Source organism: Equus quagga, chromosome 12, assembly GCF_021613505.1.
Source record: "Equus quagga isolate Etosha38 chromosome 12, UCLA_HA_Equagga_1.0, whole genome shotgun sequence".
NCBI classification, from domain to species: domain Eukaryota; kingdom Metazoa; phylum Chordata; class Mammalia; order Perissodactyla; family Equidae; genus Equus; species Equus quagga.
In genome coordinates, this window is record NC_060278.1 from 66,495,761 (window position 1) to 66,567,849 (window position 72,089).

The window sequence follows — 72,089 nt, forward strand, 5'->3', positions numbered from 1 at the left end:
GATGGACGAGATTGGGCACAAGCAATCCTGAGCCCAAGTCTTGGGCTAGTCGGTTGCCTTGTCACATTAGCAACTCCAATATGTTCATGAAAATGACTTTTTTACTTGCTGATTATACAGTTGTCTCCCCTTACCTGCAGGGCACATGTTCCAAAACCCCCAGTAGAAGCCTGAAACCATGGATGGTACTGAACTCCGTATATACTAGGTTTTTTCCTATACTTAAATATGTATGATAAAGTTTAGTTTACAAATTAGGCACCGTAAGATTAATGATAACTAATAATAAAATAGAACAAATATAACAATATAGTGTAATAAGAGTTACTGTAGATCTTAGCAATCTTAGCATATGACTTTTTTTCTTTCCTTATTAAGTTGATAACTCTCACCTTTTCACTTAAAGGAAGCACTTCACAGCTTCTCTTTGGCATATCTGAATTGCCAGCATTACTACTCTTGCTCTTTGGGGCCATTATTAAATAAAATAAGGGTTATGTGAACACAAACACTGCATTACCAGGACAATAGATCTGCTAACCCAGACAGCTACCGAATCACTAAACAGAGTGTAGTGTACATAGTGTGGATATGCTGGACAAGAGGATGAGTCCTGTCCCAGGCAGGACAGAGCAGGACAGCGTGAGATTTCATCACGCTACTCAGGACAGTGTGAAATTTAAAACTTATAAATTGTTTATTTCTGCAATTTTCCAGTTAATATTTTCAGACTGAGGCTGACGGCAGGTAACTGAAACCACGGATAAGGAGGGGACTACTGTATGGTACTTGCTGATTTTCTGGCTTTTGTTGTTGCAAAATTGGGAACAACTATGTTTCTAGCTCTCTACATCACAGAGCAGGAACTGTAAATCAATGGAATGATTTTAAGTAAAAAGTAGAGGGAGGGGCCGGCCCCATGCTGAGTTCCCTAACTCCCCTTCGGTGGCCCAGGGTTTCACTGGTGGATCTTATGCAAGGACATGGCACCACTCATCAGGCCATGCTGAGGTGGCATCCCTCATAGCACAACCAAAAGGACCTACAACTAGAATATACAACTATGTACTGGGGGGCTTTGGGGAGAAGAAGAAGAAGAAAAAAAAAAAGAAGATTGGCAACAGATGTTAGCTCAGGTGCCAATCTTTAAAAAAAAAAAGTAGAGGGGATGAAATGATTCAGAGGTCTAGAGCTGACAATATGAAATGAAGAAAGAGTCTCAGGCCACCTGGATATTGAAAGGTGTATAGAGAAACTAAGATTGAAGTCCTAGAACGTGAAGGCAAAGTTCTCTATCGTGTCTCCATTTTCAACACCCCACGAGATTCCTTTTCTAACATTCTCTAAATTGCTTACCTTTCTTAAGCTTCCTTGAATATTTCAAAGCTGAATTTCTCATAAGTTTCCAAAGAACGTGTTGGAAATCGTGACATCATTATCTTTGAGCAATAAAAGGACAAAAAGGGAAAGAATTATCTGCCATGGGGGTGAAAGAGAAATACAAGATTACCCATGACCTCTCAAATCTCAGAGAATGTACCTGGGCATTCCAAGAGTAGGAGAATAATTGGACCTCATGTTATTTCCATTAAGATATTCAATGATATCTCCAGAATATTTTGGCTACATCATTGAAGAAAATGATTACCTCTTGTTCTGTGGAAAGCCTGTAGACAAGGTCAATGTCATCGTGTTTTATAAAAGCATCAGATAAAAGCTCCCTCATAATAAAACCACAGAAGTATTTTAAGGTTTATTTAAGCAACTTTATAGAGAAAGCAGCTATAAAGCCTCTTTCACCCTAACCTACCAACTATTTAATTAACTCTATAACCTCTTCAGGTCCTACAATTTTTATAGTTTAGTAATTGGTCCATATTATCTTATTTTACTTTTTATTAGTTATTTCATATTTTGTTTGTCTTAGTATTAATAAAATATGTATTATCAATTTAGTGACAGCAAAATATTCCATCTCATTAATGAGTCTCGGGATTTTGAGAAGAAAGTTGAAAAATACCTAAAAGGTAAATCTAGAAGATATTCACTAAAGAGATGACAAAACTGAGGCCCAGAAAAGCAGGGTATAGCAGACTATGTCAGGTTCTGTTCTGATGACCTATTAATGCATGGTAAATGATTTTTATTACTTCTCATGGTTCTGTGGATTGACTGGGCTCAGCTGGATGATTCTTGCTTCAGGTCTGTATCAGTCAGGGTTCTCCAGAGAAATAGAAGTAGATATATACATAAATACATTATATATATATATATATTCTTTCTTTCTTTCTTTTTTAAAAAAATTGGTTGGAACCTTTGGCAGGAGTTGATGCAGCAAACTTGAGGCAGAATTTCTTCTTCTTCAGGAAACCTCAGGTTTTTCTCTTAAAGGCCTTCATGATGGATGAGGCCCACCCACATTATTGAGGATAATCCCCTTACTTCAAGTTAACTGATTTTAGATGTCAACTACATCTACAAAATACCTTCATAGCAACATCTAGATTAGTATTCTACTAAATAACTGAGTACCATAACCTAGCCAAGCTGACAAGTAAAACTCACCATGCTAGGGCCTCTTATACTGTTATAGTCACATGTCTTCTGAAGGCTCAATTAAGCTGGATATCCAAGATGATTCACTTCCACGGCTAGTGGTTGATTCTGGCCGGCAGCTAGGACTTCAGCTGGGGCTGTTGACCAGCATGCCAGTCTGATCTCTCTCCACTGGTTGGCAATTCTCTCAGCATGGTGGCTGCATTCTGAGAGGGAGTGTCCTAGGAGCTAGCATTCCAAGAAACAGGAAATGGAGGCTCCTAGGCCAGTTAAGGCCTATGCCTGGAGCTAGTACAGTGTCACTCGCACTGTGTTCTATTAGTCAAAGCAGTCATGGCTCACTCAGATTCAAGAGGGTGGAGAAATAGATTTCACCTCTTGATTGGAAAGTGGCAAGGCCACATTGTAGAACATACGGGCTGGGAGATTTAGTTGTGGACATTTTTTGAAAATATAATGGCTCTCGCTATTTCCATGCACACTGGCCAACCATCCAACAGCCAGCACCTGCAACTCTTTGCCTCAGGGCTTTCACTGGTGGCCAGAGTCTGCTACCTCTCATGGGGCAGGTCTCCAGCAATGGGAAATTAGCAGCCAACCAATGACTGACAAGAGTTGGGTACTACAATTCCCTTGCCTCCTAGAGCTCCTCTAGCAGGATTAAGCTCCATTTGCAAACAATGGTAACTTGCCTGATCATACACTGTTTACTGCTGTCTTCCTTTCCTTGTTTGTCTCCCCTGCTCCCTCTACTATATTGCTTCTTGAGATCACCTGCTGAAAAATTTACTTGCCCTCAAATCTTTGTTTCAATGTCAGTTTCTGGGAGAACCCAACTCAAGTTATAGAGTAACTTGTCCACAGTCAGAGCTAAAGCTAGGGGCTGAGCTGAGCCCCAGTCAAGAGTACTTTCCATATTTGTTACACTCTGAAAGAGGTTCAGAATATTCCAGTGCCTAACTATCAAGTGATGGAGGGAGGGCTTAAAAAAGAGAAAAATTTGAAGTGTGTATGTTAGCTATCTTAAACATGTTTAGAAAGAGCACTGGACTAGGAGTCAGGAGATGTGGGTTCTCACTTTTGCTCCATCATGAACAAGTTGTGTAACTTCCCCAAGCAGAGCCGGAGAGGTTAAAACCTCCTCCTGAAATCAGACCTCTGGTATTTCCATGGGAGCCTAATGGATGAGGTCTGCAAAAGCAGTATCATGATGAAAAAGAGGCAAATGAATGGAAGGAATTAATTTTTCTCATTTTGGTGGCTCCATTCAACAAGACATGGTGTTTTTACTTTTTTCCATAAGCTTCTCATGTAGTCTTGATTGTCATTCTACGTTCCAGAAGTAGACAATTGCCCAGTTCACCAATCTATGCTCTCTGGATAGAGCAGATTATGTTGAAAGTGTCCAGTTATTTATTTACTTATTTTTTGCTGAGGAAGATTCGCTCTGAGCTAACATCTGTGCCAGTCTTCCTCCATTTCGTATGTGGGTTGTGGCTACAGCACGGCTGACAAGTGGTGTAGGTCTGCATCTAGGACCTGAAACCACGAATCCGGGCCACTGAAGCAGAGCCCGCCAAACTTAACCACTATGCCACGGGGCCAGCCCCTGAAAGTGTCCAGTTTTAAAGCAAAGTCTTCAGATAGGCCTTTTAGCAGACAGTTGCCAGTGGCCACTTTAAGTAGAAAGAACTCCTGGGACAGAAATTTCTCTCACTCTGGTCAACAAATGTCCCTGTCATTGTAGAACATACTTAGGCCTGAACTGTCTGGATAAAGATAGTCAAGATACTTTTTTTCCATTGGTTTATTTTAAAAAATGTTTAGGGATCTGCCGGCAGGGTGACCTAGTGATTAAGTCTGCGCTTTCCGCTTGGGCGGCCAGGGTTCGCAAGTGCAGATGCCAGGGTGGACCCACACACTGTTCATCAAGCCACGCTGTGGCGGCATCCCATAGATAAAATAGAGGAAGACTGGCACAGATGTTAGCTCAGGGACAAACTTCCTCATTGAAAAAAAAAAGTTCATACCATAGTATGGCTTTTTTTTTTCCTTCACTAGCTTCTTCAGGGTTTATGAATTTCACCTAGCAGTGTGTGTGTGTTGAGTTTTTGATACCTATCTCTTTGTGTGTTAGTGAGTAGGATAGAAAAATGCAGACAACAGATTAATAAGGGAGAAAATATCTCAAGAATAGTCTTGGACACATTGAATAATACCGACCATATCCTGTGATAAAACAACCATGGGGTCAAGATTTATGTACTTATTTGCTTGCCAAATTGATCACACTTTCTGGTCAAAAAGGTAAAATGCAATTTAGCTGCTAAGGATTGTGAACATGCCTTGGGTTGACATTTGTTTTTATGTTGTATTTTTAAAAGGCAAATAATCTAATTTGATCTACGATTTGCTTAGAAAACTTTGCTTGCCAACTTAACTCAATTCACAGCCATTTCCTACAGAAACAGGAACTAGCGTTCTCTTGCTGCACACTAGCCTTGGCTTATGCTAAAGCAGGAAAGGTCTTAATTTGGGAATTACATTTCTTTCAGATACTAATTTCAAACTGGATCTTATAAAAAATACTGTTGGTTGACAGATTCCTATCTCCACCCCCCGCCCCCCCCCCAGGGGAGGTGTTCTTGCATTTGTTGGTTGTTCTGCCAGCGGGTTAGATACTGAACGCTGAGAGCTAATTACCCTCCTTGTGCCACTAAGACAACTTTCTATGAGCACTTCACTTGCTTCTTCTATTGTGTGGAATCAAATCATATGAACTTTCATTTAATTGGTTTATTCATTTTAAAAAGCCATCTAATAGAAATAGGAAAAGGAAAAAAATAGGAGAAAATAACACCAGTTTCTAAAGACTTTAAAGTGAAGCATGTGGATTATTTTTAAAAAGAAAACCTCAAATTAAGGATTTAATTGAAAAAAGTCATTTATTTTCCTTTATTCGTATCTACAGTATGCAAAAGGCAAGAGAGCCTCTCCGAGTTGGGGGAAAAGTTGTCCTTTGAAATGACTTCAGTGATATGATTTCATCTGTATTTCAAACGCATTAATTTCACACCATCCACAATAGGTAATGAAGATGCATAGATTTGGGTTAAATTCACCCTCCGGAAAACCTGCAAATTAAGATGCTGTTGATGGATACGCCGCCGACTGTCTTAATCATCGTGATCAAAATCCAAATAGTAGGGAAAGGGTTCCCGGAGGGATGCGTTTGGGCTTTTGACAAACGCTCGACCAAACTCAGAAGCCTAGTCTGCACCTTAGCAAATCCTTTTTCCAGGCAAGAGGCCCGATCAGCCCGCGCGGGGCTCGCGGTGTTTCTCAAGAGTGGTTCGACACCTCCCTCATCCCCCAAACCAGACACACCCCGATCCCGCGAACCGGTCTGGGCTGTCAAAACACGCGGCAGCGTGCTCACTCCCAATAACTCGCATGATGATTAATGAGCGGCCTGATAATTTAATATCGCGTGAGATTAAATTATAAGGCGTGGGGGAGGGGAGCTCTGCGGGCCGACGGCGCCGAGCCAGCGGGTCTGGGCTGCGGGCGAAGCCGCGCGCCTTCGCACAGCGCCGGGCGAGGCTCCGCCAGCCGCGGGTCCGCGCCTTCCCAAGGTCAGTGGGTCCCGGAAAGGGAGGGCGGCGGGGGTGGGGGTGGGGGAAAGGGCGGCTTGCAGAGCCAAGGGGAGAGGTATGGGCGCGGGACAGCTCGGGTCTGAGCCGAGGAGCTGGGCGATGCCGGCTCTTTCCCCACGCCGCAAAGGCTCGGAGAGCCGGGGAAATGGCCCCAGGCGAGGGACCATCTCTCCCTTAAACCCCCTCTCTGTCCGCCACAGGGACCCCGAGACTCCTGGCCCCGCTGGGTCTCCTCCCGGCCCCCAATCCCTCGCGCCGGGACTTTGAGAGGGTTTCCCTGCAGGCGGGGATGTGGCGGCCAGGTCGAGCTACCCAAAGCCCCCCTTCTCTTCCCCCGCCCGCGGACCCCAGCCCGGTGCCGTGCCGGGCAGGGTCCGGGGTGCAGGCACGTCGGGCGGGGAGAAAGGGAATATAAAGCCGCGCAGGAGCCTAAAGCCTCAGGAAGGCGGAGAGACGCTAACGAAACGCTAGGCGCAGCCTCCGGGGTTCCCAGCTTGACCGATTGGGGAGGAGGCGCGGGGAGCCAGTGTAAGCCCCTTCGAGATTACTAGAGGGACTCCTTGCTGCCACTCTCTTCTTCTTAAGGGGTCGAGGACAGGCTCTGGCGTGTCCACCCCTTCCTCTGGGAGAGGTGAGACCCCGGGTTTGGAGGCTGCGCCCCGCATTGGCCCTCATGGGTAAGGGCGGCTGCCCTCAGGCTGTCCCCGCCGCCACGGCGCAGTTCTGTCCCGAAGAGGCAGGTGGGTGCTTTCGCAGCAGCGCAGAGCGCCGGGTCTGCGCGGGAGATGGCATTCTCGGAGGGGCCCCTGGGAGGCCACTCGCGGGCCAGAGGGAGGGTCGCCTCTTTCTTCGTGATCGCATCGAAGGGCTTAACTTTCAGCAGGGGTAGGGCAGGCCCTGGAGAGGCAGGCACGTCCCCGGAAGACCCTGGGAAACTGCAGACCGGGCTGTTTAGATGCTGAGTGGGAAGGAGAGAATGAAAGCGCCACACCCGGACTCCGGAGGCCCGGGCGTCCTGCGGTGCCCTGGCCTGGCAGGAGGGCGGCTGCTGGCTGAGTTTCAGCCGAGCAATGACATCCTGGAGGGGATGCCTCCGACTGAACCTAGACTACCCGCTTTCCTTCAGCTAGAGAGGCCCGAGAGAGCTCCAGAAATGGCGTGCCTGGGGTCCAGTGCCTTGGGCTACAGGTGCGGTGGCTGAACCTCCCTCTGAGAATGGGATGGAAGCTTCCTAGGCCGGGCTCCTCGGCTATGCGGGAATTACCGTTTCTTCCTCAGCTTCTCTAGATCTTTGGAAGAAGCACCAAGGAAGGGGGAAAGAGCATGAACAATCAAATGGACTTGTAAACAGAGGCCACAGTATGGAAATATATATATATAATATATATATATATAATATATATTTAACCTCAAAACACCCAAAGAGAATATAAAAATGAACTTGCCTAGCTAGAGCAGAAACAAGCCACAAATTCTTTCTAGGAGGCACAGCCTGAAATGCTGCAAATTAGCAGAAGGTGTAGGCTGTGCCTACAATTCCAGGATATTTAGAACACACCAAATCCTCATTAGGAAAAAAGTTTGAAGGGCGGGGGTGGTGAAGGTGGAGGAAACGCCCAGAAGCTTTGTCTCCTCCTTCTCCCAGGTGGCCCAAGACCCTTCTGTCCAGGCCGGAGGGCTAGAGCAAAGAGGAGGCGGTTCCCCTCTAGGCGCCCGAGTAATAAGTAAAAAGGGTTTACGGGCAAGGCTGCTGCCTGCGACTGGTCTCCGCAACCGGGAATAATTCTGCAGAGAGGTAGCCCCAGATATCAACAGTGTGCTCTCCAGCGCCCGACCCTGGGGTACTGACAGCCCCGAGGCTAGACGCACAGGTCACGCACTGCGGCTTTTGTCCCTGTCCTTAAAATCACTCCTTAAGTTTGCTCCTCGTCCCTGCTTCTCCTAGACACAAGCTAAACCCCTCTATGTGGTTTCCACCCAAAACAGTGGCTGGGCTCACGGAGGACAATTTAAAAGCTCAGGGCCAAGTTTTCCTCCAAAGGTGCCACATACCGCGTAAATAACAGGCGCCTCCTGGACACAATATCTTTCCCAGAAATTAAATTTTGGTTCCAGAAACCAGAATGGGAAGATCCTAGACAAAAGTGTGTCCTTGGACAGAAGGCCTCCACGTTCTCAATATTAACATGGATGGACAAGGGGCGTCAAGCTAGGTTTGATTTCCCAGATCATGGTCAATCTGTTGTCTGACTAAACGACGCCAGGATACAGTGAAGGTGACGGTAGTCTCCCATCTTTAACGATTCCCAAAGTTTCGAAAGAAGGAAGAGATTGTTTTATTCTCTCATGCACAAGATCACTCATGTCAAATGATATCGGACACCTGCAAAATGACGTCGAACTGGTGGCACTTTGGGTGGCATTGTTTATTCAACGTACCAGGACGCGAGCGGTGCTGTCTTTTCTTGCCTTCAGAGCGCGAGTTCGCGCGTTGATTTCAGCCCTCGCTCTCAGCCCCGCTGCCGCACACCATTTAGGCCAAGATCGGGCATAATGGGAAACACCATCAGCTGACAATTACCCTTTCAGAGGATTCACTTCTCCTCACAGACACTGTTATTTGAGAAATAGGATCATTTGATTTCATATTGCACTAAATAACACCCAGCCGTTTCAAATTGCCAGCTTCTTAAAAACCGCTCATTGGAATAAATTGCAGCAGCCTCTTGCTTTTCAGGGCAATATGCTGGGCACCGGGCAGAACTTGTAAAAATAACTACAAAGCCAGCCCTGAGCCGTCGCTATTGGTGGGAACAGCTCTGCCACCCTGCAGGCAAAGGCATTCAGCTACCCAGTTTCCTGCCACCGCCCCCTTCGCCCGCCAACTTAGAGATGATTCAACCACTGGGCTTTGGAATTAAAATGCACAGCCGTAGCCAGCGAGAGAAAGCGCTTCGGGCTACGCGGCGCGTTAGAGTCCAGCGGAGAAAGATCGGCGGTGTGCAGGCACAGATTTCCGTGCGTCCTGCCGCGCTGCCTGCAGGGCTTACGCGTTTGGAGACTGCGGCGGGTCTGGGGCTCAGCGGCCGGCGAGTGCGCTCTCCAGCTTCGCGGGTCGTGGGTTCCCAGCTAGGAGCGAGCCATTGCCGCTGCGCCCTGCTTACCCGGGTGCTGTCCAGGCCTGCGGGCCGCGGCTCCCCTCTCTGACCTCAGCACCGGCGCAAAGCCCGGAGCCCTGGCTCGCTGAGTCCGACTGGGGACCAGAAAGAGGGGGGAGCCTCACTGTGGCTTCAGCGCAGAGTCCAGAGGGAGAGGGCGAAGGAAAAAGGAGAGGGGTGAACCTGCGTTCGCTGCACCCCCGCCGCCAGCGACATTTCAGAAAGAATTAAGCTTTTTGAAGTCGGCCACGAGCTATGGTTTGTTAATTGACACCCTGTTCAACTGGGCGACAATTGTTGAGCTCCATGAGGGTGATCCACCCTCCCCTCCACTTTGATGTAAAAGAAGATTTGACTTCTTGATGCTTGGTTCATTTGTGCCAAGGGGCAGGGTAATTTAAGACGAGCGGGGGCCTTGGCGAATCTGTCTGTCGAAGTCTTTATTACGTTTGTGTTAATGTACTTCACGAAGGCAGAATTAAATTCTCTCCCCCCCCCCCCCCGATAAATTGAAGTCCGCCTCCCGGAGGCTCACCTGTGCGCTCGATTCGAAGCGTGAACTGGAAGGACCCTTTTAGTGGATCCTGAGAACCGGAGGGAGTTAGTCGGAGCCTTTGGGGACAGGGTGGGAGCCTTTCCCTTTCCCTGGCACTGGGAGGAGCCAGGGAGCAGAGGTTGTGGGAATGCGTCCAGAAGGAAGGTTACAGGCGCGTCGAGAGTGGGAAACTAAATTTCTCTCTCTAGGGTCGGCACAGACTTTAGCTCCGGAGCAGTGTCGGGATTGCGGGGAAGGCGTGGGCCTCTGCCCAGGGTGGGGTGATGGAGGCCTGAGTGTGCCCGCTCCCTCCACTTGGCCTTGCCCTGCGGACCCTGAGCCACGCTACCCCTTAGCGTTTCGCCCAGTCACTCCTCTCTGCAGCAAATAAAAGCTCCGTCCACGAGGCCCGAGTGTACCCAAACCAAACCCTGGGCCGTGTTGGGCCGCAGGCGTTTGGAGCTGCCCTCTGGGCCTGGGACGAGGCCAGGAAGCACACCCTCCCAAGCCGCCAGCTCTGGCCCTGTGTATCCCGATCCAAGGCAGGGGCGGGGCTGCCCAGTCAAGCCCCGGCGCCTGCTCCATCCAGGTCCCTACGCTAAGGCCCTCGCGCCCTCACTCCTCGCGGCACTCTGCCCTGCCCCTGCGCGTCTCTGCAAGTCTCCTGCGCTCCCCGGGCCCCGCCGCCACGCCAGCGCGCTTAGGGCGCTCCGTACCAACTTCCCACCCCCTCCCCATGGGGGTGCAGCCAAGGAGCCCTTTTTTTTGTCAAACGCCAAGCCCAAACACGACAACTTTTCAAGGAGGCAGGAACAGGGTGGTTAAATTCGGAGGAGTCGGAAAGCGCGTCTTCCCAGCTCCAATCTTCTCCGTCCGCGCGAATGAAGCGCTGAGCGGTGTATGGAACGGCCGCGCCGCCGGCACCGCGACTGACAGAGGGCCGGAGCCCTAGAGCCGGCAGAGGCTGCTGCCGCAGCGGGCCATGCCCGCAGGGGACTCCGGGGACAGCGTGAGCGGGCCTTTCCCTCCGCACGCGCCTCCCTCACTCTTTTTCGGACCAGAGCAGGGCAGCGCTTAAAGGCTGACCTCCAGCCCTGCGTGGGGGAGTCTTGCGTCCGCCCTGTCCCGGCCTGGGAGCCCTGGGTGAGGGCAGTGTGAACCAGTTGTCGCGACTCCTGTGGGCTCTGGCCTCGGGCTCCGGCCGTGGCCAGCAGGTCATCCCCTTGGCTCACTATTCCCGCCCCCACCCGGGATCACGTCTAGGCAGTGCGGCCCCCGCGCTACCCTCCCTCGCCCGCTCCCCCTCCATTTCGCCGCGTTTACCAGCGCGTTTTGTTCCCCTGTCGGATTCCGGGGCGAGGGGCTGTAACCGTGCTTTCCTCCGACGGACGCTAATCAAGTAATTTCCCCATCCCAGCCCCATCAAATTGCTCTTTAGCTGTTGAACCGCGGAGTTTTGCTCGCCTTTTCACATGCTAATCACGCCCATTCAGCGGCTCTCGGTGGGGCTGTTTGTCGCGGGATAAATCTCCTTGTTTGCCGGCTGCATGATTAATTGATATTGTTGTCTGGCTTTTGTGGGGGCCGCGAGGAGCTGAAAGGCGGCGCGTCGTGACTGCGCCGGGGGCCGCTGGCGACATCATCGGGCTGCCGAGGTCCCGGAGAGGTCGAGCCGGGGCTGATGACATTATGCGCCCGATTTGGTTTTCCTTATTAAAAAGATGACGAAAGACTCGGAGACCCTAGTTTACAACCCACCACTGGGGCGCAGAACCGCACAGAGTTTAAGCCACAAGCGCAGACAAAGCCCGGGCGTTTGCTCAATTCAGAGAAGAGTGTGTGTCACTTCTCCACGCAGGAGACAAATCATATTTCGGCCCACCCGGGGTATCAGTTGAACATGGATGAGCAGCGTTGTGCTTTGGTTTTTCAAACAAAGAATAAAATCTTTTTTGTTGTTGTTGGAGATTGGAAAAGGCGGGTTAATATCCTTAAAAGATAAATAAAAGGAAGCCAGAGCTCCGATGGAGAACTTGTAGGCAGCGGTCGAGGAAAGCAGCGTAAAGGTGCTTCCAAGCCGGACCCAGGTTTGCGGAATCGCGCCCTGCTTATACGGAATCGGTGGCCCCGGGGAGGCCGGGCGCTAACGCCGAGCTCGCAGGGTCGCTAAGGCCCGCGTCCGCCTGCAGGCCAGCGTTTCATTTGCCATCACAGGTCCCTGCTCGTTGCTGTATTTTTCTGCTGCCCGCAGGTTTGCAGTCAAACCTACAAATTCCTCCGCCCTCCACACCCCTCCCGCCCTCTCCCCTGAGTCCTGGGGTTATATCCTCGACTGACATCCCCGAAAACTTAGAGATTCAATTAAATAATTCCAGCTACGCGGTGCTCCTACCACTTGCTTACTGCAAATATTTCCTTTTTCGAGTTGTTAAAAAAAAAAGCGAAGAGAAGAAAAGAAACTGTCGCCTTCGCTTTCACTGCGCTCGGAGTAATTGATAGGCGCCATCGGAGGTCAGAATTTGCATAAGAATTAAGAGCAGTAAATTAATTTAATATTCCATGCACATCTCCAATTATTCCTGGAGACCTTTGTCTCCGCGGCTGCCAGAGAGGGGATTCAGCTGCTCTTCAGCCAAGCAACATCTGTGCGGTTAATAATTTGATAAACAGCTCATACAAATAGTTTCTGAATTATCTGGCAGGCCAATGACTATTAAGTTTGGAAATGTTTTGGCAGCGTCTCCCGGTGTCCTCCGAGGGCCTCAGGCGTCCGCCCAGACAAATGTCTTCTTATCTTTTAAACATCAGCAGTCGACAATGTGTAAAATAAGTCATTATCATTAAGTAATAACCCTGCCCCTTAAAAAAAATAAAAACGCCTGGATCATCACAGTGTCGGCAGGTCGTCTATTAAAGACCCTGAGATGAACAGACCTGCTGAACAGCGTGAAGGGGAGGGAGAGACGGGTGCTGGGGAGCGACTGGATGGGGGTGGGGAGCTTTCTTTTTGATATCATGGGTTGAAATTGAGTGACTGAACTTGTATATGGAAGTATCTACAATGCAAGGAAGGGGCATGGTGGTTGCTCCTGGAAGGGGAACCGGCTGGGTGGGTGAAAGGGAGACCAACTTTTCACTCTATTGCTTCTTGTACCTTTCACTGTTCTCCCTACCTGCAGATGTTATTTATTCAAAAAATAAATACACAAAAAACAAATTGAGTCATCAGAAAAAAGGGTGGATTATTTTCCTGGATATAGTCCTTTAGTGACTTCTCCCCATTCCTCCTCGTGACCACACTCCCTCCTTCCTACCTTTACCCCCAGGCGATGGGCCCCCATCCTCCTAGCAGCTTCCCACAAAGCTGGGGTATGTCAGCCAAAAGGTTGGGTTGGCTGGAATTTGGAAGGAAGCCTTTGCAGAATGATGCCATCCTGTTATCAAAACAGATGTGAATTTAGACACTTTTCCTATGCTATCCCTCTCCCTACACTAAAGATTTCATGACTGCGATTATGTTCCTTTATCTTCCTGCCACCCCTAGCAGAGCCCTTTTCCTGATATAAAGTCTAGAAAGGAGCCATTTGATCTTGAATGAGACTCAGACTACTCTAATTTTTGCAACGTGTGCATCTCAGCTCTGTTTACTACAACTCTGTGTTTGCCCTGGAATTGTTCTGCCCCGACTTCGCTATAATAGGATGTTCGACTAGGATCCTTATCTTTGTCTATACATTCCTACATGTTTGATGTATACACCTCACCCATTCAGTATTCTACTTTCTATTTCCTACGCTGCTGACAATCTAAGTACTTGAAGCCACTGAAAACTACTGCGAAGTTCTGAGTAGTGTTGAAGCAGTAATATGATAGTGCCCTGTCCTTGTGCTCTAATGAGCCTGGGGTAGCACTGAGCTTTAAATACAGGCAAACCCTTCAGACTTCAGGTCTAAATATACAAGTTTACAATGAATACAATGCTTGCCTGAGCTCAGTTGAAGAATTGCTTTTCCAGAAAACAAGTCATTGTGTCACAAGAATATGACAATAGCTTTTCTACCAGGTGCTTTCACTCTATTTTTAACATTTTCTTCTTGCATTTCATTAGATTTTTTTCCCTTAGAACTATGGACACCGCCAAGCCTTGCAGGCTTTTATAAGCATACAAATCATCTCTGTTATTTATGATTGGGTGTCTCTGTCTGCAGGTTTTTATTAATTTCTGACTTTGATTCAGACTTCTCTACTCAGCAGGCTGATTTGAAAACATTTCTTTTCTTAAATGGAATATTATCAATTCTTTTGGGAATCATTCTAATTTTAAACACCAACATATTCCGTTTCTTAATCTGCAGCTCTGATGTTACTCATTTTTATGCACACAACCCATCTCCTTAGGCCATAGTTCTTTTATGCTTGATATTTATCTTCTTTACATTTGTTTGACTATTTTTCAAGGCAGTATATGGGCAGAAAATGACTATTAAACAAGGAGACAGGGAACTCTGACTATATTTTGACTATGTAAGTAAAGCCACAGAACATTGAAATTTTGAGATTTTTTTTTTTTTTGCTAATGAGCCCTCTCCAGAAAAGCCGTCTGGATACTATTAAAGTTGATGAGTTTGGAAGGATTATCCTGATAAATGCTGGGCTTCCTGGTCATTAGACACATATTTTCAACAGTCTCCTAAGCGAGACTGAGTCTGCGTTTGGAGGGAGGTTTGCTGAGCATAACAGGAAATTCTCGGGGAAAAATCTAGAGTATTGCTTTACTTTGTAGAGTTCAAATCTCTACAAAGGTAATGTTCAGTGGCTTAAACAATACATACCCTAGTTATTTCCAACCTAATTGTGAAAGAAATATGCTTTCTATCTTGGGAAAAGTTAAAGAATGGCCAAAGTGCAGAATACTGATTTAAAAACTCAGTGTCATCTCTATGAGAATAAAAGGATTTTATTTTTTTAATTTGAGAGAGAAGAACAGGGCAGAGCTATTAAAATAATTCTTCCAATAAGGAAATTCTTTCTATTCATTTGCTTCCATTGCTCTTTAAAGAAGGACAAGTTCTGCATATATGGCCTGCTTAAACCCAAATCTAGTCAAAAACTGAATTTGAAAAATATGGGTTAGCATGTAAAAGTTATGAGCAGGATTCACTTAGATAAACCTGTCTGCTCTCATTTTCCTCTGTTTTAATATTTAAATGAGCTGTGCTGAGTGCTGATGCTGGGTGAGCATCTCCATTCCTGATACAGGATTCAAAAAGAAAGAGCTTCAGCACTTATTAGCCTGTGGATATGGCAAGCCATGGAAATAAGTCCAGATTCTTCAGTGATGACTGTAAAGTGCCTCTGATCATCATGGATGTCAGCCAGTCACATGGGTCTTGCCTCTCCCTCCCCTGGCCAGGAGTTGTGATTATGATTGACAGGTTGAGCTTCACCTAAAACTCAGGGTCACCCTTCACGCCATTGTTGTAGATTTGCGTGGTTTTAAAGACACTGTTCTGGTGTATGGCAGTAAAGTTCCTTGAGGAAGAGCACCATTATTATTTAAAAAAAAAAAAATGCACCAAGGGAAAACATGGCTCCAAGTGAGACTGGCTGGCTCCGCTTGAAAGAGAGGATCATGGGCAGTAGGGATAATGGGTCCCTATGACATTTGCTTTAGCCAGAAAGTCCAATCTAGCAGCCTAGTGTAGACTGAACTTGAGAGGGGTTCCAAGAGCTTCTGCTTCGCTGACTCTCTGGTAAGGGGAGATGAACCCTGCAGAATATCAGACCCTTAAGCATGACATTTGAGACCTGCCAGAGTCTGGTTGGAATCAATGTCGGTGTAAAAGGAAAAAAATGGTGGGCAGAAGCCTTTAGTTCTAGCTGTCCACTAACTAGCTGCAAGTACTTGAGCAATAACCTAATATTCCTGTGTCAGAGACTCCTGTCTGCCACTTCTCACCAATTTATTCTCTCCTTGCTGGGCACATGGCTGCCAAGCTGAACTACATTTCCCAGCCTCCCTTGCAGCTACATATAGCTCATGTGACTAAGTTCTCATTAATGGATCGCAAGTAGGAGTGATGGGCATAATTGTCATCTCATACTTGTACCTTCTTGTCCTTTCTTGCTGGCTGGAAATGATGCTAATGGAAGCCACAAATTGAGGATGATGAAGCTCCTCCAATGACCTGGCTTTGCAAGATGACTTCCTGGAGCAGAGTCTGCCTTCTCACCCTCTCTTTATGGAGACAAATAAATTTCTATAGTGTTTGAAAAACTGCATATTTTTGTTCACTTTGTTACAGCACTCACCCAAAATAATCTGCATCTTGGTTTTGTTTTTCTTAACTGTAAAATGAGAGCATCGTAGTTTGGGTTTCCCCGGAAGCCAACAGTTTATTGGGAGGTGATCTCAGGAAAAACCAGTAGATGAGTGGGATTGAGAGACAGGGAAGGAAAGATGGCCATTAAGGTGCGTTATAAAGCAAGTTACCTTTGTGGGCAACTGGGCTTTAATTCTACTGAGAAAACTCTGGGAAATTGTGTAGGACACCTGCCTTAGAGTAAGTCCACCCAAACTGGGGTATTTATATGCCAACTCCTCTTAGTCGTTGGCTGAGGGTTCCTCTTCACAGGCATTGTTTCCCCAGCACTTCTGGCTTGTTGCATAGGGTGGGCTGCAGGGCCAAAAGAAGCACCCAGGCAGTGAGATGCAGGCGCTGGTAGTTGGATATTGAGCTGGTACGCACTGAAGTATAAGGACAAGGGTCTACTGACAGGACACTGACAGCATCAGCTACAGAGGGCGTTGACGAATAGTCTTGAAGATCTCCCTCCCACATTACTTATCTGGGCCTAGTTTATCAATCTTTATTCTTCTAGTTGGTAATCTGAAATGTCTGCTCCAACCAGATAGGTTTACTCAATTTAGGGCTCCCCAAATACCACGTGCATGCATTCTCATTTTACTCATGCCTTCCTTTCATGTGGAAGCAGCTCAATGCTTGTATAATCTCCTTTATCCCCACTAAATCAGTTATCTATTGCTCCTTAACTAACCACCCCAAAACTTAGAGGCTTAAAACAACAATAATTTATTATTTTTCACAATTCCATGAATCAGGAATTTGGGTAGGCCTTGTTGGGCACTTCTTCTCCATGGATTGTCAGCTGGGCTTATTCATGTGGAATGACCAGGATGGCTTCTCATCTTCCAGGGCCTCTCTTCACATGGCCTCTTATCTTTCAGTAGCCCAGCCTGGACTTCCCCACAGCATGGCAGCTGGGCTCCAAGAAGGAAGAAGTGGAAGCTGCTAGTGCTTTTAAGGCCTGTGCCACTGGAAGTCTCAAAATGTCACTCCCATATCATTCTATTGTTTAAAACCAGTCACAAGGTCGGGTTGGAAAATAGATTCCCCTTCCTGATGGGAGGAGCTGCAAGTATGTACAGAAATGGAAGAACTGACATGGCCATATTTGGATACTGTATCATGCCTACCCATCCCTTTCCACTTATTCAAATCTCTAAGACATATTGCTACCTCATATGGGAAGCCTTTCCTATCATGCTAGCCCACTGGGGTCTTCTAGCCCTGTCTAAACTCCTAGGGTACCTCTTATTATACACACTTGTTGTTTTGTCCTTAGTCATTCACTTGTCTTGTGCCACTTTTTGTTGCTGCTTATTGTTGGCTCTTTGGGGCCAGAAAATGCAGGTTAGAGTTCAGAACACTTGCACAGTGGGAGTACACAGTGGACTTTCAATGTGCATCTGTGCAAAGACAAAGGAAGGACACAGAAGTAAGGGCTAGGTGGAGGGAGTGACCAGCATGCATATGTCCTTGGGCTAAGATCTAGATGAATCAAGCTCACTTCTAGTAGATTTATCTAGAGTCATCAACAGCTTATTCTGAAAATCAAATAGTCATGAAATCCTCCCAGCCTAAGGGAAGCTCAAGTGACACGCACATCTACATGCAGGAATGGCCATGTTTGTGACTGGAATGTATCACCTAGAAGGTGCCTGGAAGGCTTCTCCTTTTCAAACACCACCCCTCCCCCGTGATGCACTGTTCCCTTGTGTCAAGCATTGCCCTCTCTGAAAGTGCAAGTACTACCTCTTGGAGATGGAATAGGAAGTGGAGGGGAGATGTGGAAATCTGAATCTCTAATGTCTTAGTGCAAAATTAACTGATAAGAGCAGTGTTTATTTTTCTCTCATAGAAGAAACTGGGGCAGCATGAATGTGCTGGAAGTTTAGAGACCACTGATACCAAAGGAAGGAGAACTGAAGAGGAAGGATATCTGTCATCTCCCTTCGTGTCAGAAAGGCCAGTTGTCCAGGGGACATTCTGAACAATGCATTATCCTGGGCATTAGAAAGTGGGCAGCATTCTCAAGGACAGCAGAGAAAAATGGAAACATAAGCCAAAGGAAGATTCCAAAACTTATGGGCACGTTTGTATGGGTTTACAGTCAGAGGATGGACATCCCTCCAGTCTCTGGGATCCAGTCTTCTACTTTGTCACTGTGTCTTTGGTCACTAGGTTTCCAAAGGCAGAGTACACCTGTGGACAGACTGGCCCATGGTGTCCACAGGAAGTGGAATAAGCATCATTGTTGTGTGTAGTAGAAGCAGCCTAAGGAGATCAGCAGGAAACTGGATGAGTCTAAGTGCTGAAGATTGACAAGACTTCCTCTGTTGCTCCTAGTGACTGGTGGGGACACTTCTATAGCTCCCTGAGCATGCAACCCCCACCCCACTTTTTTATTAAATGTCCTGAATTGCTCTTTTGGATCAAAACTTTCTTTATTATGTCAATCAAAGAAGGCTTGCTTCAGCCCACCTCATGGCTAAGGATATCGGATGTGTAAAAGATGACAGTTTTAACACGTTATCGTGACTGGCAACTTTTTGTGCACTGATGTTGGCTAGCATGCCGAAAATGTGCTTATTGGATTCTTGGAAATTTGTAATGGATGCTGGCTCTAGGAGAGGCAGAACAGAGCATAGATTCTACCATGGGTCATGCCTGTGTTTAAATTTTGCCTCTGTCACTAGCCTTGTGACCTTGAGCACATTTGAAAATTCTATTAGATGTGTGAAAAGGTTTCCTCATCTGGAAAGTAGGAATAATAATACCTAAGTCATAGGGTTGTTGTGAGTAATAAATAAGTAAATGTTTGCTAAGTTTCTAGAAGTTCCTTGGCACAAAGTTGTATATAATAAATGACTTTAAAAACAAGTTTTGTTTTTTTTGTTACTTACCGTCTGATGATTTCACCACACCACTGTGCTGGCAGGGAGTGTGTATGCATTTTCCATTAACCATCAGAAAATAAACATAGGCATGTATGATTCCTAAAGGTAGGGAAGAAATCCAGAGGATCTAGGATTTCTGTCCATCCTGTTAATTGAAAAGAATATTTTGGCACCAGTTTGGGGATTCATAAAGAAGATAAGATGTTCAAGCCATAACAGAAAGGAATTCTTTTTTTGTGGTTGAAATAACAGATGAACTGGTTGCAAAAATTGGCAGAAGTCCTTCCTAGAACATTCAACCTCCAACTGCCCGTTGACTGGGCATTCCCACTGCTTCATTATTACAAATTCTGCTAAGTGTGTAAAGAAAGCCCCTTTCCTTTTGGATGACCCCTGGTTATTGAGAGTCATCCTTTTCCTCAGTCTGTGAATCCCAACCACATTCCACATTGAGACTTGCTCCTCAGAAGGGGAACTTTGGTGAGCAGTCACGCTTGTTCCGTCTTTATCCCCTGACCAAACTTCCCACGTGCAATCATATCTCCAAAAAAAAAAAAAAAGAAAATAGAGAAAAAGTAAGAGTGTAAGAGTAATCCTTGCCGTCATCTTCTTCTCTTCCAAAGGCTTTCTGTAGGTTGATGACACTGCAGAATTTGCAGTGTTCTCAAGCACTTGGTGGAGCAAACATCTCTCCATTGACTCTTTAATTGAGCTGAAGCACCCCATGAGGGGTCTTTATGTGGCCATTTGTCAGGAAGCCAGGACCCAGAGATTTTGGAAAGAACAAAAGGAATTTGGTAATTTTACAAAACTCCTCTCCAAAAAATTGGAAATAGGAAAAAAATGCCTGGAGAAAATTAATTTGAAGATAGATACCAGACATATCTGAGAAATTGCTGGAAATGAATGTACTTACAGATGTCACCTTTCTGAAGGCAGGTAGATTCTTGAGTTTTATTTCACTCATAGTTTGTGCCCATTGCCGAGGATGTATTCTTCCAGGAAAAATAAAGGCAAATTTCTTGGTGTTTGCTTAGCTATATCTCTCACTGGAAAACCCATTAGAGAGCCATTCCTGAGGGCAATTGGAGATGCAGATGAAATGGCCCCCCATTTAGTATTTGGTTGAGATGGCCCAAATGTTTGGCAGTCATTAAACCTCCTTCAGGCAATATTCATGAAAATAAACCAAAGCTGTCAATACGCAACATCGTTAAATTTATGTCAGTAGTCACCATTGGAGGGGAATGGAAATCAGGTTTGCATTGCAGAACGCACTTTGTTCAAAACTACGGTTTCATTTCCACTTTTTGGGGAGCGGAGAGAGGTCGCACAATCTCTTTACTGAGTTTTTAATCGAGTTGCTATTCCACTCTTTCTTTTATGGAGCCATAGAAGTGTCTGTAACGAAAGATTAAAATGGTCCTGTGCAGTGTTTTGCAATGGCTATGCCCAAATAAAATATGACAGCTCTCTCATAGGGCCTATATGTAAGCAGAGGGAGCTCACTAACAAGCCATATTATGCTTTCTGCCATGCATACTGATTGCAAATTGTGTGGGTTCTCCTGGATGCCATAAAAAAAAAAAAAGGTGTGTGTGTGTGTGTGTGCTTAAGAGAGAGAGAGAGAGAGGGAGAGAATTTCTTTCTCCCAGCTGGTTATGAACCTTATGCATAGCAAGCAATGGAGAAATGAAGCTCAGATTTCCTGTAGCAGAGGACACACGCACACACACATACACACACTTACACACTGACAGGCTAATGGCTACTTTCCCAAAGAGTGGTTAGAAAGAAGTAGTAAATGGGACTGTGTTGATGCTGGGAGAAGACCCGGGCAAAGATCAAGATACCCAGCAACATATCGGATAACACATAATTGGCAGGTCACAGCCAAATGAGTGTAGTCATGCATCGCCGGGCAGGCCTTTGCCTGTGATAAAGACACTTGTAAACAATTCAGTCCCAGAACATGGCAATAATATGTTGATCCGGTGTGTAATGAGGTGTCCCTGGAATCAATAAGCAGTCCTGGAGAGCAGGGAGCAAGGGCAGTGGCTGTCTTTTTGATGACCTTTCCTCACCACCAAGGACCCCATCTCCCCTGAAGAGGACTTTTCTCATTTTGCAGCCAGCTCCGAGTGTCAGAACTTCCATTCGCAGCCAGCAAATGAACAGCCAGGCCCTGCATGCTAATGAAGTCCAGGCTATTTTGCACCTTTTCATCCGCACATTATGCTCTTGACTCTGGAGAAGGTGGGAATTAGGCCGGACCCTGGTGTCAGACTGCCTGATGGCTCGGCTCCGGAAAACTGGTAATTGAAGCTGATGACTGATGCGAGGGAGGCCTGAATTTGGAAATAAACAGTTTCAAGCACTGCATGTCATTTCTAGAGAGACTGCTGAGAGAATGGAAATGAGCTCCGTTTCTTGAATCTAATGCAGTTTCTCAGCAGGAAAAACACCGTCTTTTAGACAACAATGCCAGTCATTAAGATTTAAATGTTCTGGCGATAATAGAAGAACTGGCCTCCCTGTTCACAAACAGCACTTATGTAAATGTCTTTCAACACCCAGATCTACATTTAATCCACGCCCAGGAAGATAACTGTGTCGGCAAGCGGAACCAAATGCAATTCCTAGTCTATAAATATCATTCATAAGGAGAGAGAGCAAAACAGTAAAATTGTTTGCCAACATGTCACACAGGATTGCCTGTCAATGCCAGCAACAACGACAACTCCCTGTTGAAACAATGAAAGGACATTCGGAAGTCTACAATAAAATACCCCGAAGCCACACTTTTACTGGTTATTTTTGCACTGCTGTATTTCATTCCAAATAATATACCATCCTGGCCTTTTATGTGGAAATGGCACGAATGTTCCCTACCTTCCATGCAGAATCTACATTTGGATGGTGAATCTGTGTGTTTAGTGTTGCAACAGAAGCCCAAATCTGAACCCATTCGCTTATAATCTTTTAAAAGAAGTCCTTCCATCGTGTATTTATTTCATCTTCTCTTAACGTTAGTTACTAGGTTGCCAGAAAACCCCAGACCAAACGCGACAAATGGTTTTTAGTCTTTTCTCCCCAATCTGCTGTGATTAATTGGACTTTGTGTTACTGTATGCAAAAAGAAGGGCTTGTCACCCACACACAGCCTTTTGTGTTTTAAGAGGCTTTAAAATCGTTTTTACTAGACATCCCTCCAGCCCAGTTCTTCCTGTGCAGGTGAAACACCTTCAGGGAGAAAATTACAAGCCCGGAGAAGAGGAGAACAAGGCCAGTGGTATTTATCATGGCAGGCCGGAGTGATTCATGAATAACCATCGGTTTGCTCTTTTCTCGCTTCTCTGCCCTACTAGAAGTGAGATTTCGATATTTTGGGCCTTTTTCAATTTAATGGTGACATACAGGATTCTCACAGGGAGTCTTTGGTTTGTTAGCGACATCAAGGATATCAGTACAACTTGAAAGAAACCGAAGGCAGCTGGGGTGTTATTGTCACTTCAGTTTAAAGGTAGCAAACCTATCTCGCAGAGAATCAACACTGAATTATTTCAACATTTCAAAAATATAGATAAGCAATGCATTTCTAATAGCGTGGATACTGTGGATACTGGATAGGGCAATGAATATTCAGCAATCTTTTGCATGAAATATATGAAACTCAATGAGAAATAGGTTAAGTCTTAAACACACACACACACACACAGGCACACCTACCCCTCATTGTGACAATGTTGCTCCATTCTGACATTATTCCTGTCTTGTGGGGTCTCCCATGACATAATGGCTAAAAAAGAGGGAGAAAATTGGGGTCACTAAAATGCAATAATGGTAACCGCAGGCTCTGTGTGCATGAAGTCCATGTACACCGGGAATTCAATATTTGTATAGTGTGTCCAGAGCAGTGCTGCTTTCTTTGAAAAGCTTTTATGTGTATTTTCTCACTGGCCTCTCATGGCAATCCTATGGCACAAAAGTCTGTTTTATTAACATGTAAGAAAAGGGAGGCGAGAGAAATCATGTGATTTTTCTAAGGTCACACAGCAAATACAGTGGTAAAGCCAGAGTCGGAACTTTCTGTTGTAAACGTTTGCCATGGTGCTCTCTTCTATAAATCCCTGTTCCCCTGTGTAGATACTTTCGATAAAGAAATGTAGTCAGTACTAGGCTATTTCTACTTTCATCCTTCACAAGCACTATCTCTTCTGTTGCTGTTATGAGGTTGAAATTGTTCTGACTTGGAAGCAGGATGTGCAACTCCAACTGTCCTGGGGAAGAATAGCCAAGAACAAGGGTTTTTCCAGTCTTCAATGGTCCCTGGCGGTGACTACTATGGTAATAGCATCCTTTTTGTGTGGAGAGCATTGCCTGGATAAGGAGCAGTGATTCAGTGTAGTTTAAGGGTTAAGAACCTGGGCTTGGCTTTGGTTCAAATCTTGCATCTGTCACTGTATCAGCAATAGCAGAAAAGGAGAGTGGGCCATTTCTTGCTCATGTACTGGGAGTTCCAGAAGCAGGCAGTCTAGCCTGGAATAGAACAGGCCCCATGATGCTATCAATGTCCCAGGTTCTTTTGTTTTTCTATTCCACCTTTTTTAGAACACTGATTCCACCTCCACATCGCCTCATGGGCATGTCATGGCTGTGCAGTTTCAGCAGTCTCATCTGAAGGGGGGAAGAAGAGAGGAGGGCCCCGCAAAGAGCCAGGTGAGTCGCTGTCCATTCAAGGAGCTTTCGGGAAGCAGCTCCACCCCTCAACGTGTGTCTACAGCTCATTGGGAAAGACTTTCACATGGCTGTTTCTACCTACAAAGAAGGCTGGGAGGAGAAAACTTGAAGCTGACGTGTCACTGCTCCCTCCGTCGTCTGACTTCTCGTACTAAGGAAGAAAAGAACAGACATTGTGTAATTAATTGAAGGAAGAGTTTGCTGCCACAAAGACTGACTAGATGTGTGAATCCCAGCTAGTTATCTAACTTCTTTAAGTCTCAGTTTACTCATCTGTCACATGGGAAAAGATAGCAGCCCCTTCCTCCCTACGATACCAGGGTTGTGAGAATAAAATGAGGTGTTTCACGCTAAGTGCCCATTTCAGTCTCCGGCACAGAAACGTTAAGATACTGTGATCTAAAATGAGGTATGAAAATATGCTCAGCCTTAACTAAAGATCAGGGAAGTGCAAATTAAAACTCCAAAAGGATGTCATTCTTCTCTCCTTTCCAATTGACAAAAATTAAAATAAATAATAATGTGTGAGGGACAAGTTCTCAGGGACGTAAGCACTCTCCTAAACCACCAGTGAGATAACTGGGATGGTGTTTTTGGAGGGCAATTTGGCAGCAACCTTTCTCCTTGGAATCCATCCTAGGAAAATATTTGTGTAAATGTATAAAATGACCTGTCTGACAAGAGTCACTGAAACACTGCTTGTAATAGGAAAAAGCCCCAAACAACAAAAACTGCACATATCCAAATGAGGAATGTTTAATTAAACTGTAGTACATCCATGCCATGGCTTATTATGCAGAAGATTAGAAGAATGAGGAAGATCTGTGTGTACGCAGAGATAAGGAAAGAAAGAAGGGAAGAAATATTAAGAACTTATTAAGTGAAAACAACAAGCTGCAGAATGACATGTAGGATATGATGTCATATATTTAACTCATACTTCACACGGTACTCTAAATCATTCTTTCTCTCTCTGTCTCTGTCTGTCTCTGTGTATATGCACACACATAGAGAATTCCAGATTTAAAAAAAAAAATCACCTTTTGGTTAAGTATATATATATACTTCCAGCATCTGCCCAAAATTTTAATCATGATGTTGAGCAGGGCTTGTCCCACCAATCCACCAGGTTCTGACAGCAAAGGGAATTTGTTCAGAGACGGATCCCAGCTCAAGTCCGTGCAATCCTTATTCTCAGGATTTTTGCCAGTATTCATCTTTTGGTTGAAAAAAAATATATATATATAGATTGATGTAGATACTTGTAATTGTATAGCTAATGCTCTAGAAAGAAATACACCCAATAGATAATGATCACCTCTGGACTCAGAGCAGGGGAATGGTCAAAGAAACTTTATTTTTGGCCTCATCTGTAATGATTTATCTGAATGATTTTTTTTTTTTTAAGATTGGCACCTGAGCTAACATCTGTTGCCAATCTTCCTTATTTTTTCTTCTTCTCTCCAAACCCTACCAGTACATAGTTGTATATTCTAGTTGTAGGCCCTTCTGACTCTGTTACGTGGGGTGCCACCTCAGCATGGCTTGATGATTGGTGCTGGTTCTGCACTCAGGATCTGAACCGGTGAAACCCTGGGCAGCTGAAGCGGAGCATGCAAACTTCAGCGCTCAGCCATGGGGATGGCCCCCTAAATGATATTTTAAATGTACGCTTTTATTGCAATATTGTTAGGAGGCAATTCTCCGCGAGTCTCATTTTATATTGCATGTTTTGTGAGCAAAGGCACTGACAACTTTTCTTCCAGACTATCTGTTCAAGGATGTTTGTACAGCAATCAGCTTTACAAGACAGAGAAAGAGTCTCCTTCTGAGGCAAGGGCAGGTCTGTTTGCTGTCCAGTATAATAAAGATAATGACCCCCTACAGCACCAAGTTTGAGCAGTATTTGCTTGCAGCCCCTTTAAAAGACTGAGATTTCCTAAGCTCAGGGCTCTTCAGGTCTGATGCAGACCCCGTGTGTGTGCAGCATCCACCTGGGCCCACCTTCATGTCACCCCCGTGGTACTTGAGAGTCAAAGGGAACTGACGGCAACGTGAAGCTCATGTTTGCTGTGAATAATAAAGTCCTTTGTCTCTGATCCAGGAGTCTCCTGGATTCTGCCAGCACCCATGAGATTGTGGCAGGCTAAACTCTCAGCCCATTCACAGTACTCATAAATATAACGTAGGTATTGAAAAGAAAACCTATAAGTGTATAGTTTGAAGAATTTTCACACAGTTGACCCACTCATGTAACCAGCACGACATCCAGAAAAAGAACATTACCAGTGTCACAGAAATCTCAGTGATGTCTCCCTTAGTCGATAGCCCCCCAAGGGTAACACACTCCTATCTAACAGCATGGATTACTTTTGTCTTTTTTTGTTGTTGTTGAGGAAGATTCACCCTGAGCTAACACCTGTTGCCAATCTTCCTCTTTTTTGCCTGAGGAAGATTTACCCTGAGCTAACATGTGTGCCAATCTTCCTATATTTTGTATGGAGGTCACTACCATCGCATGGCTAATGAGTGGTGTAGGTCCATGCCCGAACCTGCAAATCTGGGCCACCAAAGCAGAGTGTGCCAAACTTAACCACTATGCCATTGGGCCGGCTCCCTAGTTTGGCCATTTTTGAACTTTACATCAATTGAACCATACAATTTGTACTCTTTTGTGTTTGGATTCTTTCTTGCAACATTACGTTTATAAGATTCATCCATATCATTACGGATAGTTGTAGGTCATCATAATCATTGCTGTGTCAATAAGCCACAATCTATATATCCTACTGTTGATGGACGTTGCACTATTTCAGGTATTTTACTATGAAATTCTTTCCTTTCTGCCCCCAGTTTTATTGAGCTGTAACTGCATACATCACTGTATAAGTTTAAGGTATATAGCATAATGGTTTGATTTACACATATTGTGAAGTGATTATGCAGTAAGTTTAGTTAGCATCCATCATCTCATTTAGATACAACAAAGAGAAAAAGAAAAAAAGAAAGAAATGTTTTTTACTTGTGATGAGAACTCTTGAGATTTATCTTCTCAACAAATATCATTTATATCACACAGTAGTGTTAACTATAGTCATAATATTGTACATTACATAGCTAGTACTTATTCATCTTATAACTGGAAGTTTGTACCTTTTGACCACCTTCTTTCAATTCCCCCGATTGTTTCTTTTTTAAAGGAGAGCATATTTATATATTACTTGTATGATTTAAAAACATTTTTTATTGCAGTAACATTGGTTTATAACATTATATAAATTTCAAGTGTACTTCATTATATTTTGATTCCTGTGTAGATTACATATGTTCACCACGCAAAGACTCATTACAACCCATCACCACACACGGTGCCTAATCACCCCTCTCGCCCTCCTCTCTCCCCGTTTCTCCTCCGGTAACCACCAATCCAGTCTCTGTTTCTATGTGTTTGCTTGTAGTTTTTATCTTCTATTTATGAGTGAGATCATGTGGTATTTGACTTTCTCCCTCTGACTTATTTCACTTAGCATAATACCCTGAAGGTCCATCCATAGTGTCACAAATGGCCGGATTTCATTGTTGCTTATAGCTGAGTAGTGTTCCATTGTGTATATGTACCACATCTCCTTTATCCATTTGTCCCTTGATGGGCACCTAGGTTGCTTCCAAGTCTTGGCTATTGTGAATAAGGCTGCAATGAACATAGGGGTGCATGTATCTTTACGCATTCATGTTTTCATGTTCTTTGGATAAATACCCAGCAGTGAAATATCTGGATCATATGGTAGTTCTATTATTAAATTTTTGAGGTGTCTCCATACTGTTTTCCATAGCAGCTGCACTAGTTTGCGCTCCCACCAGCAGTGTATGAGAGTTCCCTTCTCTCCACATCCTCTCCAACACTTATGATTTTGTTCTAGAAATTTTCAAACATACACAGAAGTAAAAAGAATGATATAATGATCCCCTATACACCCATGGCCCAACTTTAACAAGTATCAACTTCTGACATTTTGTTATAATTACTTATAAAATTGTATTTTATATATAGTTACATTGTAATTACAATCTATTAATTGTGATTACAATTATAATTGTTACAATTTAATAATATTTAAAAAGAAATAGGCCAACTTTTTGCCCCCCTGAATTGCTTTCAAGATGAAGGCATCTCTATGATGAAAGAATAATATCAACTTGCTCTCATGGTGACCTTATTTGGCCTCATGCCTTTAAGTACCATCTATATCTGGTTGGCATCCAAGTTTATTTCTCTAGTCAAAACCCCTCTGTTGAACTCCAGATTCATATATCCATCTGCCTCCTTGACATCTCTACTTGGATGTCATTTTAGGTCTGGTTCCTCAGAAGTAGACCTTAGATGAGGGTTTGTGTACAAGTGATCCATAAGGAGATACTCTTAGGAGATACTAGTAAGGTGTTGGGGGAAGCAGGACAGACAGAGAAGGTGAGGAAATCAGGCAAGGTGCAATATCAGGCAGAGTTCCAGAGAGGGTGGCTTCACCCTGACCCCACAAAGGTGCTCTGGAGTGTGAGTTATGCCTCGCAATTCGTCCCAGTGCAAGAATTGGGAGCTGGGCTATTCTATTTCTGCACTCATCAGTCATTGTCCAAGGGTGGCTCTCTGCAGGGCACAAACACCCAGGCACTTCTGGCTTGGCAGCAGAGCATCAGCAGAGTCTGCTACTGAGTCCAGTAGATATCTCAAATGTAATGTGTCCAAAACTTCTGACACTCCTCCCCCAACTCCCATCTCCAAAGTACGTCCTTCCAGTACTTACACAAAACCCCTTGGCATCACCCATGTCTCCCCTCTTTCTGTCACATCTCTGTCAACACATTAGGGAATAGGTTGGCTCTACCTTTAAAATGTATCTAGAATATTCTCATCCCCTCCACTGCCACCTCGCTGAGCCACCATCCTATCTCACTTGAATTACTGTCAGAGTTTCCCAGTTTGTCTCCAGGCATCTACGCTTCTACCCGCCCCGGATCAGTGTCTTCTCAGGAAAGCAGCAAGGGAAGTCCTTTTAAAATGGAAGTGATCATGTTAGTCCTCTAAACAAAAGCTTTCCATGCCTCTCCATTTCCCTCAGAGTAAAGTCAAGTTCCTTACACAATGGCCGACAAGGCCATGCTCAGTTCCCTGCCTCCCACCTGTTTACCTCTTGACCTCTTCTCCTCCTACACACCCTGTCGCTCACCCCCTCCAGCTGCACTGGTCTCCTTGCTGTCTGCTGAGCACACCAGGTCTGAGTCTGTCAATCCCTCTGTCTGGAGTATTTTTCTCCAGATAATTGCGGAGCTCCCTCCCTCACCTCCTGCAAGTCTGTTCAGTGTCTCCTTCTCAAGGAGGTCTAACTGGACAGCACTATTCAAAATGGCGACTATTCTCCCTGTCCCTTATCTCTCTTTCCTTGCTCTTTTTTTTTCATAGCATACCATATACTTTACTCCCTTAATGTGTGTATTGTTTACTATCTGTCTGCTCCCACTAGAAGGTAAGCTCTGTGAGGACAGGAATTCCTGTGTGTTTAGTTCGCTGAGGTACACCAAGCTCCTGGAATAGTTCAGATACACAGCATATGCTCAAGAAGTCTTTGCTGAATGAATGATCTTCTGTAAATCTCAATTTATTGATACTATCTCAAAGGAATTTTCTTAGATTCAAGACCAGCTGTCTTTTAAGTTGTACCCCTGCAGTGTCCAGTCAATGGCTGTAGACTGCCCCCAGGGGCAGGCAGCTCCCTTCAGCTGAGGACTGTTTCTGGGAAGAGACTCAACAGTGAGTCCTAAGTAGGCAACTGCCGTGCAACCTGCAGTGAGTGCCTTAGCCCTGCAGGGGGACTCTGGCCAGTCCCACAGCGTCCACCACAGATGTCCCTGTGCCTCTCAGGTGCACTTGCTGCATGTCAATTCACCCCTTCAGGATTCTCCTGTTTTTTTCGGGGGGAAATGTAACTAGGAGAGGAAGGTTAGTGGGATGAACCTGGTGCTGCAGCTGTGTTGGGGCCGCAGTTGGTACTCATCTTCTCCCTCCCCTGCTAACTGTTCTTGAGTTCCCTCAGTCTCAGCCTCTCCTGGCCTAGGTGGCTTACCTGTTAGGATGACCCAGGGGGAGTCATCCTTAAGGAGTCTGAGCCTCTGGTCTCCTTGCTCTTTGTAGACTGTGGCTCCTGCACTTGTCTATTTACCATCAAAACAGGTCAGGGGAAGGCCAAGAGGCACCCACCTGGGTGCCACACACCCAGGTTCCTCCTTGCTTCCATTGTGTAACAGCAGCCTTACCTCTTCCTAGTGATCAGGGTCAATTACCCTGCCAGGATGGGGACTTCGCTCCTGGCTTTCTGGTCTCTTGGCATGAGGAGCCCAAAGTTGGCATTCATCACTTAGGGTTTAATGGGTCTCTTGCATACCCTGGAGGAAGTGTTCCTCTTCTTGGGAACTAGGATGTCTAGAACCACAGAAACTAGAATTGCAGAGATAGGAAGTGCAGATTCTTCAATAAATCACTGGAAGTGATGGTGTATAGGGCCACTTCCACGCTCACTCCTTGGTTCCCAGACCTATTTATTTCACCTACTGTGAACTCAGTACCACATAATGGTCACTGATTTATGGTATGTGCCACATTCTGGAGGATAAAGGTCCATCCTTGCACGATATTGTATCTCAGCTGGCACATTGGCTATGCCTTGTATGGGTCGTTTAACTAGTCTATCAGGCTGGAAGTTCCTTTGTGGTGTTGAATGCAGTAGAACTAGAAGACCCCCATGGACACGAGACCACTGGTGGACCATCTTTGCTATAAAGTAGGCCCTTCAGTCCAATGTGACATAATGTGGGACCTTGTGTTGGTGGATCCATGACTCTGTAAGCTCTCTAAGCAGGGTGCTGACTGAGACTCTGAGGGCAGGGCAGGCAAACTCATTCTTGGAATAGATATTGACTCCAGTCAAGAGGAATGGCCATTCCTTCCAGGGTGGAAGGGGTCCAGTGTAATTAACCTTCTATCAAGTGAGTGGTTGGTCTCCTTGAGGGATGGTACCATAATAGGACCATCGGTTCCTGTGTTTGGCATATTGGACATTCTGTAGCAGCATTAGCCATGGTGAGTGAGAGCTCATGCTGTCGGGCCCATGCTTGACCCCCATACTGCCATCATGCCCAGTTAGTTCACACACATATTTTGCCGGCACTGAGATAGCTGATGATAGGGGAGGGCTGAATCATTTTCTCTACTTGATTTTTTAGTGTCTTTTCTGTGGTGTCCTTAACATGAGATATGAAAATCCTTATACTTCATACTCACTTCATTTTGTCCATCCACATGCTTCAATCTCAAAATTCTTTGTTCCTCGTCTTCTTATTTCGCTCCTTTTGGGCCCTTGATCTACCCACTAAGTCATTTGCCACTGCCTGTGAGTTTTTATGCAGTCTTCCCTTGGGCCACTTCTCTTTCCACATAAAGTGGATGATCCTTTGCACCGCCCCAAAACTCTGCTCATTGGGAGGATTTTCCGGCTGTTAGGGCCACCCCTCAGTGGGGCCGTAGTGCAACTATTGTCCGTTTTCTGCTTCTACCCATCTACTGAATCAATCTGTGACCAAGACTGGTGTTTTTCCTTCCCTGTCAGCTGGTCATAAAGGACGCACCCGTGTGGTTCACATATTACTTTCGGGAGAGAAACTGGTGGTGGATGGCACGGATGTCCGGCCATGTGGTTATGTAATCATTTGCCCTTTCTGAACCTGCTCATGCTCCAACCTGGATCTACCACATCCATTTTGCAAGGGATTACTCTTGGGTCTGCCCTTCCTTAAGACTCTATAGGTCTAATAGAATCCAGCTTATGATGGGCTATTCTGGCTGCAGAGTCACTTGCTGCTTCATTGTCAAGTACTCAATCTTTGCCTGGGCCCAGAAGACCACTTGGAGCAATTGCTCCCCATGACCATTTTTAAAAAAATTTTGGTAAAAAACACAAACCATAAAGTTAACCATCTTAACCATTTTTAAGTGTTCAGTTCAGTGGTGTCAACTACATTTATATTGCTGTGCAACCATCACCACCATCCATCTCCAGAACTCTTTTCATTCTGCAAAATAAAAATTCTGTACTCATTAAATAGTAGCTTCCCGTTCTCCCCTCCCCACTGTCCCTGGCAACTACCATTCTACTTTCTGTCTCTATGCATTTGACTACTCTAAGTACCTCATAAAAGTGTAATCACACAGTGTCTGTCCCTTTGTATCTGGCTTATTTCACTTAGCATAATATCCTCAAGGTTCATCCATATTGCAGCATATGTCAGAATTTCTTTCCTTTTTAAGGCTGAATGATATTCTGTTACAAGTATATTCTACATTTTGAGGATAAGTTTTTTTTTTGAATGGTGTAAAATTCTGTACTGCTGATGGCCTGGACTTATTCCAGAACTCTAGGGTCTGACATTGTGATTCTTTTACTGGGACATACATAAACTCCACTGGGCATCTTTTCCTACCACATATGCCTCTGAATACCACAAGATCTGTCAGATTGTATGGCCCAAGAGGCAGGCCTGACCTGCTGCAGGACCCTTTCCTGCTCTGAGCCCCATCAAAGCTGGCAGCGTTTTGCATCACTTGGTGGATTGGTTGGGGAAGCACTCCCAAGCATTTCCCACCAGAACCTGAATAGGTTTACCAGGCATTGCATGAGATTCAGTAACTTGTTTTTTTCCTTTGGAGATGTTCCATCATGCCTCAGACCACTAAAAACTTCATTGATGGGTAGTTTCCTCAATCTTCATAGGGTTTATCTCCCATTCTCTGTTTTACCATTTCTTGCTCATTTGGTCCTATTAACTTAATGTCATCGATACCTGGACCAATGTGATGTTCTCCTGGGTATCCAACCAGTAAAAGTCTCTATGGACATAGAGTCTATGGACCTATAGTCCATTGGTCTAATGGAAGGAGAGTTTTCATAGACCTGGGAAAAGATTGCAAATGTATGCCGTTATCCATCTTGGGTAGATACAGACTGCTTCTGGTCCTCATTCCTGATGAGTATGGGAAAGAAAACATCCTCCAAATCAATGGCTACATGCCACTTACCTGAAGCAGGTCAATCTGCTGTACAGATACCACATGGAGCACAGCTATGGCTGCAGCTATGACTTTGTTCCATTTGCACTTAGTCCACGATCACTCTCCAGTGTATGTCTTGGCTTTGTAGGGCCAAATTGGTGAATTAAATGAGGAGATAATGGAGACAACTCCTCCCTCCTTCAGATCTTTAAGAGTGACCATAATTTCTGCCATTCTCCTAGACTATGACATTGTTTTTGATGCAACCTCTTGACTAAGAGCAGAGGGGGCTATTTCAGAGGGTGCCATTTGACTTGGCTTTCCCCACTATGATAGCTCTTACATCACAGGAACCAATGTGGTGATTGTGCCAACTACAAAATATATCCATTCTATACCATTAGATAAGTCCACAGATGCAGTGGACCCACTGAGATCCTGGCCAGGACTCTACTTATACCTTCCCCAATCTAATAGGGATTCCATAATGATACTTTGGTTCCTTGGGTATCAAAGTAATGTCAGTCCCTGTGTTCAAGGGCCCTAAAAATGCTTGGGATGCAATCTCTTTTCTGGAAGGTCAGCCTTCAGAGGATCAGCTGTGGCCACAATAACCCTTCTCAAGGAAGTGTAAATTTAGGTCACAAATTCATGTTAAGGCTAGGGAGTGGGAGGATTTTCAGGGGAGGTTTTTTTCCTGCCTATTGTCCATGTTAAAACAGGTAATTTTTTTGCCTTCCACTTACATGAGGGAGATTGTCTTTTCTGATTTACTTTTACTGAAGTGTGTTTTTTTTGGGAGATGCTGTTTTATGTGAGGTGTTTCTAATTCCCCACCTTCTATGAGCCCTGCCTTCTGTTTCCATGGGCAAGTCATCAAATGAAAGTTTTTTCCTACCGGGTAGTGGCATCTGGTTTCAGGTGAGCTGATGGTTTTAATGCTTACTTATCTCTCTGGATTCCTGATTTCACGTTGTTTTGGCCCCTGAGGATTTGGGTTGTTTTCTTACCTGTGTGATATCCCTCCCAAATCAGTATGTTGAACCCTAACCCCCAGGACCCCAGAATGTGACTGTGTTTAGAAACAGGACCTTTAAAGAGGTGATTAAGGTAAAATAAAGCCTTTAGTGTGGGCCTAACCCAACCTGACTGGTGTCCTTATAAGAAGAGAAAACTTGACACACAGAGAGACACTAGGGATGTACATGCACAGAGGAAAGACCATGCGAGGACACAGTGAGAAGGTGGCCATCTGCAAGCCAAGGAGAGAGGCCTCAAGAGCAACCAAACCTCCTGACATGGTGATCTTGGACTTCCAGCCTCCAGAAATGGAAGGCAATAAATTTCTTTTGTTTAAGCCAACCAGTCTGTGATAGTTTGCTATGGCAGCCCTAGCAAACTACTACACTGTATCTGAAAAAGATTTTTAAAAATTTATCTGAATCATTAATGACTTTGCAGCAGAATGTTATTCAGGGTAGGCAGTCAAACTAACTGCTGTTTAAGTCCATCTCCTTACATTTCTATGAATTTTCTTATAAATATTGTGAAGTTGTTGTGAATTGTATACAAGTTTATAACTATTGTCTTCTGAATGGATTCTGTCTGTTATCAGTATGGGACACATCTTTTTCTTATTTGTTTGTTTATTTATATAATTTTCTAATCATATTTGGTCTAATAATATTTCTACTGTCCCTTTCTTTCCTCCCTCCCAACCCAACCCTCCTCCCTTCCTTCCTACATTTGGATAGTATATGTTTTCATTCCCATTATTTGCAAGCTTCCTGTGTTGTTTGCTTTGGATTGTTTCTTATTATTGGAATATATTCAATTTTTGAATTCAGTTAAAAAATGTATATATTTTCAATGTTATTTAATAATCCAGATATAGATATCTATTTTTATCTGGATTATTTGTCTTTTTTATTGTTGAGTTGTAGGAGGTCTTTATATATTCTGAATACTAGACTCTTGGTTGATACATGATACATGATTTGCAAATATTTTCTTGCATTCTGTGGGTTATTGTATCATTTTTCTGACAGTATACTTTGAAGCACAAAAGTTTTTAATTTTGACAACGTTCAATGTGTGTATTTTTAATTTGATTGTTTGTGCTTTTGGTGACATTTCTAAGGAAGCTTGCCCAATCCAATGTTACACAAATTTTTTAAAAGAGTTTCATAGTTTTAACTCTTATATTTAGATCTATGATCTGTTTTGAGATAATTTTTGTATATGGTGTGAAGTAGGGCTCTAAATTCATCCTTTTGCATGTGGCTATCAAGTTGCCTCACCACCATTTATTTAAAAGATTATTCTTTCCCTCATTGAATGGTTTGCACCCTTCTTAAAATCAATTGACCATGGAGGTGATGTCAGCAACATGGTGGAGTAAGCAGTTTTCTTTGTCTCTCCCCCTTTGAACTACAACTAATTGGACATTCATTGGTCAAAGGATATCCACATAGCATCTCAGGACGCCTGAGAGAACCATGCTGCTGTACATGGGAAGGTGGGCGGACTTCCCCCTGGGAGGAGGTGGAGATAGGTGAAAACTCACCAACCGCCAGACAGCCTAGTACCTGCAAGTGACTTTCTACCAGCTGACACGCTCATAGCATCGCCACAGCACCAAGGGCGGGTGTGCGTGTGTATCAGCAGCGTGACAGTGGAAACAGGTGACTACAGCCCTATCTAAGCCCCCAGTGATTGCTCCTTAGCCCAGTGGGAAAATCCATGGTCCCACAGAAGCCGCAGGGAAAGCCCCTACTCGGCATTAGCGGAGAGGCCCCACCCTCTCCGCTAATTCAGAACTCTCAGCATTCAGAACTCTGGGAGGCCCTGAGGCAAAAGAAGTCCGGCCTGCACAGCAACCTGCCAGCTGCCTCTAACACACAAAGTCCTGCTGTGGCCCAGAGGGGCAAGGGAGACCCAGAGGGACCGTGGGAGTGGGTGGTGGCAGGTTGGAGCCCCAGTGAGCCTGCTCCATGGTTCAGAAGGAAAATCCATGGCCCCACGGCAGCTGCAGGGAAAGCCTCTGTGCAGCATGAGTGGAGAGGCCCCACCCAGCAATCACAAGGCTGGAAGGCCCTGGGGCAGAAGTAGCACAGCTGGGTGAGCTAACCACAGACTGCAGTAGATACCCATAGCTCTGCTGTGACCCATAGTGGACAAGTGAGATCTTGCGGGACCTGACAATGGCAGAGCTGCGAGTCTAGGTGAACGTGCTCCTGGCCACTGTGAAAGCCCATAACACTGCTGCACACCCTAAGGAGGGAGCACATCTAGGCGGTCTGTGATAGTAGGCAACAGCAACACGAGGCCCCCTTGCGATTGTCCTCACAGTGGATGAGAGACCCCCCCACAGGGCCACTGTGATCATGAGGAGGGGCCCAGGTCTAGTCAGCAACAGCTGACAGGGATCCTCTTTGGTTCGGATTACACAGCTGCTGCCTGCCCCCCTCCGGTAGAAGCAAGAGGAAGCAGTAACTAAGCTCTATCTCTATGCGGAGGCACAAATCCATGCCATCACTCAGTATGAAAAATATATTAAATATCCAGAATGGAAGGAAAGTGACAAGTACCCAGAAAATAATCCCAAAGACACCAAAATCTATAACCTAAATGACAATGAATTCAAAATAACCATCATTAAAAAACTCAATGAGTTAAAAGAGAATACAGATAGACAACTCAACAAGTTCAGGAGCTATGTCACAAAAGAGCTTGATACTATAAAGAAGAACCAATCAGAAATGTTGGAGATGAAGAACACAATGGAGAAGATTAAGAACAATCTGGACTCTCTGAACAGTAGGGTTGATAATATGGAAGACAGAATTAGCAATTTGGAGGATAGGAATATAGAAATGCTACAGATAGAGGAGGAGAGAGAACTAAGACTAAAAAGAAATGAAGAAACTCGCTGAGAAATATCAGATTCAATTAGGAAATGCAAATAAGGATTATAGGTATCCCAGAGGGAGAAGAGAAGGAGAAGGGGGCAGAAAGCCTGTTCAAAGAAATAATGGCTGAGAACTTCCCAAAACTGGGGAGAGAGATGGAAATCCATGTGACAGAAGCAAATAGATCTCCAAACTTTATCAGTATAAAAAGACCAACCCCAAGGCATATAGTAGTGAAGCTTGCAAAAGTCAATGACAAAGAGAAAATACTAAGGGCAGCCAGGCAGAAGAAAATAACCTACAAAGGAACCCCCTTTAGGGGCTGTTAGCAGATTTCTTAGCAGATATCTTACAGGCTAGAAGAGAGTAGAATGATATATTCAAAACTCTGGAGGACAAAAACTTGCAGCCAAGAATACTCTATGCAGTGAAAATATCCTTCAAATATGATGGAGAAATAAAAACTTTCCCAGATAAACAAAAGTTAAGGGAGTTCATTGCCACAAGACCTCTCCTACAAGAAATGCTCAGAAAGACCCTCATACCTGAAAAAACAAAAAAAGGAAAGGGGTTACAAAACCCAGAGCAAAGGAGATAAGTAGAAAGACAAAATCAGAAAGTTGCAGCTCTCCATCAGAACAGGCTACCAAAGGCTAAGTATAACATTAAAGATAAAAGGAAGGAAAACACCAAGAATAAATATAATCTTGTCATTTTAACCACAAACTCACAACACAAGAAGGAAGAAAAAAAATCTGACAATAACAACCTAGAAGGGGAAGAGGAAAGGGATGGAATGGCTTAATCTAAGGAAATAAGAGGCTATCAGAAAATTGACTATCTCATCTATGAGATGTTTTATACAAACCACATGGTAACCACTAAACAAATAACAAAAATAAAGACACAAATTATGAATAACAAGAAAGCCAATATAGAAAACTACCTACCTGAATTGGTAGTCCAAAAATCATGGGACGAGAAACAAAGGAAATGCAAGAGAACTGGAAAACAAGCAATAAAATGGCAGCATTAGGCCCCCACATTTCAATAATCACTCTAAATGTAAATGGATTGAACTCTCCAATCAAAAGACACAGAGTGGCAGGATGCATCAAAGAACAAGACCCAACAATATGCTGCCTTCAGGAAACACACCTCAGCCCCAAAGACAAACACAGACTCAGAGTGAAGGGATGGAAGACGATACTCCAAGTTAATAATGAACACAGGGAAGCAGGTGTTGCCATACTTATATCAGACAAAGTAGACTTCAAAGCAAAACAGATAAAGAAAGACAAAGAGGGGCAGTTTATAATGATAAAGGGACACTCCACCAAGAAGACATAACACTTATAAACGTATACACACCCAACACAGGAGCACCAAAGTATGTAAAGCAACTATTAACAAAACTAAAAGGAGACATCAACAACAATACGATAATAGTAGGGGACCTCAACACCCCACTAACATCAATGGATAGATCATCCAGACAGAAAGTCAACAAGGAAATTATAGAATTAAATGAAAAGCTAGACCAGATGGACTTAATAGATCTATATAGAGCGCTCCATCCAAAAACAGCAGATTACACATTCTTCTCAAGTGCACATGGAACATTCTCAAGGATAGACCATATCTTGGGAAACAAAGCAAGTCTCAACAAATTAAAGAGGGTTGAAATAATATCAGGCATCTTTTCCAACCATAATGCTATGAAACTAGAAATCAACTACAAGAATAAAGCTGGGAAAGGGGAAAAAATGTGGAGACTAAACAACATGCTACTGAACAAACAATGGATTATTGAAGAAATTAAAGAAGAAATAAAATATTATCTGGAGACAAATGAAAACACACCATACTGACTCATTTGGGATGCAGCAAAAGCAGTCTTAAGAGGGAAATTCATTGCAATACAGGCTCACCTCAATAAACAAGAAAAATCTGAGATAAGCAATCTCAAACGACACCTAACATAATTGGAAAAAGAAGAACAAACAAAGCCCAAAGTCAGTAGAAGAAGGGAAATAATAAAAATTAGAGCAGAAATAAATGCAACTGAAACAAAAATGACAGTAGAAAGGATCAATGAAACAAAGAGTTGGTTCTTTGAAAAAATAAACAAAATTGACAAACCCTTAACCAGGCTCACTAAGAAAAAAAGAGAGAAGACTCGAAGAAACAAAATTAGAGATAAGAGAGGAGAAATCACAATGGATACCACAGAAATACAAAAGATCATAAGAGAATACTATGAAAAACTATATGCCAACAAATTGGACAACCTAGAAGAAATGGATAAATTCGTAGACTCTTACAACCTCCCAACACTGAAGCAGGAAGAAATAGAGAATCTGAATAAACCAATCACAAGTAAAGAAATTGAAATAGTAATCAAAAACCTCCCCCAAAATAAAAGTCCAGGACCAGATGGCTTCTCTGGAGAATTCTACCAAACATTCAAAGAAGATTTAATACCTATCCTTCTCAAACTATTCCAGAAAATAGAGGAAGATGGAGCACTCCCTAATACATTCTATGAAGCCAACATCACCCTGATCCCCAAACCAGACAAGGACAACACAAAGAAGGAAAACTACAGGCCAATACCACTGATGAACATAGATGCAAAAATCCCCAACAAAATTTTGGCAAACCAAATACAGCAATGCACTAAAAGATTATACACCATGATCAAGTGGGATTTATACCAGGGACACAGGGATGGTTCAACATCCACAAGTCAATCAAAGTGATACACTACATTAACAAAATGAGAAACAAAAACTACATGATCATCTCAATAGATGCAGAGAAAGCACTCAAGATCCAACATCCATTTATGATAAAAACTCTCAGTAAAATGGGTATAGAAGGGAACTACCTCAACATAATAAAAGCCATATATGACAAACCCACAGCCAACATCATACCCAATGGGCAAAAACTGAAAGCCATCCCTCTGAGCACAGCAACAAGACAAGGGTGTCCGCTCTCACCACTCTTATTCAACATAGTACTGGAGGTTTTGGCCAGAGCAATTTGGCAGGATAAAGAAATAAAAGGAATCCAAATAGGCAATGAAGAAGTGAAACTCTCACTGTTTGCAGACGACATGATCTTATATATAGAAAACCCCAAAGAATCCATAGGAAAACTATTAGAAATAATCAACAACTACAGCAAAGCTGCAGGGTATAAAATCAACATACATAAATCAGTAGCATTTCTATACTCTAACAACAAACTAACAGAAAAAGAACTCAAGAACACAATCCCATTCACAATTGCAACAAAAAGAATAAAATTCTTTGGCATAAATTTAACCAAGGAAGTGAAAGACCTATACGATGAAAACTACAAGACTTTCCCAAAAGAAACTGATGACAACATAAAGAGATGGAAAGACATTCCATGTACATGGATTGGAAGAATAAACATAGTTAAAATGTTCATTCTACCTAAAGCAAACTACAGATTCAACACTAGCCCAATCAGAATCCCAGTGAAATTCTTTACAGAAATAGAACAAAGAATCCTAAAATTCATATGGGGAAACAAAAGACCCTGAATTGCTAAAGCAATCCTGAGAAAAAAGAACAAAGCTGGAGGCATCACAATCCCTGACTTCAAAACATACTACAAAGCTATAGCAATCAAAACAGAATTGTACTGGTACAAAAACAGGTGCACAGATCAATGGAACAGAATTGAAAGCCCAGGCATAAAACAACACATCTATGGACAGCTAATCTTAGACAAAGTAGCTGAGGGCATACAATGGAGAAAAGAAAAAGTCTCTTTAGCAAACGGTGCTGGGAAAACTGGACAGCCACATGCAAAAGAATGAAAATTGACCATTCTTTTTCACCATTCACCAAAATAAACTCAAAATGGATCAAGGATCTAAATATTAGACCTGAAACCATAAGCCTTCTAGAAGAAAATATAGGCAGTACACTCTTTGACATCAGTATCAAAAGGATCTTTTCGGACACCATATCTCCTCAGATGAGGGAAACAATAGAAAGAATAAACAAATGGGATTTCATCAGATTAAAGAGCTTCTTCAAGGCAGGGGAAAACAGGATTGAAACAAAAAAACAACCCACTAATTGGGAAAAAATATTTACAAGTTATATATCTGACAAAGGGTTAATCTCCATAATATATAAAGAACTCACACAGCTCAACAACAAAAAATCAAACAACCTGATCAAAAAATGGGCAGGGGACATGAACAGACATTTCTCCAAAGAAGATATATGGATAGCCAATAGGCACATGAAAAGATGTTCATTATCACTGATCATCAGGGAAATGCAAATCAAAACTACATGAAGATATCACCTTACACCTGTTAGAATGGCAAAAATAACCAAAACAAAAAGTGACAAATGTTGGATAGGTTGTGGAGAAAAAGGAGCCCTCATACGCTGTTGGTGGGAATGCAAACTGGTGCAGCCACTATGGAAAACAGTATGGAGATTCCTCAAAAAATTAAAAATAGCACCACCATACGATCCAGCCATCCCATTACTGGGTATCTATCCAAAGAACTTGAAATCAGCAATTCCAAAAGTCCCATGCACCCCTATGTTCATTGCAGCATTATTTACAATAGCCAAGACGTGGAAGCAACCTAAGTGCCCATCAACTGACGACTGGACAAAGAAGATATAGTATATATATACCATGGAATACTACTCAGCCATGAAAAAGGATAAAATCATCCCATTCACAACAATGTGAATAGACTTTGAGGGTATTATGTTAAGTGAAATAAGCCAGATAGAGAAAGATGAACTCTGTATGACTCCACTCATAGGTGGAAGTTAAACATGTAGACAAAGAGAACTGATTGGTGGTTACCAGGGGAAAGGGGGGGTTGGGGGAGGGCACAAAGGGTGAAGGGGTGAACCTACAACAAGACTGACAATAACGTACAACTGAAATTTCACAAGGTTGTAAACTATCATAATCTTAATAAAAAGTAAAAAAAAAAAAAGAAAAGAAATAAATGAATAAATAAATAGGAGAGAAGGGAGTGTTTTATCTTACAGTAGAATGCCAACTAATAGTGGAGTTAGAAGAAATAATGGAGTTACAGAATTACCATTTTTTAACCATTGTAGTAAAATTTTACTCAAGGCAAGAATTATCAATGGAAACTAAATCTGGAGAGTGAAAGTTCGAAGAGAAACAGAATATTTACTCAAAGTATCCCCCACAGTTACTTATTAATTACAACAGGAAAAACAATAACTATCGAGTGGAGAAACCAGACAACACCTTCACAAAGCGATCACAATCGACATCATCAGTGAAGTGTAAACAGACATCATGTGCCTCCTTCATGGGACACCTTGAAAGGGACAGAGTGCCATTTAGTCAGCATTGCAGCCAAAGCGCACCAAACTTATCACGAGGATGCATTAGAGAACACAAGTTTAAGATCATTATGTAAAATAACTGGCCTGTGTTCTTCCAAAATGTCCACGTCATGAAAGACAAAGAAAGGCTGAGACACATCAAGTAAATGACATGATCCTGGATTGGATCCTGGCCCAGACAAAAGTTGCTTATAAAGGAAATTATTAGGGCAATTAATGAATCTGAAATATGGACTATAGATTGCATTCAAATTATTTATTAAATTTCCTGATTTTAATAACTGTACAGTGGTTAAGTAAGAGAATATCCTTGTTTATAAGGGGTGAAGGGGCAAGGTGTATGCAATCTACTTCTGAATGGTTTAGAAGAAAAAGCACGTATTTTATATATGTACACACACATATATAGACAGAGAATTATAAAACAAATGTAGTAAAATGCTAAAAATTGGTTTACCTAGGTATATGAGAGTTTTATTATTCTTGCAACTTTTCTGTAAATTTGAAACTATTTGAAGTCTGAAATTACTTAAACATTTATTTTAAGTGATCTAGAAATAAAAATTTAAAAATTAGTTTGAAAAAAGAAAAAAATCAATTGACCATGAAAGTGAGGATTTATTTCTGGACTCTAAATTCTATTCCACTGATGTGTACGTCTATCCTTGTTCCAGCAGTACACAGTGTTGAATTAGCCTAGCTTTGCAGCAAGTTTTGAAATAGGGAAGTGTGAGTCTTTCAAATTTATTTTTCCTTTCCAAGATCATTTTGGCTATTTTTGGTCCTTTGAATTTTCATATGAACTTTATAATCAACTTGTTAATTTCTGTACAAAAAAAAACTGGGATTTTGATAGGGAAAGTGTTGAATCTGTAAACTAGTTTGAAGAGTACTGCCGTCTTAACAACATTGAGCCTTCCAATCCATAAACATGGGATGGCTTCTCATTTATTTAGGTCTTTATTAACGTCTTTCAACACTGTCATATAGTTTTCAGTGTATAAGTCTTATATTTCTTTTGTTAAGTTTATTACTAGATATTTTATTCTTGTTGATACTATTGTAAATGGAATTATTTTCTTAATTTCATTTTTGGATTTTCACTGCTAGTGTAGAGAATACAATTGACCCTTATATATTGATCTTGTATTCTGCAAACTTGCTAAACTTGTTTATTGGTTCTAATAGTGTTTTTGTGCATTTGTTAGGATTTTCTATATACAATATCATGTTATCTGCAAATAGAGGTAGTTTTACTTCTTCCTTTCCAATTTGGATGCCTTTTATTACTTTTTCTTGCCTAATTGCCCTAGCTGGATTTTATAATTCAATCTCAGAGGCTTTGCTTTTTATTTCAATAGAGAAATAATTTATATACTGTAAAATGCACAAATCATAAGTATGCAGCTTGATGGAATTTTATACGTGTGTACACATAACTGCCAATCAATATATAGAATATTTTTGCCACCCCAGAAAGTTCCCTCTTTGCAGTCAATACTCTTTCTCTGAGAAACCACTGCAAACTTCTATTACCATACATTAGTTTTGCCTACTTTTGAACTTCATCTAAGTGTAATCATACAGTAATACATTCTTTTGTATCTGGCTCTTTTACTCAACATAACGTTTTGAGATTAAGAATGGATGCTGTGATGTACTGCCCAGATCCCTCTTTCAAGACGGAGGCAAATGCCTGTTCAAGTCTTTTGTCCATTAAAAAATTGGGTTATTTGACTTCTTTTCTTGATTTATAGGAGTTATTTATAAATTCTGTATATGAGTCCTTTGTTAGATATTGCTATAGCCTGAGTGTTTGCATCCTCCCACGTTCATGTGTTGAAATCCTAACATCAAGTTGATGATATTGGGGGGTGGGGGCCTTCTAGAGGTTAGTAGGTCATGAGGGTAGGGCCCTCATGATTGGGATTTGTGACCTTGTGAAAGAGGTCCCACAGAGATCCCAAGATCCTTCTACCTTGTGAGGGCACCGTGAGAAGGTGCTGTCTATGACCCAGAAAGTGGGCCCTCAACACATAAGGAATTTACCGGCACCCTGAACTTGGACTTCCCAGACTCTAAGGAATAAATTTCTGTTCTTTATAAGCTACCCAGTGTGTTATAGCAGCCCCAATGGACTAAGACAGGCATATATGTTGAGAATATTTCTCACAGGGTATGGCTTGCCTTTTCACTTTCTTCATGGTGTCTCCTGATGAGTATAGATTTACATTTGTGAGGTCCGATTTTTCAGTTGTTTTCTTCTGTGGTCTATAAATTTTGTGTCTTTGCCTACCCCAAGTTCACGATAGTCTCCTATGTTTTATTTTAGGACTTTTATAATTTTAGCTTTCACATTTAGTTCTTGATCCATCTTGAATTAATTTTTGTGGATGGTATGTGGTAGGGGTCAAGGTTCATTTTTTTAAAATACAGATTTCCTGAGCTGATATTTTAAAAGTGCTGAAAGAAAGAACTGCTAATCAAGAATACTGTATCTGTCAGTTATCCTTCAGAAATGAAGGTGAGATAAAGACGATCCCAAACATGCAAAAATTGAGGGAGTTCATCACCATGAGACCTGTCTTACAAGAAATGCCAAAAAGAGTTCTTTAAGTGGAAATGAATGAACAGTTTTTAGTAACATGGAAACATATGAAAATAAACAACACACTGGTAAAGACAAGTATATAGTCAGGTTCAGAAGAGTCCAATACTGTAATACGGTGGCATGTTAACCACCGAACTCTAGTATAAAGGTTGAAGGACAAAAGTATTAAATAGCGACAGCTATAATAATTTGTTAATGGATACACAATACAGAAAGATGTAAAGTGTCACATCGAAAACATAAAATGTGTGTTTTGGGGAATAAAAGAATGTAGAGTTTTTGCGTATGAACAAAGTTAAGTCATCATCAGCCTAAGATAGACTGGTGTACCTACAAGATGTTCCAAGTAAGCCTCAGGGTAACCACGAAGCCAAAACCTGTATTAGATACACACCAAATTAAGCGAAAGGAACAAAAGTATTCCAGTATGGAAAATCATCAAATCAGAAAAGAAGACAGCAAAAGAGGAAGAAAGGAGCAAAGAAACCATAAAATAGCCAAAAAACAAAGAACAAGATGACAGTCATAAGTTCTTACATATCAGTAATTACTTTAAGTGTAAGTGGATTAAATACTCCAATCAAAAGGCATGGAATGGCTGAATGGATTTGAAAGACATTCCACACAAAGGCAAACCCAAAGAGACCAGGGGTAGCTATACTTACAGCAGACAAAATAGACTTTATGTCAAAAACTGCAAAAAGAGGGAAAAAAGGGTTATTGTATAATGATAAAGGAGTGGATTCATCAAGAATATATACAATGGTAAATATATATATACCCAACATTGGGACACTTAAATATATTAAACAAATACTATCAGATCTGGAGGGAGAAATAGACAACAATACAATAATGGCAGGGGACTTCAAAAACCCGCTTTCAACAATGGATAGATCATCCAAACAGAAAATCAGTGAGGAAACATTGGATTTGAACTATACTTCAGACCAAATGAACCTAACAGACATATACACAACATTGAATACAACACAGCAGAATACACATTCTTCTCAAGCACACACAGAACCTTCCTCAGGGTAGATCATAAGTTAGGTCACATGACAAGTCTCAGCTCATTTACAGAGACTGAAATTATACCAAGTATCTTTTCTGACCACAATGGTGTGAAACTAGAAGGCAATAATAGGAGAAAACTGGAACATTCACAACTATGTGGAAGTTAAACAAGACACTCCTGACCAACCAACCAATAGGTCAAAGATTTTCTGCCTTCCTGTAATTGCCTACATAACTCTAATTAACATGACCTCCCACTAGTTCTTGATTTTTTTGATCTTTTCACATTTTCTACTAAAGCTCTGTTGTATTACATGAGGATTCAGTTCACGTATACACTTTCCTTATCTTCCCTTCTTTAGTTTTGGTAGGTAGATCTTTTGTATTTGTCTGCTGGTTACCTTCACCAATATTTCTTTCCCTATTTTCTAATTCAAGCCACTCTGCCATATATTGCTGCTACTACATACACAGAAAAACAACATTTGCTTTATGTATTTCAGACAGACACTTGTATGTCACTCTTCTGGTTGTAAATATTCTCTCCATTTTGGATCGGAATGTATTTTTCATCTTTAATTCAATCTGCATCACTTCAATTAAAGGACAGAAAAATAAAATTCACATGGGAAGCCTTGTGTGTGTGAAATGGAACCCTCATAAAATATTAAACCACGCACACACATACACACACAAAACCAAACTCAGCACCTGATTCTTCCTTTTATCTGAGTAATAAGGGTGAGTCACTCTTTGAAATCCTCCCTGGGATCCATGTAAATGACCAAGACAGTGAGGTAGTAAATGATCTTCAAAGTGGGCATCCTTCCAACAAACGTTTGCATTGATTTCATTATTTCTAAAGGCTGATTGACGCCAGAAAGAACAAAGAGATAAGGCAAAAACCATCTCTTTCATTGCCCCTCTATCTTGTATTTTAGAATGAGGATGTGATGTTGGACAAATTCTGTGGTCATTTAGGGAATTTTAGACATCCCCTGCTGGGGGGCTATGGCAGGCTAGCGGGTGGGGTAAGGACAAGCTGCACCATGGGGTCAGGTTTTCAGAAGTTCTGTGTGCTGTTTATTAGTTGTTCTTTATGACATTTGGGGATTAAACTTATTTAAACAGGTTAGAGACAACCAATCAGTTATTCTGACCTAATATCAAACCATTGCTTTGTTTGAACTTTTAGCTTTTAATGCTATAAAGTACAGTATGGCACTTCCATATTGCAGATGAAGAAACTAGAGTGGGTTTTCAGCATGTATTAAATAGAAATAAGGAAAAGATATCAGATGCCTTACCCAAGAATTTCCTGGTAACTGAGAAAGGAGGACAGAAAAAAAGATGAGAGGGATGGGAGGACAAATGAAGTCAGGGTGTGTGGGGAAAAGCCAGAGGCACCAGGACAGCAGGACTAATTTATGAGAAAGAATCTTTTCATTATGAAGAAAATTATTCCAGATTCCTAAATATAAGCATGCGTTAACAAGATTTAATGTTGAAAATTTTATTGAGAATACTTACAATATTATTGAGACAAGTAATGGGAGATTGAATAATATATTAGTATCCAAGAGGGAATGGTTGGTTTCAATTATCTTAATCTGAATACAGAGGACAGACAGAAAAGGACCTGGAATTTTAATCATTCGGGCAAAAGGAATTTATCTTTGAGTTTACCCACTGACAACTTTGGTGAGGCAAGGCGAGTTGGAGGACTCAAGTTCTAACTTGATGCTGTCCAATAGAAATATGGTGCAAACCAGACATGTAATTTTAAATTTTCTTATAGCCAAATTATAAAAAGTAAAAAGAAACAGTGAAATTAATTTTAATAATACATTTCACTTAAGCCAATATGCTCAAAATAGTCCATTATAAAAATTATTGAGATATTTTACAGATTTTTTATTCTAAGTTTCAAATTTCAGTATATATTTCATACTTATAGCATATCTCAAAAGAGATGCTAAATTTTCAATATGTGAAATGTATCTGTACTAAAACAATAAAATTTTATTTAACAGAAACCCATTCTTACACTTCTTTAGTTTTAATAATTAATTAAAATGAAGTTAAATTAGAAATTCGGTTCCTCAGTTGCAGTAGCCACCTTTCAAGTGCTCAATAGTCACATGTGGATGTGGTCTGCTGTTTCGGACAGCATACCTCTCACCTAAAGGTACCCTTAAGATTTCCATGCAGTCCAAGCCCATCGCCAGTCTTCCCGAAAGAACTTCTTGGGTTAGAACAGTTGTAGTTTGTGAACATCCCAGCTGTTCTGTGTCCCTTCACATTCCTATGTTGAAACCCTAACCCTCAGTACCTCAGGATGTGCCTGTACTTGGAGACAGGGAATTCCAAGAGGTATTTGGGTACATCGAGGTCATGTGAGTGGGCCCTGATCCAGTATGACTTGTATCCTTCTAAGGGCAGGAAATTTGGACACGTGGAGAGACACGAGACATGCACTCGCACAGAAGAGGGGCCATGTGAGGACACAGCAAGAAAGGGGTCACCTGCAAACCAAGGAGAGAGGCCTCCAAAAGAACTAAGCCTGCTGACACCTTGATCTTGGACTTCCAGCCTCCAAAAGTGTGAGAAAATACCTTTCTGGTGCTTAAGCCCCCTAGCCTGTGGTATTTTGTTTTGGCGGCCTGAGCTGACCAATACACTGGTCCAGTAGCTAGAGGGTTAAAAAAAAATTGGGTAAGCTCTTCATCATTTCAGATGCGTTCCTCCTATTTTGTCACCAGCTTTATATTTTAATGTCCCACAAATCCTTAGAGCTTGGCTCTCTGAAAACCATTTTAAGAAAAAGAAATACCCAGAGGGTGTGTTTTTTTTTTTTTTTTTTAAAGATTTTATTTTTCTCCTTTTTCTCCTCAAAGCCCCCCGGTACATAGTTGTATATTTCGTTGTGGGTCCTTCTAGTTGTGGCATGTGGGACGCTGCCTCAGCGTGGTCTGATGAGCAGTGCCACGTCCGCACCCAGGATTCGAACCAACGAAACACTGGGCCGCCTGCAGTGGAGCGCGCGAACTCAACCACTCGGCCACGGGGCCAGCCCCCCAGAGGGTGTGTTTTTTAAAACTGGCCTTGTGTGCAAGTTCTTGAGTGGTTGGTTGGACAGGGTGTTGTGTGTGTTTTCCATTTGGAAGGTGGGGAGTGAATGAGTCACATCAACAAACCACAGGCGCACGGCTGTGAGGTTCAAAATGAAGTGTCCATGCGCATCAAGCCGAACCTCTTGCCTTTGTCCATCACAGACGTCGAGCCTCTTCATGATCGCCAAGGTTCGTTAATAGCGTTTGTTCTATGCTAATACAATCAGAAAATTATGCAAGCCGTCTATTCCTTCCCAGAGAGAACAGGGTGAGCAGCCATTAGTGATTCACACTGATGAGCCTTCACTAATTGCGCAGAATGTAATTAGTGATTATATAATATTTGAGCTCTTGCAACTGTCATTAATGTCTGCGATTCACCAGAGATGGGCCCTACTGAATGGAGTGTGATTGCCGCATGCTAAATCTAGTTAATCCGGGGTATGTTAATCAGCACAGGATATACTTTAGGCAGTGGTTAAAAGCTCTGGCGACCTCAGAAAAAACCCTGCCATCCACCAAAAGCTGAATTGCTTACAATAGGCATCCCTTTCAAAAAAGAAATTTAATAACTAAATGGCCTGGAAAACTTGAGGGCAGAGTTATTGGATAGTATTAACATTTAGATTTTTCTGTAACAGATACAGTGACCGAAATGTTGTAATTGTGCTGGCATTAATTTATGATACATTTGACTATTGACTCAGGGAGTATTATGTGCTGAAGTTATAATGGTTTTGTCCTCGGCTAAGGAGAACTGGATTAAGAAGTAGTTCTTTATAAGAGGAAAGACGGCTATTTGTTATTGTCCAGAGCCCTCTTAGAGCACAGTTTTGGAATTCATTTTATGGAACAAAGTTTGAGAAGCAATAACATTATAGTGATATTTTGCTTCCTGTAATAAAAGTTGTGTTCTAAGATAGATTCACATGATAATGCATTTCACCATGTCCTGAGTTAAGATAGATTTTCAAGACATTTGCAGCAGATGCTATGGATGCCCTACTCTGTGTTCGCTGGGTCATTGAGTTCACCCACAGTTGCATTGGCCAGTTCCCATATATACTGTAAACTTCCCACCCCAAGCATCTTTCTCTCTCTGCTTTTCTTCCCTGATGCTTTCTTTTTTCTTTTCTTTTCTTTCTTTTTTTTGGGGGAGGAAGATTGGCCCTGAGCTAACATCTGTGCCCATCTTCCTCTATTTTATATGTGAGACTCCTGCGACAGCATGGCTTGATAAGTGGTGCATAGGTCCACACCCAGGATCTGAACCGGCAAACCTAGGGCTGCTGAAGCAGAGTACACAAAATTAACTGCTATGCCACAGGGCTGGCCCCCTCAAATGCTTTCTTTAGTACCCCCGTGAGCTTGGTCAACCCACTTGTAGGGCAAGCTGTAAGTGTCAAGGATTCAACAACTCTGGGATAAGTCTCAACCAAAAGGAGGCTTGGTGGAGAGATACCCTAGCTTCCCCATCCTTTGGGGGACATTTCTGAGGGTACGTTCCACACAGTTTCGCAGAGGGTCCCCTGCACCATTGAGTACCATTTGTTCATAGTGGCAACCTGCTTGTTAACGCGGTCTTTATTAGTTTTTGTCCCTTTTCTGTCTCCCTTCCTGACTCCCTCACTTATGTTTCCTGGGATCATCTCCTAGGATGCCTAATTTTATGGGTCAATTCGAAAAGCTGTCGGCTGCTCACATTAAATATTATTTCTGGATGTGTCTGTGAGGGTGTTTTTGAATGAGCTTAGCATTTGGATTGGTGGACTCATTAAAGGATTGCCCTTCCCAACGTGAGTGGGCATCATCCGATTCTTTGAGGGCCCGAACAGAACAAAAGGCTGAGGAAGAAGGCATTTGCCCCTTTTTTAGCTGCCTCACTGGTAAGCTGGGCTATCTCATCTTCTCCTGCTCTTGGGCTCGAGACTGAATTATGCTACTGGTCTTCCTGGATCTCTAGCTTGCAGGCAGCACATCGTGGGACTTTTCAGCCTCCATAATCCTGAGATCCAATTCCTCATCATATACACATAATCTCCTATTGGTTCTGTTTCTCTGGAGAACCTTGACTAAAACACCTCCAAATAAACTACCTGCACTCAAACCCTTGCCTCAGGGTCTGCTTTTGGAAAACCCAACAAAAACATTCCCTTTTTACTATCCATTTCCAATACTTCATCACTCTAACTGTGGTAACCTCCAGTAGCCTCTTCATATGTGTAGCAAGCCCTGAGTAGTACTCTCCTGGTATGTATAGTTTTTACTGGTGAATTGATGTGAATTAAAATCTTTTATACAAACCATAATTTGTGCTTTAAGTGACAGTACATATAAATGGTTGTTCCCAATGTAGAATTTACAGGTTTACAAATTTCCAAGGCCTGGTCTAGTTTTTCATAAAATAATAGGGCAACTGTAGAACCCAAGGAAAACAGAAACTTAGGATTTATGTGATTTCCTCCCATTTATGTATTTTATATAAATAATAAATTCTCCGGCATCTTTGCTTTGTAAGGCGCTTTCTAGTGGCTGTTTAACCAGCTCAAAGTCTCTGAGGTATCGTTTGAGAAAAGTTCTCTGAATAATAATGACAGGAACTCGGACCACCACTTATTCTCTACCAGGCACTGTGCTAAGCTTTCTGTTTAAGAGCTATCATCATCCCCAGTTACAGATGAGGAAATGTGGCTTAAAAAGGTTAAGTGATATCTTGCCTGAGGTCCCATGACCTTTAAGTGGTGGAAACAAGGGTGGGGGCCTAGACGCTCCTTGCTTTAAAGTCCATTGTTTGCTTTGAGGCTGATAATCAAAGAGATCAGGATGCTCCCCTTGCATCTCTGCCTGATTCTCCTTCATTGGCCTGCACTAAGTCAAGGGCCAAGACACCATAGCAGACATCATGTCTGCCCCGGCAGTCTCGTGCACACTAGCTCCCCAAAGCCATTGCCTGTGTCTTTTTGTCCACAGGCTGCCCTCAGGGCTCTTCTGCTCTGAGGCCAGTGGAGATGCTGGAATTTATGTCTCCTTAGGGGCAGCCTGTAACAAAGTCACATGGAAGGAGCCTGCCTGCCCTGGTCAGGACACGCTGAGGCGGGATCTGTACTGTCCCCAGAGCTCCCCTGTTGGGCTGAACCAAAGCCACGTTCCGGACAGTTGGCTTGATACTGTGCCTGGGCTGGCCTCCTTCCCTGTCCTCCTTCCCCACTCTCCCACCAGTTTTTCCTGGGCTCAGTTCTTAGTAAGCAGTGTTCACAGGAACATTCATCTTAGGGACTGCTTCTGGAGAACCAAGCCTAAGACGGAATCCATGAAAAGGTCTGTGAATTCTTGGAGCCAAAGCCACCCAGGGAGGTAAACCTGAAAGACAAACTGAAATTGGGAAGTATGAACAAGGTTTTTCATTATGTAGAACAGAATAAAATTGGAATACAGTTGGAAACAACTTGGACATCTCTCAATAACGGATGAGTTAAATAAATTACAGCACATTCATACAACGGAATAATATGCAGCCATAAAAAAGAATGAAGAGATTTCATTTTAAATCAGCAGGAGTAAATTTAATCTATTGGATAGGAAGAAAAAAAAAGAAAAAGGACTAAATAGAAAATATAAAATAAGAAGATAGACTAACTTTTAATATATTAGTAATTGTAACAAATGGATGTGACTTAAAAACAGACTCTCAGACTGGATTTAAAAATCCAATGATATATACAAGAGACACTCAAAATGGAAAAGTAAAGAAAATTAGAAAATAATAGGATGAAAAAACTGTGGTGGGAAAATATGAATCAAAAGAAAGTCGGTGAAAATAAATGTCAAGGGATGTAATGCAGAGCAAGGTGACTTGCATAACAGCACTATATTGCATATGGAAGGTTGCTGAGAGAGTAACTCTTAAAAGTTCTCAGCACAAGAAAAAGAAGTTCTGTAACTATGTAGGATGATGAACGTTAACTAGATTTATTGTGGTGATCATTTCACAATATATACAAATATCGAATCATCGTGCTCATTATGTTATACACCTGAAACTAATATAATGTTGTATGTTAATTATACTTCAATAAAAAACAATTGCTGTAGCAATCTCAATGTTCAACAAAATAAAATTTAAGGCAAAATACCATTAACAACAAAACAAAATGTTATACAACTGTAGAGGAACAAAAAGACAAAAACATCTACCCATCCTAACTACATACGGCCCTTGTGGATCAGCAACAACTGATAAAACCGCAGAGAGAGTTAGATAAACCAACAGTTGTTCCTGGGGTTTTAATACAGCCCTTTCAGAAACTACTAGACAAAGGACATTAAAAAGAAGCAGAGATATAAAAATCTGAACAGTACAGAACAGCTTCAGCTCATGGACGTATATAGAGCTTTATACAGAAAGAGGGAGAGAGATTGAGTTTTCTTGATCACACATGGAACATTTTTGAAAACAAACCATGTATTAGGTCATAAAGGAAATCTCAATAGATTCCAAATAACCAATATTTTTATTTTCTCTATTTGGCTATTTTCTCTGCCATAATGGAATCAATTAGAAGTGAATAACAAATCTGATAGGTTTTCAAATTAAAAACATATTACTAATTAACCCCTGAGTTAAAAATCACTAAAGAAATGAAAGAATATTTAGAATTGAATAATTAAGCCCTGCTTATCAAATTTGTGGTTTATAGCTAAACACAGCACTTACAAGGAATTTTTTTAAGCTTTTAAATACATTATTAGGAAATCAGCAAGGTTAATAATAAATAAATATTCAAGTAAAACATTTGGAAGAAACACAACAGGACAAGACCAAATTGGACATCTCAAAAGAAGAAAGGAATAAAGAGCAGACATTCATGAAACAGAGAAAAAATAAAAAAGAGTTTTAAACTAAAAACGAGTTCTTTGAAAAGATTGATAAGATAGGCCAACCTCTGACCTCTGCACATAAAGAATGACAAAAGGAAAACAACTATAGAAACACCAGAAACTTAAATAAAGTAAAAGGATATTATTATGTATGTATGGTAATGATTCAAAATTCTATGTTGAAATGGTTAAATTCCTAGACAAAAATATAATATCCCAAAATTGGTGTAAAAAAATAATTTGAATAACCAATAAAAATTAAATAAATTGAAATCATGGTCAAAGATCTCTTTTTTTTCTAAACTTCACATGCCTAGATGATTAAAGTAAATTCTTAAAAAAAATTTCAAGGAGTAGCTAGTTCTCACCATAAACAAAGTATTCCAGAAAATGCTGGAAAGAATAAAGGCTGCCTGATCCCTTTTATGGTATCGTTTTGGTTCTAAGACTTAATGAGTACAATACAAAGAAAAATCATAGGTCCATTTCATTTATGAGGATAAGCGCAGAAATCCTAAATAAAATATCAGTTAATTGAATCCAATAGTATATGAAAATATTTCAAGATTGAGTAGGATTTATCCCCCGAAAGTAAGGATAGTACACGCATTACAATAATAAAATGAAGGAGAATATCATAGGGTTTTCTTAATTAATGCAGAAAAAGCACTTGATAAGGTTCAGCACCCTTTTATAATAAATTTAGCAAGTCATGAACATAAGAGAACTTCTTTTAGTTGATAAAAGTTTTATACCAAAAGTTGCAGCAATCCTTATACTTAATGGAGACTTTAAATCCATTTTCTTTACTATAACACCATTGTTTTATGTAACAATGGGGTGTAAAATGGGGTCATTGGGTTGGAGGATGCCAGGTACAATTAATACAATATTATCATAACGAAAACAGGTATTCATTGACCAAATGCTTAGATAAATGCTACATGCTGAGATTCTCACTCCTCTTTTGGAGCTTCCCAGAAAGCTAGAAGTCAAATCTTCTCCATCCAGATAGAAGACCGAAGACTAGATTCCTGGAAATCTGAACAGTCCAAAAGGAAATATCCAAAGATATGGATATTGAAATTTTGTCAACAAATAGCCCACCCAGATTACCCAGAGGCTGGAAATCAAAAAGCTCCATACAAAAGCAATAAGTATGTATACGACACAGTAAAAAGATCAAAACACGTGGATTTGGAGTCCGAGAGGAGTGGGGCAAAAAATGGGCAGAGGCAATGTTTGAAGAGATTGTAACTGAGAACATCCCAAAGCCGGTAAATGGTATCAGGCCACAGACTCAAGAGGCCCTACGAATCTCAAGCACAGTGAATGCAAAGAAACCATACCTGTGGCCATCATGCTGACACTGATGAAAACTAAAGAACCAGAGAAAAATTTGAAAGTAGGTGGGGAGTAGGTGGGAGTGGTGGGAGAAGACACGTTAACAACATTATTCCACAGTTTCCGTTGAAAAATTAACTATAAGTTTAATTGTTGCCCCTTTGAAGGTGAAACACTGAAAGAAAACAATTGCCCAACTCAAATTTATACCCAGTGAAAACATCCTTAATAGTGAATGTGAAAAGGCAATGTTTTCAGGGAAGCAAAAACTGAGATAATTTGTTTTCAGAAGAACCATATTTTTTTTTAAAAAATGAAGACAGAGAAAAATTATCCCCCTAAAAAGCACAGAAATGCAGAAAGAGTATTGGAAATGATAGATATACATATAGTTCTAACTCGGTGCTTCCTAACTGAAGGCGAGTTTGTCTTCTGGGAGGCATTTGGTGCTGTGCGTACACATTCCTGGTTTCCACAACAGGAAGGAGTGCTACTGGCACCTAGCAGGCAGAGGCCAAGGATGTGGCTAAACATCTTATAATGCATGGGCCAAACTTCCCTCTCCCAGCAAAGAATTATTAATGCAAAATGTCAAGTTTCAGTGCCGAGGTTGAGAAACTGACTTAAGTAAATATTGATTGCATTAAATAACAAAAATATTGTCTTATGGTGTTAAAATACTTAACTAAAAATAAAAGTTAATAATAGCACAAAATTTAGAAAGAACAGATGGAGTTAAAGTGTCCTAGAATCCTTGAACTGTCTGAGAAATGGTAACAACACTAATTTATAGTAGACCCTAATAAATCAAGGTGAATGTTGTAATCTCTAGGGCAAACACTAAAAGAATGATAAAAGAATGCATAACTTACTAAGAGAGAGCAAAAATGGAATAATAAAGACGCTTGGTTAATCCCAAAAAGGGCAAAAAAGAAGAGAAAAAGCACAAAGAATAGATAGAAAACAAATAGTAAGATGGTAGATTTAAACCCAAATATATTAGTGTATATGTTAAATACAAACAGACTGAACATCTTAATTAAAAATCAAGACTGTCACTTCCGGTGCGACCGTCGCTTCTGTCCGGCTGGGCGCTGGATGCGTTCGGTTCCTCCTTCCTGCATCTGACAGTCCACACAGCTGCCCCTTGCCTGTTACCAGCGGAAGGGACATGAGCGTCCCTGGGCCGTCCCCCCCGGACGGGGTCCTGTCAGGGCCGCCGGACTGTCTGGGGGCCGCGGAGGCTACGCTGGGTTTAAGTGACACTTCTCCAGACGAAGGGTTAGTAGAGGACCTGATGGTAGGCGACAAAGCTGTGGAGCAACTGGCCGAAGGATTGCTTTCTCACTACCTGCCCGATCTGCAGAGATCCAAACAGGCCCTCCAGGAACTCACGACCTCTCTGGATTGCCCAGGCTGGTGTGTCATTTCTTTTTGTGGTGGTCAGCTTTCAACTGGCTGTGAAGTGCTGCTGCCCTAAGACCTACCCTTTGAAAATTTATCTCACAAGCCTTTATGAGGGCAAAAGGAGAGGAATAATTAACTGTGTCCATTTAATAAATATTAACAGAACCAAGTTGTATTGTTAGACACACTGGAACAAGAGATTTCAAAATTTAAAGAATGTCATTCCATGTTGGATATTAATGCTTTGTTCACTGAAGCAAAACGCTATCATGGCAAGTTGGTGAATATAAGAAAAGAGATGCTGATGCTTCATGAAAAGACATCAAAGTTAAAAAAAAGAGCACTTAAGCTGCAGCAGAAGAGGCAAAAAGAAGAGTTGGAAAGGGAACAGCAACGAGAGAAGGAATTTGAAAGAGAAAAGCAGTTAACTGCCAAACCAGCTAAACGGACGTGAGGAGTCGGCCGTGCGTGTTCCTTCCCCTATCCCGTGTTCTTTGGATGTAAGATGACTTAAGTGGCGCCTGAAGTTAAAGTGGTGCCTTATACCAGTGTGTCACATTTTGAAAACCTTTTCCCAGAAGCCCTGTGTCTGCATATCTTCATTTCAGCCTTTAAAGAAGCTTGTTTTCTAAGTAGAAGACATAATGTGTGTTGGTTTGGATATTTATATGTAACTTTTTCAACTTCTCTTTTGCTTAATTTTAAAATTCCTTCTTTTGGCTTTGAATCATTTATAAACTGGAGAATGGTTTGATTGTTTTAATAGTCTACACTCTAAGTGGTTAAAAATCAGTGTGAATTTTTTAGCTTCATAATAAGTGTGGATTTAAAAGTTGCAGTTTCTTATTTTATGAAACGACTTGCCTTTCTGGTGGTACATTGCTGGATTTTGGCAATTGCCTTTTCATTACTTGGTTAAGAAGAAATGCCAGCTGGTTAATCACATATGCCGCTGGAAAAGAAGTGGTGTAAGCCCTTGTGCAGAACATGATAGAAAGTGTGCACACAGGAAATAATAGCATCTTAGACATGGGATAGGTGAGCAAGATGCCAGATAGACTTGGCTAACTGTATGCTCTGTCTGCTTCTTAGCATTGTTGTTGCTGTTTAGTTCTTACGAAACTTCTGGGTTCAAAGGAGATGAATCTGTTCCTAAAGTGTGGCTGTGGTGGTGGAACTGTCACACACAAATGCTTAAATATTTGTAACACTTAGTTGTCACACACTGAGATACAGTTGTCAAGTGTATCAGCCCATCTTTCCAAATGGGAGGTCTAATTGCCGTTTCTGTCTATCCTCTGATTGGCTGTGTGGCCTTAATGTGGTTACTTTTTTGTGCTTTGCAAAAATTCTTGAAGTAGAATGGTATATATCAACTGCCCATTCTGTAGATAATGACAGGAATGGTGAAAAATTAGTAAATAACTTCTACACAAAAGAGGCAGCATGATAACCTTTAGTGTTTTCTAGATTTTTCCCTCCAGTATTATATGTAGGAACTTATTATGTGAGGGAAATATTATGCAGTTTCATTGTTTAATATTGAGAGTATGTTATTCACTGTTTTAGTATTATTTAATACCCAACTGGTCTTCAATCTCTGTTCCATGGAGACTGTACAGAACCTGTAAGGCTGTCTGATTAGAATGTGTATCTGTTATGATCTGCATTACATTTTTGGTAAGCTGGAATCACTACCTCTGATCACCTCTCAGGCTAGTTAATGATGGAGAGGGCCTTGGATTTAAGTTGAGTGCTAAGAACTGGGGGGGAGGAAGACTGTTACTGAGCTGACATCTGTGCCAATCTTCCTCTATTTTGTATGTGGGATGCCACCACAGCATGGCCTAATGAGCAGCGTGCAAGTCTGTGTCCAGGATCTGAACCCAAGAACCCCAGACCACCAAAGCAGAGCGTGTGAACTTAACCATGCCACAGGGCCCGTCCCCTGGCCCAGATTCTTATATTCCTTTGGTTTATGTTGAGCATGTGCTGAAGAAGCACTTGCTCTTTGGTCCATGCTCTGCAGCCTGGATCGCCCGAGGGCATTTATTTCACCTTACAGAAGTGTTCTGCTTGAACCTACTCCTAAAAGACCGAGGTAGGGCATAGTGAGTTTAGAAACAGACAATGAAGAGCGACCCGTGCTCACTAGTATATTCTGGCAGGGCATCCAGTGCTGTCACATTGAAGTCCTTCCAGAGGCCCTGACTTTACTGAGCTCTAAGATTGCCAGGTTTCCACTCAAAACTTTGCCCTCTGATTTCTTCAGAAGGGGTTCTTGTAAGCTACTGGGATGGCTGATGGCAAACTGTATCCCAGAGAACCTCTTCAGCTTGTTTTCTCTAGAAGCCCTTGCCTCACAGTGGTAATACTGTCCTTTCTTTACACAGAGAAACTTGTATTTATTATGAAGTTAAAAAAGTTTGGGAGTACATACATAGGTATTAGATGCACTTCAATGAAAAACAAAAATGGTTATTATAGAAATTCTGATGTTTATCTCTGGGAAGACAGAATGGAAGGAGAATAACAAGGGACGGAAGTTGTGCACAATTATTTTTCTTTTTTAACCGAGGCACATAGATGTTTAATTCATCCTTTAAATTGTATGTTTTAAATTCTGTGTTTATATTATACATTTCATAAGAAAATATTTTTAAAAAGTGATCTGTCAATGCCTATATTATGTTCTGGACACAATTCCAATGTGTGGATGGGGGTTCTCCCCACACTTCCAGTGATGCTTGGACATCAGTTGAATCTCCTACAATTTAACTCAGATCTGACACTATCTACCAGAAGACAGCATCAGAGTCCACAGGTAAAGGGCTCAGTCCCACAAGACTGCCCTCCACTGCAGATGCCAATCACAAGCTTAGGTTGTTACCTGTGCTTCCGACCAACCATCTGCAGATTGGATGTTCCAGTGATCCCCTCCAACTCAAGATACTCATCACATGTCCAGATTGTTACCCATGTTCTGACCAACTGGCTATAAATTCGAGGTTCCCAAGTCTCCCTTCTTGGATTAAGTTAATTTACTAGAGTGGCTCACAAACTCAGAAAACTCATTTACCCACTAGATTACTAATAAATTATGAAGGACATTAAAGGATACTAATCAACAGCCAGATGAAGAGATGCACAGGGCAAGGTATATGGGAAAGGGCGCAGAGCTTTCATGCCCTCTCCAGGAGCACCACTCTCCTCAAATCTCCACGGGCACTAACCCAGAAGCTCTCCAAACCCTGTCCTTTTGAGGTTTTTACGAAGCCTTCATTAAGTAGGCATGATTGATTAAATCATTGACCACTGGCGATTAAATTCAATCTCAAACTCCTCTCCCCTCCCGGGAGGTCAGCGGGTGGTACTGAAAGTTTCAACCTTCTAATCACGTGATTGGCTCCACTGGCAATGAGCTCTCATCCTTAGATGTGGTCTAAAAGTCACATCATTAACATAACAAAAGACACTTTTTATAGTTCTCATCACTTGGGAAATTCCAAGGGATTTCTGTGCCTGAATAAGGGACAATGAGCAAATATATATTTCTTATTATAAATCAGAATATCACAGCCTGTTATCACAAAAAGGGTGAGAACCAGACATTAGGTGCTTCCTGGTCACGACTCCACAATTAAGCAGTTTTCCAAAAAGAAAAAAAAAGCCTGAGTTTGATCAACTTGTATATATATCCAACAACAATTTTTTTTTTCAGGAAATGCAGGGGGCTGAAGAACATGATAAACCACACCATGGAGACGGACTCAGCGAAATCCAGACTGTGTGAAGTCATATGGGCCAACAAACCTACTCTCTTCAACAAATAAATTGCAAGGAAAGGAAACATGGGAGTGGAGGACCCACAGAATAAAAGACGCCTAAAAGACATAACAATCAAATACAATGCATGGGTGTTACTTGTTTCTTTATTTGGTGACCCTGAAAAAATAGACAGCCAGTTATTTCTCCAGCAAAAATGGATTTATTTAAGATCAACAAAGAATTGCTATTCAGGGTCTGCAACCAGGGTGAGCCACAGTGCAAGTCCCCCCCCAGTGAAAGGAAGAGAAACACATAGAAGGAAAGTGGAGGTTGGGGAGGGCTGTTGTAAACAAAGAGTTCGAGGTGTCGTGGGTTTTCATTGGCTGGATTGTGAAAGTGTCTCATTGGCTGAGCTTCGTCCCAGTTGAGAGGAGAAAGTCTTATTTCTTCTTGTTGGGCTCTGCTATTTGCATGGGGTGTGTGGTTTCTCCCAACTCCAATTTATTGAGGTTTATGTTATTACTTTTCACAATTTAAAGAAACAAACTAAAATTTTACGAGATTTATGAAACAATTGGAGATTTGAACACCAAATGGTTATTTGGTGATATGAAGGAATAATTGATTTTTGATATGGTAAATTTGCAGGTCCGATTCTAAGTTTAATTTATTTCAATTCTTGCCTTTAATGTCTCAAAAGATGCCTCACAAATGGAAGAGGTACTTCAACGGCTGGGCTAAGTCGTAAAACATCTGTTCAATATCATCCTTAAATTTTCCAAGTTTTTATTGGAATTGGCTAGTAAACTTTTTATCTTCCCTGATGTTAATCTTGCAAGATAGTTGGAAAATTTTTGAAAATTTGCTCAGAGAAAAGACAATGTCTGTGTTTAGAAGATTTTTAGACAAGTTAAAAATTCTGTTTGTGAGGGTGTGAATATGAGAGTTTTGGGCAATAAATATATTTATATAATCATGAAAACACTTCCAAGTGCGCACTTTTCAAAAAGCTGCATCATAGCACGTGTTTCTTTTTAAAAGAAGTCACTTCTTGTTAAGTAAAGGGAACTTGTCCTCTTTTTTAACCTAAAGGACAGATTGTGTGTTTATTTGTTTGTTTATTTGGAAAATATGTGTAAGGTCACATACCAGTGACAGCTTCTTGTCATCACAGAAAAGTCCAGAGATTTGAAGCCCTTTTGTTTTCTCTGTTCTTTTAGGTATGCTGTCACTCTGTGTGCTTTAAAGGATTTTTATGATCATTTCCATGCACATTACAAAATGCGGCAAAGATTCAACCATGTTTTTCAAGTCTTGTTTTTATAATTTAACCCCGTAAATGACATCTGTGGCACTCTGGTGTTTTTTTTCCTGCTTTGACATCTTGCTGTGCTAGTTTTCTAAGAATGATGTACCAAGTGCATTTTATGTGCTGTGCTTTCTTTGTAAAGTTTACCATAATTCTTTCTTTAAAAAAAATCAATAATTCAGTCATCCATTAGTAATTATACTTACTGAGTTCCTCCCCCAATACTTTTTTTAGACATTTACTTTTGAGAATGTAATGGTTTAGTGGCTCATAAAAAATGGCCCCATGGGCTACTGGTTACATTCAGTGTGCTCTGCTTCGGCTGCCTGGGTTTGGTTCCTGGGCGCTGACCTACACCACTCGTTGGTGGCCATGCTGTGGTGGCATCCCATATACAAAGTAGAGGAAGACTGGCATGGATGTTAGCTCAGGGACGATCTTCCTCCAGCAAAGAGAGGAAGATTGGCAACAGGTGTTCACTCAGGGCGAATCTTCCTCAGTGGACAAAAAAATGGCCCTTGGTGTATTTCATTATTAAAATAGAATCTAGCATACAATACAAAGTGAGATGTGGGCAATAGCCATACTTTCATTCAACTCCATGGTAATCTCTGTAAGATGTAATTTGTTCTTTGTTGTTGGTGTTGAGTTCATAGTAGTTTACATCATTGTGAAATTTCAGTTGTACCATATTTCTTGTCTGTCACCACATGAGTGCTCCCCTTCACCCCCTGTGCCCACCCCCCAGCCCCCTTCCGCTGGTAACCACTGAATTGCTTTCTTTGTCCATGTGTTTGTTCATATTCCACATGAGTGAAATCATCTGGTGTTTGTCTTTCTCAGTCTGGCTTATTTCGCTTAGCATAATTCCCTCCAGGTCCTTCCGTGTTATTGCAAATGGGATGATTTTGTCTTTTTTATGGCTGAGTAGCATTCCATTGTATATAGATATACCGCATCTTCTTTATTCAATCATCAGTCAATGGGCACTTGGATTGTTTCCATGTCTTGGCTATTGTGAATAGTGCTGCAATGAACACAGGGGTGCATATGTTACTTTGGATGGTTGATTTCAAGTTGTTTGGGTAGACACCCAGTAGTGGGATAGCTAAGTCATATGGTAGTTCTATTTTTAGTTTTTTGAGGAATCTCCACACTGTTTTCCATAGTGGCTGCACCAATTTGCATTCCCACCAGCAGTGCATGAGGATTTCATTTTCTCCACACCCTCTCCAAAATTTGCTAATTTTTAGTCTTAGTGATTAAATCCACTTTAACAGGTGTAAGGTAGTACCTTAGTGTAGTTTTGATTTGCGTTTCCCTGATGATTAGTGATGTTGAACATCTTTTCATGTGTTTATTGGCCATCTGTATATCTTCTTTGGAAAAATGTCTATTCACATCCTTTGCCCATTTTTTGATTGGGCTGTTTGGTTTTTTGTTGTTCACTTGTGTGAGTTCCTTATATATTATGGAGATTAACCCCTTGTCAGATATATGATTTGCAAATATTTTCTCTCAATTGGTGGGTTGTGTTTTTGTTTTGATCCTAGCTTCTTTTGCCTTGCAGAAGCTCTTTAGTCTGATGAAGTCCCACTTGTTTGTTTTTTCTTTTGTTTCCCTTGTCTGAGAAGACATGGTGTTTGAAAAGATCCTTTTAAGTTAGATGTCAGAGTATACTACCTATATTATCTTCCAGGAGTTTTACAGTTTCAGGACTTATCTTCAAGTCTTTGATCCATTTTGAGTTTATTTTTGTGTATGGTGTGAGATAATGGTCTACCTTCATTCTTTTGCATGTGGCTGTCCAGTTTTCCTGACACCATTTATTGAAGAGACTATCTTTTCTCCATTGTATGTTCTTGGCACCTTTGTCAAAGATTAGCTGTCCGTACATGTGTGGTTTTATTTCTGGGCTTTCAGTTCTGTTCCATTGATCTATGTGCCTGTTTTTGTACCAGTACCATGCCGTTTTGATTATAATGGTTCTGTAGTACATTTTGAAGTCAGGGATAGTGATACCTCCATCTTTGTTCTTTTTTCTCAGGATTGCTTTAGCAATTTGGGCCTTTGGTTGCCCTATGTGAATTATAGGATTCTTTGTTCTATTTCTGTGAAGAATGTCATTGGGATTCTGATTGGGATTGCATTGAATCTGTAGCTTGCTTTGGGTAGTATGGACATTTTAACTATGTTTATTCTTCCAACCCATGTGCACGGAATCTCTTTCCACCTCTTTATGTCATCATCTATTTCTTTCAGTAATGTCTTATAGTTTTCATTGTATAAGTCCTTCACCTCCTTGGTTAAATTTATTCCTAGATATTTTATTCTTTTTGTTGAGATTGTAAATGGAATTGTATTCTTGAGTTCTCTTTCTGTAAGTTCGTTATTAGAGTGTAGAAATGCAACTGATATTTGTAAGTGGATTTTGTACCCTGAAACTTTACTGTAGTTAATTATTTCTAATAGTTTTCTGATGGATTCTTTAGGGTTTTCTCTATATAAGATTTATGTCATCTGCAAACAGCGAGAGTTTCGCTTCTTCACTCCCTATTTGGATTCCTTTTATTTATTTCTCTTGGCTAATTGCTCTGGCCAAAACCTCTGGTACTATGTTGAATAAGCATGGTGATAGTGGGCATCCTTGTCTTGTTCCTGTTCTCAGAGGGATGGCGTTCAGTTTTTCCCCGCTGAGTATGATGTTGGCTATGGGCTTCTCATATATGGCCTTTATTATGTTGAATTAATTTCCTGCTATCCCCATTTTATTTTTATTTTCTTGGGATGCTTTTGATTACTGTTTCAATCTTTTTACTTGTGATTGGTCCATTCAGATTATCTATTTCTTCTTGATTCAGCTTTGGGAGGTTGTAAGAGCCTGAGAATTTATCCATTTTTTTCTAGAGTGTCCCTTTTGTTGGCATATAGCTGTTCATAGTATTCTCTTATAATTCTTTGTATTCCTGTGATATCTGTTGTTATTTCTCCTCTTTCATTTCTAATTTTATTTATCTGAGCTTTCTCTCTTTTTTCTTTGTAAGTCTGGCTAGGGGTTTGTCAATTTTGTTTATCTTCTCAAAGAATCAGTTCTTTGTTTCCTCGATCCTTTCTCCTGCCTTTTCTGTTTCAATAGCATTTATTTCTTCTCTGATTTTTATTATTTCTCTCCTTCTGCTGACTTTGGGCTTTGTTTGTTCTTCTTTCTCTAATTCAGTTAGGTGTAGTTTGAGATTGCTTATTTGGGATTTTTCTTGTTTGTTAAGGTGAACCTGTATTGCAATGAATTTCCCTCTTAGTACCGCTTTTGCTTCATCCCATATGGGTTGATATGGTATGTTTTCATTTTCATTTGTCTCCAGATATTTTCTGATTTCTCCTTTAATTTCTTCAATGATCCATTTGTTGTTCAATAGCATGTTGTTTGGTCTCCACATCTTTGTCCCTTTCTCAGCTTTTTTTCTTGTAATTAATTTCTAGCGTCATAGCATTGTGATTGGAAAAGATGCTTGTTATTGCTTCAACCTTCTTAAATTTATTGAGGCTTGCCTTGTTTCCCAACATATGATCTATTCTTGAGAATGTTTCATACATACTTGAGAAAAATGTGTATTCTACAGTTTTTGGATGGAATGTTTTATATATACCTATTAAGTCCAACTGGTCTAGTTTTTCAGTTAATTCCACTGTTTCCTTGTTGATTTTCTGTCTGAATGGTCTATCCATCGATGTGAGTTGAGTGTTGAGGTCACCTACTATTATTGTTATTAATATCTCCTTTTAGGTTAGTTAATAGTTGTTTTATGAACTTTGGTGCTCCTGTGTTGGAGGGCATAGATATTTATAAGTGTTATGTCTTCTTGATGGAGTGTCCCTTTGATCATTATATACTGCCCCTCTTTGCCTCTCTTTACCTGTCTTATCTTGAAGTCTACTTTGTCTGATACAAGTATTGCAACACCTGCTTTCTTTTGTTTTCCGTTAGCTTGGAGTATCGTCTTCCATCCCTTCACTCTGAGCCTGTGTTTGTCATTGGAGCTGAGATGTATTTCCTGGAGGCAGCATATTGTTGGGTCTCGTTCTTTAATTCTTCTCTCCACACCATGTCTTTTTATTAGAGAATTAAATCCATTTACATTTAGGGTGATTACCAATATATGAGGGCTTAATGCTGCCATTTTATCACTCATTTTCCAGTTCTCCTGCATTTCCTTTGTTTCTCATCCTGTGTGTTTTGACCTACCAATTGAGTTATGTAGTTTTTTATGTTGTGTTTCTTTGTTTTCTCCTTATTTATTATTTGTGTCTCTGTTCTGCTTTTTTCTTTAGTGGTTACCATGAGGTTTGTATTCAAATTATTGTAGATAAGATGGTCCATTTTCTGATGGCCTCTTATTTCCTTAGACTTAACTGATTCAGTCCCTTTCCTCTTCCCCTCCTAAGTTGTTTTTCTCACATCTTCTTCCATCTTATGTTGTGAGCTTGTGGTTAAAATGACAAGATTATTTTTGTTTTTGGTGTTTTCCTTCCCTTTATCTTTAATGTTATACTTGAGTATTTACTAACCTGTTCTGATGTATAGCTACAAGTTTCTGATTTTGTCTACCTATTTATGTCCTTACTCCATGCTTCGTAACCCCTTCTCCCTTTTTTTCCCTCAGGTATGAGGACCTTCTTGAAGATTTCTTGTGTGTGTGTGTGTTGGGGGGGGGCGTGTCTTGTGGCAACAAACTCCCTTAGCTTTTGTTTCTCTGGGAAAGTTTTTATTTTTCCATCATGTCTGAATGATATTTTCACTAGATAGAGTATTCTTTGCTGAAAGTTTTTGTCCTTCAAAGATTTGAATATGTCATTCCAGTCTCTCCTAGCCTGTAAGGTTTCTGCAGAGAAATTCAATGAAAGCCTGATAGGGGTTCCTTGGTAGGATATTTTCTTCTGCCTTGCTGTCTTTAGTATTTTTTCTTTGTCATTCACTTTTGCCAGTTTCACTACTATATACCTTGCCATAGGTCTTTTTACACTGACATATTTAGGAGATCTGATAACCTCTTCCACATGGATTTCCATCTTCTTCCTTAGGTTTGGGAAGTTCTCTGCTATTATTTCTTTGAACAAACTTTCTGCTCCATTCTCCTTCTCTTCTCCCTCTGGAATACCTATAATTCTGATGTTGCATTTCCTAATTGAGTTGGATATTTCTCAGATACTTTCTTCATTTCTTTTTAGTCTTAATTCTCTCTCCTCTGTCTGGAGCTTTTCAATATGTCTATCCTTGATTATGCTGATTCGCTCATCTATCATGTCCACTTGAGTGCTCAGGGAATCCATATTTTGTTTTATCTCTTCCACTGTCTATTTCATCTCCAATATTTCTGATTGATTCTTCTTTGTATTTTCAATCTCTTTTGTGAAGTAGCTCCTGAACCCATTGAGTTGTTTCTCTATATTCTCTTTCAACTAGTTGAGCTTTTTCATTGATAGCTATTTTGAATTCTCTGTCATTTAGATTACACATTTCTGTGTCTTCAGGACTTATTTCTGGGTGCTTGTCATTTTCTCTCTGGTTTGGAGATTTAATATAATTTTTGATACTGCTAGGGGGCATGGCTTTATTCTTTTGCATCCTGGTATTATTTGGTTGCTGTTACCACCTCTCACCGCTGGGTGGGGGTCAAGAGCCATATATTCCGAGTCCTCTGCATTCCACCAAGATCCCAGGCACCAGAGCTGGCGCTGGGCAGGTGGGGGGAGGGGCACTGTCTTCTGCAGGCTCTTGTGGGCTTGCTCTCCTCTCACTATCTGCTCTACTGGGGTGTTGGCTTGATGAGGTGACCCCCACGTTAGCTTTCACCTTCGTAGGGGCTTTCCCCTAGGCTGCAAGGGACTTTGTGGGCGTCTTTGGTGTTCCTGTCAATGAGTGTCGTCTCCCCACTTCCTTCCCTCTTGGAGTCCACAGGCAGTCTCAGATCGCAGTCTTTTGGGGAGGGAGCAAAGTTTTCTCTTGCCCTGTTCCTCCTCCTCCAAGGGGAGCTCCAGCCTCTCCACCCTCTGATGTGTGGCTGCGTGGGTCTCTCAGACATCTTTTGTGTTGTGTGGATGTCCTCTGTTGGAGTATGAATCTGTTTTCATTGTATGGTGGAGGGGAGAGATCACCGGAGAACTCTCTCAGCCATGATGCTGATGTCACTCTCCTGTTCTTTTTTTTTTTAATTGAGTTTAATTGAGGTATAATTGACATACGAAATTATATTAGTTTCAGATGTAACATAATTTGAAATTTGTGTATATTGGGAAAAAATCACCACAAAAAGTCTGGTTAACATCCATCACCATACATAGTTGCAGATTTTTTTTTCTTGTAATGAGAACTTTTAAGATCTACTCTCTTAGCAACTTCAAATAAGGCATAATTTGTTCTAATGTATATATATCTTTAAATCATCAGCGTTGTTTGCTATGCAATTCCAGCAGTGTTGCCAATAAAGTAAGACACTTTAACTTGCTTCCATATTGTTCTCTCTGTGTTATTGTGGCCATTTTTACTGTGGCATTAAAGAAAATGGCTTACCTAGTGGTAAGTCTCTTTTTGCTTTTATTTATTTAAAAACTGCAATATTTTTCATTAAGCTGAGTGAAGCTTTGATAATATCCTGGATTACATATCTCACAGCTTTAAATACTGCTGAAAAAAATGGCTGACATTTCCTTTTACATGCTGATGCTTACTATATGCGTGACTTGGTTATCGCTATGGCTTTATGCCACCATCAGCTGACATGTTTAAACCACAACATATACATAGAGTTAGGTTCACTGTCAATAATAATGGTTGTATATCCTTTTTACCAGTAGTCTTCTTTATAATTTCAATATTCTTTTGGTTGAATTCTTGCCACATTAATTGGATCATTATAGTTTTGACCTTGTAATGAGGTGAATGGAGGATAATGGGAACGGAAGTGTCACTTCTGCCATTTTTTTGTTCCTTTCTGTTTGTGATATTAGGGTTATCTTCAATTTGTGATTTCTTGGCTAGAATATTTTAAAGTCACTTCCCAAATTGGGAGAGTTAATTTAGTGAAAGCTAGAATTATATAATCTGAACATTCATTTAGTGGAGCTCACAAAAGTGCCCTTTATCACAGTAGCCGGAAAGTCACCAAGCGAGTGTGTGCCTCTCAGCTCTTTGGTGGGTGGGGTTGCCACCTTCCCTTGGGGTAATGAGGGTACCAATAATGCAAGACTGACACACAGATGTAGGAAAGGCACTAGTGTCAATCTGCATAATATAGTTCAGTGAAGCTTAATCACTTGCCATTGTTACATAAAAAGTTACAAATAGAAGTCTTAATATTTTTTTTCTTCACCCAATGGGTTGTCATATGTACCCCACTTTGGAGACTCTGGCTTAAGGCTGTGTTTGTGTGTGTGTCTGTGTAGAAAGAGAAATGAATGAATATTTATAAGCCATTTTCTAGTGCCAAGCACTGTGCTATGTGAGTTACTTACCACAGCAGGTCACATCTATTGAGTACTTGTCATGGGTGCCACCAAGCTAAGCCCTTCATGCATGTACCCTGCAGTAATCCTATGAGTTAGGTGTCATTACTTACCTGTTGTGTAGGTGAGAAAGGCTAGCTATTTCCTTGGTTCATCTGGAGACCTGCTATGGGGGAAAGGAGGTCCCTGGAAACACACAGGCTTGCTCATTCCTCCTTCAGGACACAGCCCAATATCATTGCTTTTGATCTTTCTGGGTTTTAACTATTAAAATTCTTTTAGTTTTTAACTAAATACTGTTTTATTTAATAGTGGTCATCCATGCACAATATAAAATATCTCACTTTTCACCTGTGTCCAAAATGGTAAGCTCAAGGAGGCAGAAACCCAGCCAACTTCAGCGTAGTTATACCATGAGTGTCCAGCAGGAGTCCCTGGCAGAGAAGTCACACACATCTTTGTGGGACAAATGTATGAATGAATGAATTCCAAATTTTACTGTGTTGAATGAATTAATGAATGAATTACAAGGACAGTAATATAGAAGATTGTCTAGAATATATGATAACTCTTGTCTTTTACTGTGTCTCTTTTATAGGCATCCTTTAAAATTTTTCTCAGTAAAAAAAAATTTTATATGACCATGAAAATGACAGTACTCATCTTTATATTTGACTAAGTTTTACTAATGTCTTGAGGAAGGCTTCCCTTCATAACTTAGCAACTTCCAAATAGTTAATCAGAATACCAGCTGAAGCCCCAGGCTTTGCATCCTGGATAAATGAAATCTCTGCTTTAGGCTATGCATTAATTGCACAGACAGGAGCAAACTGTTGCTTAACTATTAAAAATCCAACTATATTTCTAAGGGTATTTGTTTAGAATTTTAAATGGACTTTTGAGTGTTTCTGAGAACTTTTGTAAAAATACCCTAAAGCTCTTCTGAACTGGGGCTCAGTTTATTTTGCCTTTCTCGCTCTAAAACTCAGCATCATTGGCTCATTCCAAGAGTTTTTCTAACTGTCGGCCTGAGAGAAGTAATTTCAGCCATGTTGTGTGATTTTCTGCCAAACTGAGCTGGCTCACTGACTGAAACTCACTCGAGAAGTTTTATGGACAGCAAAAGTTTTTAAATGGTTCCTTTTAAAGTGACTCGCGGCCTCGAGGATGACTTTGTGGTATAGATACTCTCCTGTCCCCTCAGTTCTCTTTGTTTTCTAGAAGAGATCCTGTTGAAGGCACCCCACAGAATCACAAGCGCTCCATTTCATGACCCCTCCAGCTGCATCACCTATTTATTTATAACTTAGAAGGAACCCTGTGGGGGATTTCCTCTCAGCTGGCCTAGATTTATACAACATATGAGCTACAGCCAAATCTAAAACTGTAAATAAGCTGACAACAAGCAGTAAAGATCTTTTTGCTGTAGCGTCTTCAAGGATGGAGGAATGTCCATGCCGCATGGGAATGAACATGTTAAAATCGGTCTGGCTAGATTAAGGGTCTCCTGGCTGGCGAGCTCTGCTGCGAGAATCTTTCCTTTGTCTCAGCATGCCCCCAGCTGGCAGACGGGGCTCACAATTTGCTTTCAAATATCTTGGACTGGCCAAGATCTAGTGTTTAAAAAGAAAAGAGGCCCATGAAGATTTCCCCAGTCTGCAACACTGGGCAAATAATCATCTTTGTGGGGTGATCTTTGGCTGTTGCAACACGTGAGGATTAACCATTCAATAAGGTTCCTGCTCTGTTTGAGAATAAGAAATCCGTTCAGGCACAGTTTATCTGCTCCAAGCTGTTGTCTTTTGCATCAACATTTTCCCACTCTCTCCATCCCTCTTCCAACATAGGGGGTGATGAAGGAGGGAACATAAATTATAGTCAGGGTCCCACTTACTGCTCTATTATAATCTGAATGGTTTAGCCATCAGGCCCACGATGGGCAGGAGAAAATCTGAATTCTGAGTTTCCGGAGTTTTGGGAGTATAGCAGATGTTGTCAGTACCCTGCCCATACTCCCTTAGCCCACCCAGAGGTGGCCTGCAGAGGGTTCCCTCACCCACTAAGCTTACCTCATCATGCAGACGCCAGACCACCAGTGCCAGGAGTGACCCTCAATCAATGAGGGGTGGGAATTATCGAAAAAACATTCTCTTGTCCTGGCCTCTGAGGACAGGACGATTCCCCACAGCCTCTCAGAAGGCCCTGAGGGATTGAGTTCTGGGTATCCACAGTGATAACATGGTCACTAATGTACATTGCGTTCCCTCCTGCCTCACTTTCATCACATCCTCAAAGGGCTTCCTGGGATCAGTCCCCAAACAAACCCCTGAATTCAAATCCTTGTATCAGGCTCTGCCTGAGGAACTCAAGCAGAGAACTTTTTGAGGGGGAAGTCAAACCAAGTCAGGCAGCCTTTACCACTGGCTGAAGCTGCCAAGGGCAGGCCTGAGAAGCAGTGGGCAGGAAAGGCAGCCTTGTCTGTAGCATTCACTGGGTGCCTGGGGTTGTTGACCTGGTCCCTTTCCATTTTAATTTGGTTCTTTTGCCTCATTGACAACTACCACAGCCAGAGCAGGTCAGTCTCTGGCAGGTTCCTGAGTGCAGTGAAGCACAGGGTGCCGCTCAAGAGAGGGACCAGTGGAGGCTGAGATCAGGCCTGCCTGGCTCTGTCCAACAACCTTGAGTCAAGGCATCGGGCTGGGGCGGCAGAGGAAGGAGAGCTTTTTGCTAATTGGTGCATCCAGAGAGCACATGAGTCATATCCCCATAGGGTTGACTTTTCTAACTTGCCCAAAGATTCTTTAAGTCCGGCAGCCATGGCCAAT

General features: G+C 41.7%; 1 protein-coding gene and 1 long non-coding RNA gene across 2 annotated transcripts; both read left to right on the forward strand.

Moving 5' to 3' along the window:
• Window positions 1-6,154: 6,154 nt before the first annotated feature.
• On the forward strand, window positions 6,155-48,510 carry LOC124248863 (uncharacterized). The gene is made up of 3 exons (XR_006891164.1): window positions 6,155-6,191; window positions 23,779-23,886; window positions 48,383-48,510. It is a non-coding gene; the product is annotated as an uncharacterized LOC124248863 (long non-coding RNA).
• A 7,886-nt stretch (window positions 48,511-56,396) lies between these two features.
• LOC124248862 (biogenesis of lysosome-related organelles complex 1 subunit 6-like) lies at window positions 56,397-57,153 on the forward strand. The gene is made up of 2 exons (XM_046679436.1): window positions 56,397-56,675; window positions 56,847-57,153. Exons 1-2 carry the CDS (start codon window positions 56,452-56,454, stop codon window positions 57,139-57,141), a joined length of 519 nt encoding a protein of 172 aa, XP_046535392.1. The 5' UTR covers window positions 56,397-56,451; the 3' UTR covers window positions 57,142-57,153.
• The last annotated feature ends 14,936 nt before the right edge of the window (window positions 57,154-72,089 follow it).

What these genes read in the sequence shown, in the direction of transcription:
- LOC124248862 (XM_046679436.1), top strand. Translation starts at nt 56,452, where the DNA reads ATGAGCGTCCCTGGGCCGTCCCCCCCGGACGGGGTCCTGTCAGGGCCG. An exon ending in CAGGCCCTCCAGGAACTCAC is followed by an intron (nt 56,676 to 56,846) that starts GACCTCTCTGGA and finishes TAATAAATATTA; the next exon opens with ACAGAACCAAGTTGTATTGT.